Source organism: Cetorhinus maximus, chromosome 29, assembly GCF_964194155.1.
Source record: "Cetorhinus maximus chromosome 29, sCetMax3.hap1.1, whole genome shotgun sequence".
In the NCBI taxonomy this organism is placed as follows: Eukaryota; Metazoa; Chordata; class Chondrichthyes; order Lamniformes; family Cetorhinidae; genus Cetorhinus; species Cetorhinus maximus.
The window spans coordinates 4727584-4798822 of NC_135907.1; the positions used below are offsets into that span (position 1 = coordinate 4727584).

At 50.8% G+C, this 71239-nt stretch overlaps 2 non-coding genes and 7 pseudogenes across 2 annotated transcripts; all 9 read right to left on the reverse strand.

The window, feature by feature from the left end:
* Nucleotides 1-20843: 20843 nt before the first annotated feature.
* Nucleotides 20844-20995, reverse strand: LOC144669899 (U1 spliceosomal RNA; annotated as a pseudogene).
* A 12558-nt stretch (nucleotides 20996-33553) lies between these two features.
* On the reverse strand, nucleotides 33554-33735 carry LOC144669685 (U2 spliceosomal RNA). The gene has a single exon (XR_013573716.1). It is a non-coding gene; the product is annotated as a U2 spliceosomal RNA (small nuclear RNA).
* A 5346-nt stretch (nucleotides 33736-39081) lies between these two features.
* On the reverse strand, nucleotides 39082-39259 carry LOC144669810 (U2 spliceosomal RNA; annotated as a pseudogene).
* A 2321-nt stretch (nucleotides 39260-41580) lies between these two features.
* On the reverse strand, nucleotides 41581-41759 carry LOC144669649 (U2 spliceosomal RNA; annotated as a pseudogene).
* Nucleotides 41760-46906: 5147 nt separating this feature from the next.
* Nucleotides 46907-47048, reverse strand: LOC144669864 (U2 spliceosomal RNA; annotated as a pseudogene).
* A 104-nt stretch (nucleotides 47049-47152) lies between these two features.
* On the reverse strand, nucleotides 47153-47330 carry LOC144669788 (U2 spliceosomal RNA; annotated as a pseudogene).
* Nucleotides 47331-52477: 5147 nt separating this feature from the next.
* Nucleotides 52478-52619, reverse strand: LOC144669865 (U2 spliceosomal RNA; annotated as a pseudogene).
* Nucleotides 52620-52723: 104 nt separating this feature from the next.
* LOC144669897 (U2 spliceosomal RNA) lies at nucleotides 52724-52914 on the reverse strand. The gene has a single exon (XR_013573794.1). It is a non-coding gene; the product is annotated as a U2 spliceosomal RNA (small nuclear RNA).
* Nucleotides 52915-65405: 12491 nt separating this feature from the next.
* LOC144669747 (U2 spliceosomal RNA) lies at nucleotides 65406-65584 on the reverse strand (annotated as a pseudogene).
* Between the last annotated feature and the right edge of the window lie 5655 nt (nucleotides 65585-71239).

Below are 71239 nucleotides of genomic sequence, written 5' to 3' on the forward strand. Positions count from 1 at the left end.
GCCTGGCTGAGAGGGTGTGGCGCTGGTGCCTGCCTGGCTGAGAGGGTGTGGCGCTGGTGCCTGCCTGGCTGAGAGGGTGTGGCGCTGGTGCCTGCCTGGCTGAGAGGGTGTGGCGCTGGTGCCTGCCTGGCTGAGAGGGTGTGGCGCTGGTACGTTCATATCATCTGTGTCTCAGGGGTCAGCGGCGGTCCCTCAGGCTCCTGAGACCGGGCGTGCTCTGGTGAGGCTGAAAGGGAAAACCAGGACATTTGATTAGTTGAAGTAGTTACACTGTTAATGTGCATGCCTGGCACCCGGATCAGGGTGCGCTCGTCTTTCCATTATCAATGGGAATCCCATGTTGGAGGCTGAAATCAATACATAGCAGATGACCGAACTCAGTGGCTGCCTGCACCGTTTTTGAATAGGCCGCCGGGTCGCTGTAATTGGCCCGCCCACGTAAAATCGCGGTGTGCAACCGATGGTTTTAGGGTTCCTGCTTCGATACCAATCTGGGCTACAAATTCCAAATGCCCACCACCCTCTGGGTGACACAGTTATTCCTAATATCCCTTCGAACCCTTCTTCCAAGCATCTTAAATCTGTGCCTCCTGCTAATTGACCTCTCCACTGGGGTAAACAGGGCATCTTGTCCTCTCTATCTCGGCCCCTCATAATTTTGTACACCTCAATTAGGTCACCCCTTAGCCTCCTCTGTTCTAAGGAAAACAACCCCAGCCTACCCGGTCTCTCCTCATAGCTGCAATTTTCATGCCCGGGCAGCATTCTTGTAAATCACCTCTGCACTTTCTCCAGAGCAATTATGTCCTTCCTGTAATCTGGTGACCAGAACTGTGCACAAAATTCCAGCTGTGGCCTAACCAGCGCTATATACAGTTCCCTCATTACATCCCTGCTTTTATATTCAATACCTTGTCAAATAAAAGACAGCATTCCATATGCTTTCTTGAGCACCTTATCCACCTGTCCTGCCACCTTCAGGGACCTCTGGACATGCATTCCAAGGACTCTCAATTCCTCAACCCCTCTCAATATCCTCCCATTTATTGAGTATTCCCTTGCTTTGTTTGCTCTCCCCAAATGCATTACCTCAGACATTTCCGATCGAACCCCATTTGCTACTTTTCTGCGCACTCGGCCAAACCATTGATATCTTCACAATTCATGACATGGACAATTTTTGTGACATGGGCAAATTTCCCAACTATGCCTCCCACATTTAAGTCCAAATCATTAATACACACCACAAACAGCAAGGGGCCCAATACTGAGCCCTGTGGAACACCGCTGGAAAGAGCTTTCCTTTCGCTAAAACATTTGTCGACCATTACCATTCGTTTCTTGTCATTGAGCCAATTTTGGATCCAACCCACCACATTCCCCTGTGTCCCCTGTGGCTTTGACTTTTCTGACCAGTCTGCCACATGGAACTTTGTCAGATACCTTACTAAAATCCATGTAGACAACATTCACTGCACTACCCTCATCAATCCTCGTTATTTACTCAAAAAATTCAGTTAAGTTAATAAGGCACAGCTTTCCCTTAAGAAAACCATGCTGACTGTCCCCGATTAATCTGTGCCTTTCTAATTGACAGTTTTCTCTGTGTCTGAGAATTGATTCTAATAATCTGAATACTACCTAAGTAAGACTGACTGGTCTATAATTATTTGGCCTATCTGTACAATGGCACAACATTCACAGACCTCCAGTGCTCTGGTACCTCGCCTGTATCCAGTGAGGAGTGAAAAATGATTTTTTTGTGCAAAACTGTACTTTCAGATATTTTATGAACATAGAAGATGACAAGACATTTCAAAATGGCCTTCACAAAAAGAGTAATAATATTCAGCTTTTCCTTGCAGATCATGTTGCACTCTGAGGTGCTTCAGTACAATTGTGATACATGTAATATTCACTGCATACATTCAATGTGAGTCACACAGCCTGAAGGGTCAATACGATTCCCAGCACCTCGGTGCACTACGGCTGAAAGGTCTTAGACAGCGACCTTTCCCCTGTGCAGCGGCTGCCCCAAGCTTTAGTGCGTCCCTCAGCACATAGTCCTGGGCGTTGGAATGTGCCAGTCTGCAACACTTGGTCAGGGACAACTCTTTGCGCTGGAAGACCAACAAGTTTCGGGCAGACCAAAGAGCGTCTTTCACTGAGTAGATGATCCTCCAGCTGCAGCTGATGTTTGTCTCGATGTGCGTCCCTGTCCCTGGGATCAGCCCGTAGAGCACAGAGTCCTGTGTCACAGAACTGCTCGGGATGAACCACGGCATAAACCACTGCATCTCTCTCCAGACCTTCTTTGCAAAGGCACAATCTACAAGGAGGTGAACAATGGTCTCTTCCCTACCACAGCCACCTCGAGGGCAACGTGCAGAGAGGGTGAGACTCCTGGTGTGTAGGAAGGAACTGACGGGGAGGACCTTTCTCACCACCCGTTAAGCTATGTCTTTGTGCTTGTTGGAAAGTTCTGGTGATGAGGTATTCTGCCAAATGACTTTGACAGTCTGCTCGGGGAACCATCCCACAGGATCCACCCTCTCCTTTTCCCTCAGGGCCTCTTGGACGTTACTGCCTGGTGGACTTGTGGTCAAAGTTGTTTCTCTGCATAAATCTTTCCACGAGGGACAGGTGGTACGGCACGGTCCAACTACCTGGAACGTTCTGCGGCAGCGTGGCCAGACCCATCCTTCGCAACACCGGGCACAGGTAGAACCTCAGCACATAGTGACACTTGGTGTTTGCGTACCGAGGGTCTACAGACAGCTTGATGCAGCCACACACAAAGGTGGCCATCAGGATGAGGGTGATGTTAAGCACATTTCTTCTAGAGGCTTGTACATCGCGTCCCTGCGAACACAATCCATTTTTGACCTCCAGATAAAGCGGAAGATGGCTCGAGTGATCGCCACCACGCAGGAGTGAGGAATGGGCCAGACCTGCGCCACGTACAGCAACAGCGAGAGTGCCTCACACCTGATGACCAGGTTCTTACCCGCAATGGAGAGGGAGCGTCGCTCCCACATGCCCAGTTTTCTTTCCACCATAGCCACTCGCTCCTTCCAGTTTCTAACGCATGCCCTGGTCCCTCCAAACCATATCCCCAACACCTTCAGGCAGTCTCACCTGGTGACGAACGGGACAAAGGATCGGTCAGCCTAGTTCCCAAAGAACATGGCCTCGCACTTGTCATGATTTACCTTGGCTCCCGAGGCCAGTTTGAACTGATCGCAGATGCTGATTAGTCTGCGCACCGACAGCGGATCCGAGCAGAAGATGGCGACATCGTCCATCTACAGGGAGGCTTTGACCTGAGTGCCTCCACTGCCTGGGATCGTCACTCCTCTTATGCCCTAATTCTTCCTGATGGACTCAGCAAAGGGTTCAGTGTAACATCCGAACAGGACAGGGGAGAGAGAGCAGCCCTGCCTGGCTCCAGATTTAATGGGAAAGCTATCTGATTCCCACCCATTGATTGAAACTGCGCTACTGATGTTAGTGTTGAGCAGTTGGATCCAATTGCAGATTCCCTCCCCAAACCCCATTTTGGAGATCACATCCACCATGTAGGTGTGCGATATTCTGTCAAAGGCCTTCTCCTGATCCAGGCTGATGAGGGAGGTGTCCACACCCCTGTCCTGCACATAGGCAATCGTATCCCTGAGCAGCGCGAGGCTGTCAGAGATCTTCCTGCCCGGCACAGTGCAGGTCTGGTCAGGGTGGATCACCAACGCTAGAGCAGACTTCACCCAATTGTCATTGACGTTGGACAGAATCTTATAATCCATATTCAACAGTGAGATGGGTCGCCAATTTCTAATTTCCTCCCCTTTCCACTTCCACTTGTAGATGAGGGTGTTGCCTTTCCTCATGGATTCTGACATGCTGCCGGCCAGGAGCATACTCTCGTACACTTCCAGCAGGTCTGGGCCCATCCAGTCCCACAGAGCCGAATACAACTCCAACGGCAAGGCGTCGCTTCCGGGAGTTTTACTCTTCTCGAAGGACTCAAGGGCCTTAGTCAGTTCGTCATGAGTTAGCGGTTTGTCCAGGCTCTCCCGTGTACTGTCGTCTAATACCTCTGTGATAGAGGACAGGAAGGACTGGGAGACCGTGCTGTCTGTGGGCTTCATCTCTTGGAGTTCCTCCTTGACATCAACCCCATCGACTGCAGCCGGAGCAGATTCTGCATGTTTCTCTGGAGTCAGGACATTTCCCTCTGTTCCTTTCTCGCTTTCTGGATGAGTACCTTCTTGATATCCTCCTTGATCGCTTCCCACCAGTGTGTCAGGGAATCAAAGAGTGTTTCACAGTTCCCCAGCCTTTGTAATCCTTCTTGAGTTCTCTGGGGTCAGCAGTTTCACGTTCAGCTTCCATGTCCCCCGGCCAAGCCTCTGGTCTTCCTGTAAGTGACATTTGACCGGTAGGAGGCAGTGGTCAGAGAAGAACACTGGCTTGATGTCTGTGGACCTGACTGTGAACGCTCGGGACACAAACAGGAAGTCTATCCTTGAGTGGGTGGACCACTCTGGCCGCGACCAGGTGTATCTCTGCTGCGCTTCATCTGCAGGGTTGCTGAAGACGTTGTGCAGCTTGCCATCCTTTACTATTTCCATCAGGGATCTGGACGTGGTGTCCAGTCTGCTGTCGGCCCTGCCAGATTGTCCAGCTCCATCGATGATGCGGCTGAAGTCACCGCCCAGAATGGCCAGCCTGGAAGTCGCCAGCAGAAGTGGGAGCTGCTGAAGGACAACCAGCCACTCGCTGTTTTGATCCGGGGCATACATGTTAATTAACTAGAGTGGCGCATTCTTGTACAATAATGTCCGCTACGAGGAGGGGCCCGCCCACCACCTCCTCAACCTCGGACATGGTGACATTGCCTCCCTGCAGCTGAATACCCAGGCCGGAGGAACGAGAGTCGTTTCCTCCCGACCAGAGTGATGCCCCTTGGGACCACCATCGTGCCCATTGCCTGTAGGAGCTGAGGTGCAGTATTGCACACTCCTGCAGAAACAACAGGTCAGCTTTGACCTTGGCAAGGTAATCCAAGGTTGCAACACATCGCGTAGCAGATTTAACGCTACACACGTTGATGGACTCAATCTTGATCCCCATTTTAATGCATTTTCTCACTTACCAGTCCTGTTGTTTTTGTCAGTTCCAGTCCTTTGGTTTGCTCCTACAAACCCATAGTGTTTGCAAATTGTCTCGCTTTTGACGGGCTGAGGAAACAGCCCAGAACCGCCCCGTTGGAAATGTTCCGCTCAGGTGACAACGGGGGGTTCGTGCAAGGAGCGAGGTTTGGATTGTTCTCTGCTGGAGAAATCTCTCTGATCCATTCCCCCTCAGGGGCGTTGCTGCTTCCCAGAGATGGGGTGCACTGACAGAACACTGACATCGGGAACACGGTAAATGATTTGCTGCAGGACCGATTAGTTTGTGGAGTTCAAGACGATGCCACAGAGCGCCTTTCACTCACCGAGGTAAACATCGTCTTTAAGCGTACCCAAGGAATCTCCCTCGCCATGGAAAGTGCAGTGAGAGACTGGCAGGCTTTGTACACATACAACATGGCGCTGTTCTTCATGTGGGGCAGGAACCTGCTGCTGAGTGTGGCGTGGAAACCAGACCCACAGCATCGAGGGGAGATGCAATGTCTGCTGTTAAAACCATGAAAAGTCCTTTATCAAAAGAAAGAATTTCATCAGCGGCTCCAAGATTAAGTTGTTATAGATGTGGAGGTGACCATGTGCCAGACAGCTGTAAATTCAAGGAGGCAGAATGTCATTATTGCCATAAGAAGGGTCGAAACAGCCCACAAAGCATCAAAGCAAGAAGATTGAATTAAAGAATACAGCAGAACCTGAAGCTGCTGACACCGACATCTATTCACTGTGTAATGTAACAGCTGTAAAAACCGAGCCTGTGTAATGTAACAGCTGTAAAAACCAAGCCTGTGTAATGTAACAGCTGTAAAAACCGAGCCTGTGTAAAGTAACAGCTGTAAAAACCGAGCCTGTGTAATGTAACAGCTGTAAAAACCGAGCCTGTGTAATGTAACAGCTGTAAAAACCGAGCCTGTGTAAAGTAACAGCTGTAAAAACCGAGCCTGTGTAATGCAACAGCTGTAAAAACCGAGCCTGTGTAATGTAACAGCTGTAAAAACCGAGCCTGTGTAATGTAACAGCTGTAAAAACCGAGCCTGTGTAAAGTAACAGCTGTAAAAACCGATCCTGTATAAAGTAACAGCTGTAAAAACCGAGCTTGTATAATGTAACAGCTGTAAAAACCAAGCCTGTATAAAGTAACAGCTGTAAAAACCGAGCCTGTGTAAAGTAACAGCTGTAAAAACCGAGCCTGTGTAATGTAACAGCTGTAAAAACCGAGCCTGTGTAAAGTAACAGCTGTAAAAACCGAGCCTGTGTAATGTAACAGCTGTAAAAACCGAGCCTGTGTAAAGTAACAGCTGTAAAAACCGAGCCTGTGTAAAGTAACAGCTGTAAAAACCGAGCCTGTGTAATGTAACAGCTGTAAAAACCGAGCCTGTGTAATGTAACAGCTGTAAAAACCATGCCTGTGTAAAGTAACAGCTGTAAAAACCGAGCCTGTGTAATGTAACAGCTGTAAAAACCGAGCCTGTGTAATGTAACAGCTGTAAAAACCATGCCTGTGTAAAGTAACAGCTGTAAAAACTGAGCCTGTGTAATGTAACAGCTGTAAAAACCAAGCCTGTGTAATGTAACAGCTGTAAAAACCAAGCCTGTATAAAGTAACAGCTGTAAAAACCGAGCCTGTGTAATGTAACAGCTGTAAAAACCAAGCCTGTATAAAGTAACAGCTGTAAAAACCGAGCCTGTGTAATGTAACAGCTGTAAAAACCAAGCCTGTATAAAGTAACAGCTGTAAAAACCGAGCCTGTGTAATGTAACAGCTGTAAAAACCAAGCCTGTATAAAGTAACAGCTGTAAAAACCGAGCCTGTATAAAGTAACAGCTGTAAAAACCGAGCCTGTGTAAAGTAACAGCTGTAAAAACCGAGCCTGTGTAATGTAACAGCTGTAAAAACCGAGCCTGTGTAATGTAACAGCTGTAAAAACCGAGCCTGTGTAATGTAACAGCTGTAAAAACCAAGCCTGTGTAATGTAACAGCTGTAAAAACCGAGCCTGTGTAATGTAACAGCTGTAAAAACCGAGCCTGTGTAATGTAACAGCTGTAAAAACCAAGCCTGTATAAAGTAACAGCTGTAAAAACCGAGCCTGTGTAATGTAACAGCTGTAAAAACCGAACCTGTATAAAGTAACAGCTGTAAAAACCGAGCCTGTGTAATGTAACAGCTGTAAAAACCGAGCCTGTGTAATGTAACAGCTGTAAAAACCGAGCCTGTGTAATGTAACAGCTGTAAAAACCAAGCCTGTATAAAGTAACAGCTGTAAAAACCGAACCTGTGTAATGTAACAGCTGTAAAAACCGAGCCTGTGTAATGTAACAGCTGTAAAAACCAAGCCTGTGTAATGTAACAGCTGTAAAAACCAAGCCTGTATAAAGTAACAGCTGTAAAAACCGAGCCTGTGTAATGTAACAGCTGTAAAAACCGAGCCTGTGTAATGTAACAGCTGTAAAAACCAAGCCTGTATAAAGTAACAGCTGTAAAAACCGAGCCTGTGTAATGTAACAGCTGTAAAAACCGAGCCTGTGTAACGTAACAGCTGTAAAAACCGAGCCTGTGTAATGTAACAGCTGTAAAAACCGAACCTGTATAAAGTAACAGCTGTAAAAACCGAGCCTGTGTAATGAAACAGCTGTAAAAACCAAGCCTGTGTAATGTAACAGCTGTAAAACCCGATCCTGTATAATGTAACAGCTGTAAAAAACGAGCCTGTGTAATGTAACAGCTGTAAAAACCGAACCTGTATAATGTAACAGCTGTAAAAACCGAACCTGTATAATGTAACAGCTGTAAAAACCAAGCCTGTATAATGTAACAGCTGTAAAACCCGATCCTGTGTAATGTAACAGCTGTAAAAAACGAGCCTGTGTAATGTAACAGCTGTAAAAACCGAACCTGTGTAATGTAACAGCTGTAAAAACCGAGACTGTATAATGTAACAGCTGTAAAAACCGAACCTGTATAATGTAACAGCTGTAAAAACCGAACCTGTGTAATGTAACAGCTGTAAAAACCGAGCCTGTGTAATGTAACAGCTGTAAAACCCGATCCTGTATAATGTAACAGCTGTAAAAAACGAGCCTGTGTAATGTAACAGCTGTAAAAACCGAACCTGTATAATGTAACAGCTGTAAAAACCGAACCTGTATAATGTAACAGCTGTAAAAACCGAACCTGTATAATGTAACAGCTGTAAAAACCGAACCTGTGTAATGTAACAGCTGTAAAAACCGAGACTGTGTAATGTAACAGCTGTAAAAACTGAGCCTGTGTAATGTAACAGCTGTAAAAACCGAGCCTGTATAAAGTAACAGCTGTAAAAACCGAGACTGTGTAATGTAACAGCTGTAAAAACCGAACCTGTATAAAGTAACAGCTGTAAAAACCGAGACTGTGTAATGTAACAGCTGTAAAAACTGAGCCTGTATAAAGTAACAGCTGTAAAAACCGAGACTGTGTAATGTAACAGCTGTAAAAACCGAACCTGTATAAAGTAACAGCTGTAAAAACCGAGACTGTGTAATGTAACAGCTGTAAAAACTGAGCCTGTATAATGAAACAGCTGTAAAAACCGAATCCATCACTGTCACAATCCAAGTTAATGAGAAGCCATTAATAATGGAGGTGGATATGGAGGCCTCAACTACAGTGGTGGGAGATCACACTTTCAGATCCCTGACTAAAGGTAGAAAGTTAGTAAACCTGGAGCAGAGAACCGCTAAATTAAAGATATTGCACTGGAGAATCTATTCAGGTAAAGGGGATCGCCACAGCACCAGTGTCTTACAGGCAACAGACAGCCCAGCTGCCTGTGATAATAGTGACTGGAGAAGGACCCAGTCTGTTAGGCCGAGACTGGTTACAGAAGATCAAGCTTGACTGGTCTGAGATATTTCACCTGAAAACAGGAGTTCCTGAACTGCTAAGGAAATACGCCATGGTATTTTGGGATTAATCAGGGAAGTTAAAAGCCCACGATATATGTGGATCCACAGGTGACACCACGTTTCTTTAAGACCGGACCTGTGCCTTATGCATTGAAGGAGAAGGCGGATGCAGAACTGTGCCAGTTAGAAAAACTGGGCATCGCCCAAGCTGTCCAATTCTCAGAGTGGGCAGCACTCATAGTTCCAGTGGTTAAGCCTGACCAAACCATAGGAATTGGTGGGAAGTATAAGTTGACAGTGAATAAGGCAGCAAAACCAGACAACTGCCCCATTCCAAGGATAGACCAATTGTATGCAAAGCTGGCTGGAGGCAAGTCCTATACAATAGTGGATATGAGCCAACCATCCAACAATTAGAACTGGATAAATCATCGAGAGAATACATGAGTATTAACACACACACAGGTCTTTATCAAAGAACAAAGAAAAGTACAGCACAGGAACAGGCCCTTTGGCCCTCCAAGCCTGTGCCAATCATATTGCCCGTCAGCTAAAACATTTTGCACTTCCGGGGTCCGTATCCCTCTATTCCCATCCTATTCATGTATTTGTCAAGCTGCCTCTTAAACACCACTATCGTACCTGCTTCCACCACCTCCTCTGGCAGCGAATTCCAGACACTCACTACCCTCTGCGTAGAAAACTTGCCCCACACATCTCCTCTATAGTTTCCTCCTCTCACCTTAAATCTATGTCCCCTAGTAATTGACTCTTTCACCCAGGGAAAAAGCTTCTGACTATCTCCTCTGTCCATGCCACTCATAATTTTGTAAACTTCGATCAAGTTGCCCCTCAATCTCTGTCGCTCTAGTGAGAACAATCCGAGTTTCTCCAACCTCTCCTCATAGCTAATAACCTCCAGACCAGGCAGCATCCTGGTAAACCTCCTCTGCACCCTCTCCAACGCCTCCATATCCTTCTGGTAATGTGGTGACCAGAATTGCACGCAATATTCCAAGTGTGGCCTAACCAAGGTTCTATACAGCTGCAGCATGACTTTCCAGCTTTTATACTCAATACCCCTGCCGATGAAGGCAAGCATGCCATATGCCTTCCTGACTACCTTATCCACCTGCGTTGCCACTTTCAGTGACCTGTACACCCAGATCCCTCTGCCCGTCGATGCACTAATGGTTCTGCCATTTACTGTGTAATTCCTGCCTGTATTAGACCTTCCAAAATGCATTACCTCGCATTTGTCCGGATTAAACTCCATCTGCCATTTCTCCGCCCAAGTCTCCAACCGATCTATGTCCCGTTGTATCCTTTGACAATCCTCTTCACTATCTGCAACTCCTCCAACCTTGGTCTCGTCTGCAAACTTACTAATTAGTCCAGTTACATTTTCCTCCAAATCATTTATGTATACTACAAACAGCAATGGTCCCAGCACTGATCCCTGTGGAACTCCACTAGTCACAGCTCTCCATTCAGAAAAGCACCCTTCCACTGCTACCCTCTGTCTTCTATGTATATCAGTACAGGTCTTTATCAGCCCTGACAATATTCCGGCAATGCTACTGAAGACTTGTGCTTTAGTAATTGCCACGCCCCTAGCCAAGCTGTTCCAGTACAGCTACAACACTGACATCTACCCGGCTATGTGGAAAATTGCCCGGATTTGTCCTGTACACAAAAAGCAGGAAAAATCCCATCTGGCCAATTACCGCCCCATCAGCCTACTCTTGGTCATCAGTAAAGTGATGGAAGGGGTCATCAACAGTGTTGCCAAGCAGCACTTGCTTAGCAATAACCTGCTCACTGATGCCCAGTTTGGACTCCGCCAGGGTCACTCAGCTCCTGACCTCATTACAGCCTTGGTTCAAACACGGATAAAAGAGCTGAACTCCAGAGGTGAGGTGAGATTGACTGCCCTTGACATCAAGGCTGTTTTTGACTGAGTGTGGCATCAAGGAGCCCTAGCAAAACTGGAGTTAATGGGAATCGGGAGAAAACCTTCCACTGGTGGGAGGCGTACCTAGCACAAAGGAAAATGGTTGTGGTTGTTGGAGGTCAGTCATCTTGGTTCAGGACATCAGTGCAGGAGTTCCTCAGCGTCGTGTCCTCGGCACAACCATCTTCAGCTGCTTCATCAATGACCTTCCTTCCATCATAAGGTCAGAAGTGGGGATGTTTGCTGATGGTTGAAGATACTGAAGCAGTCCATGTCCAAATGCAGCAAGACCTGGACAATATCCAGGCTTGGGCTGACAAGTGGCAAGTAACATTGGTGCCAGACAAGTGTCAGGCAATGACCATCTCCAACAAGAGAGAATCCAACCATCGCCCCTTGACATTCAATGGCATTGCCATCACTGAATCCCCCACTATTAACATCCTGAGGGTGCCATTGACCAGAAACTGAACTGGACTAGCTGTATAAATACTGTGGCTACAAGAGCTGACCACAGGCTAGGAATCCTGTGGAGAGTAACTCACCACCTGACTCCCCGAAGCCTGTCCACCACCTACAAGGCACAAGTCAGGAATGTGATGGAATACTCCCCACTTGCCTGGATGAGTGCAGCTGCCACAACACTCAAAAAGCTCAACACCATCCAGGACAGAGCAGCGCGCTGATTGGCACCCCATCCACAAACATTCGCTCCCTCCACCACCAACGCTCAGTAACAGCAGTGTGTATCATTTACAAGATACACTGCGGGAACTCACCAAGGCTCCTTAGACAGCACCTTCCAAACCCATGACCACTACCATCTAGAAGGACAAGGGCAGCAGATACATGGGAACACCAGCGCCTGGAAGTCCCCCTCCAAATCACGCACCATCCTGATTTGGAAACATATCACCTTTCCTTCGCTGTCGCTGGGTCAAAATCCTGAAACTCCCACTCTAAAAACACTGTGGGTGTACCTACACTACATGGACTGCAGTGGTTCAAGAAGACCAGAGGCTTGGCCGAGGGGCATGGAAGCTGAACCTGCAACTGCTGACCCCAGAGAACATTGAGGAGCTCAAGAGGGATTACAAAGGTTGGAGAACCGTGAAACCCCTCTTTGAGTCCCTGATACACTGGTGGGAAGCGATCAAGGGAAACATCAAGAGGTTTTTCATCCTCAAAGGCACCCAGAAAGCTAGAAAGGAACAGAGGGAAATGTCCCGACTCCAGAAAAACATGCAGGATCTGCTCCGGCTGCAGTCGATGGGGGTCGATGTCAAGGAGGAACTCCAAGAGGTGAAGAGCCAGCAAGCCTCGCCCTTTGCCTCGGAGGCCTCCAAGATCATCTTCCGGTCCAGAGTCCGTTACATGGAGCAGGATGAGACGTGCTCACGTTTCTTCTTCCAAAAGGTACACTCTGTGATCAGCAGCCCGAAGGAAGAAGACGGCTCAGTAAAGTCATCGCCCTCCGACATTTTGAGGATCAGCAAATCCTTTTATTCCGGATTGTATGACGTGAAGCCCACGGACAGCACGGCCTCCCAGTCCTTCCTGTCCTCTATCACGGAGGTCTTAGACGACAGTACACGGGAGAGCCTGGACAAACCGCTAATTCCTGATGAACTGACTAAGGCCCTTGAGTCCTTGGAGAAGAGTAAAACTCCCAGAAGCGACGGCTAGCCGGCGGAGTAGTATTCGGCTCTGTGGGACTTGATCGGCCCAGACCTGCTAGGAGTGTACGAGAGTATGCTCCTGGCCGGTAGTATGTCAGAATCCATGAGGAAAGGCATCATCACCCTCATCTACAAGCACAAGGGGGGAAGGGGAGGAAATTAGAAATTGGCGACCCATTTCACTGTTGAATGTGGACTATAAGATTCTGTCCAAGGTCATCGCCAATCGGGTCAAATCCGCTCTGGAATTGGTGATCCACCTTGACCAGACCTGCACTGTGCCGGGCAGGAAGATCTCTGACTGCCTCGCGCTGCTCAGGGATACGATTGCCTATGTGCAGGACAGGGGTGTGGACACCTGCCTCATCAGCTTGGATCAGGAGAAGGCCTTTGACAGATTATCGCACACCTACATGGTGGATGTGCTCTCCAAAATGGGGTTTGGGGAGGGAATTTGCAATTGGATCCAACTGCTCTACACTAACATTACTAGCGCACTCTCAATCAATGGGTGGGAATCTGATAGCTTTCCGATTAAATCTGGAGTCAGGCAGGGCTGTCCTCTCTCCCCTGTCCTGTTCGTGTGTTGCATAGTACCCTTTTCTGAGTCCATCAGGAAGGATCCGGGCATAAGAGGAGTGACGATCCCAGGCAGTGAAGGCACTCAGGTCAAAGCCTCCCTGTACATGGACGACGTCGCCGTCTTCTGCTCGGATCCGCTGTCGGTGCGCAGACTGATCCACATCTGCGACCAGTTCGAACTGGCCTCGGGTACCAAGGTAAATCGTGGCAAGAGTGAGGCCATGTTCTTTGGGAACTGGGCTGACCGATCCTTTGTCCCCTTCACTGTCAGGGCTGACGGCCTGAAGGTGCTGGGGATATGGTTCGGAGGGACCAGGGCATGCGTTAGAAACTGGAAGGAGCGAGTGTCTATGGTGAAAAGGAAACTGGGCATGTGGGAGCGAAGCTCCCTCTCCAGTGCGGGTAAGAACCTGGTCATCAGGTTTGAGGCACTCTCGCTGTTGCTGTACGTGGCGCAGGTCTAGCCCATTCCACTCTCCTGCGTGGTGGCGATCACTCGAGCCATCTTCCGCTTTATCTGGAGGTCAAAAATGGATCGTGTCCGCATGGACGCGATGTACAAGCCTCTAGATAAAGGGGGAAAAAACGTGCCCAACATCGCCCTCATACCGATGGCCACCTTTGTGTGGCTGCATCAAGCGGTGTGTAGTCCCTCAGTATACAAACACCAAGTGTCACTATGTGCTGAGGTTCTACCTGTCCCCGGTGTTGCGAAGGATGGGTCTGGCCACGCTGCCGCTGAACGCTCCAAGTAGTTGGACCGTGCCCTACCACCTGTCCCTGGTGGAAAAATTTATGCAGAAAAACACCTTTGACCACAAGTCCATCAGGCAGTGGTCAGCACGTAACGTCTTAGAGGCCCTGAGGGAAAAGGAGAGGGTGGATCCTGTGGGATGGTTCCCCGAGCAGACTGTCAAAGTCATTTGGCAGAATGCCTCATCGCCAGAACTTTCCAACAAGCACCAAGACGTAGCTTGGCTGGTGGTGAGAAAGGCCCTCCCCGTCAGATCCTTCCTACACGTCAGGAGTCTCACCCCCTCTGCACGTTGCCCTCGAGGTGGCTGTGGTGGGGAAGAGACCGTTGTTCACCTCCTTGTGGATTGTGCCTTTGCAAAGAAGGTCTAGAGAGAGATGCAGTGGTTTCTGTCAAGGTTCATCCCGAGCAGTTCTGTGACACAGGAGTCTGTGCTCTACGGGCTGTTCCCAGGGACACACACCGAGACAAACATCGACTGCAGCTGGAGGATCATCAACTCGATGAAAGACGCGCTTTGGTCTGCCCGAAACTTGTTGGTCTTCCAGCGCAAAGAGTTGTCCCCGACCGAGTGTTGCGGACTGGCACAATCCAAAGTCCAGGACTACGTGCTGAGGGACGCACTAAAGCTTGGGGCAGTTGCCGCAAAGGCGCAATGGGGAAGGGCCGCTGTCTAAGACCTTTCTACCACAGCGCACCGAGGGGCTGGGAACTGTTTAAATCCCCTCGGGCTGTACAGCTCAAAATGAAAGGCTGTAAATGATTGTAATATTGTTTGTACTGATGCACCTGGTGATACATTTTGTAAAAGTTGAACCGGATTGTACCCTTGTAATGGTGTTTTTGAAATGGTTTGGAATGTGGTTGAAGATATTTTATGAATAAAGTTTATTTTTGCAAAAAAAAAAGTGTAGTAAAGGAACCACTTGAATATTGTATCTGGACTCCGAGTGTTGAAATTTTGTCCCAGAGTATTCCTCGGACCTTTCAATTGGTGCTGCGAGCAGGGCCCGAAGGATGCAGGACACCGACGGGGAAATGGGATGAGTCACAGTGTGAATTCATTTTTATTCATACTAAATCCGACTCCGTCCCGATCCAGGAAGTGTCAGGCACCCCGCGTATCAGAAACCTGGGCTCCAGGCAATAGTTCAAGGGGTGGTAAGGGTGGGGTAGTTCGCTTGTCTTATAGATTGTTATAATTACATCCGGTATTAGCCGCAAGTAACGAGTTCGGTCAGAAAGGATCCAGGGTAAGAACCGTACCGCTGACAACAACTATACCCCGACCGTCTTACCCAGAGATGGCCAGTGGTGACAAACTCGAGTGGGGACCAGAGGGATCCTTGACACAGCATTGAGCTGACAAAAATAAGAAATCGATAGGCAAAATGAGAAAGAACAATTGGAACCCATTTGACTCACCCGCTGATCAGAGAAAATGGTGGGATAATCAGAAAAAAGACAAAGATGATGAAGCCTGGATCCTAATGTTAAGACAACACATAGAGTTAAGTAAGAAAGTAAATCGAATGTTGGCCAACAAATCCCAAAATGAAGAGCTGGTCCAGGCAAAAAATCTCATGTCAGTTTCGGCAGCTTTACCACAGCCACCAGTAGCTGCACAATACGCAGATAATATAGATTGGAACGGGCTGGTGGAACAGGCGGCAGGATATGAGGAACAACGGGAAGCGGGTTGGGAATCACCACCACCATAACCCGTGGCCCCAATTAAGATAGAGCTTGTGCCCCCGGTGCCCGGACAACCAGGCAGACCAGGCACAGCAGCAAGCTGATTTCCGAGCCTTTAGAGCAGAAATGGCACAAGACTTAGGGCAAGCCCCATAAAACAAGAAAAGGGCGAGAGTGCCCATGAATATGGCAATCGGAAGTTTGAGGCATATTGTAACTACGGGGGTGTAGGTGCTGCGCTGAACCGAGACGATGTACAGTTTATGCAATTGTACAAGGATGGCCTTAGCCTGGCCCACCAGGCAATCCTAGACACCGGGCCCGGGCCCACCAGGCGATCCTAGACACCGGGCCCGGGCCCACCAGGCCATCCTAGACACTGGGCCCACCAGGCCATCCTAGACACCGGGCCCGGGCCCACCAGGCCATCCTAGACACCAGGCCCGGGCCCACCAGGCCATCCTAGACACCGGGCCCGGGCCCACCAGTCAATCCTAGACACCGGGCTAGTAGACAAGAACACATATGATCGAGGAAGATGGGCCACCGGGGTAGATAACCACATAGGGAAAACTAAGATAAAGGTGTCGGCAGTGAGGTTACAAACCCCACTGAAATGGTGGCCACTGCAGCAGCCGTTCCTAAACCCGAGGTGTGCTTTAATTGTAAAAACCCGAACATAAAATATTTACAGTGTTAGATGTAGCCAATGGATTTTGGTCGATACCACTGGACCAGGAATCCCAAGATAAATTCGCTTTCACAGTGGGAGGGAGACGGTGTACATGGGCGAGGCTCCCACAGGGATTCCACAACAGCCCCAACATCCTCCATCGGGTCACGAGTGAGAAGCTGAGTCCGTGCGACGTAGAGTCTAACAACAGTACAATCTTATAATATGCAGATGATATCCTAATAGCGTCAGAATCGGAAAGGGGCCACATCGGAGCTCTCCTGATAGCCATAAGGACACTGAAAAATGCTGGATTTAAGATAAACCCCTTTATGAGTTGCTGACCGGGAGGGCGATGCGCTTGCCAGAGGGCAGAGCCACCGGAAGTGAGGATATGGGACCCATCAGAGATAAAATTAAAAATGATATTAAGCAATTGGATGGACAGCTAAAGGAATTACAACAGGAAGTGAAGGACCAACAGGCTATCAGGGATTTAGAAGAGAGGACAAAAGGGGGACCCCCGTCACCACCGGCTGAGGTCGGAGACATGGTGTTTGTTCAAATCACCCCTAGCCAACCAGGTTTTGCCCCAAAATGGACTGGACCGTACGGAATTATTCACGTGCCTGCGCCGATATGAAGGGAAAAGCTAGGTGGAAACACTGGTCACAACTGAAAAGGTATGATGTAAGTAAGAAAGACTAAATTACCAGGCAGTGGGAGGAAAACGGGCAACGAGCAGTCCGTACTGTGTTAGCCAAGTGGTTTAGGATTCATTCCCGATCTGGAGGACTGGCCATCTGAAAGAGAAAAGGGGGAATCCTCAACTACGGGGAGGGTCACCGTGGGCTGTGCACAAGGAGGGACGTAAAGGAGAAAGCTACAGTGTGTGAGAGATACAGTGTGTGAGAGATTTTTCGCAATTTACCTTCACACCCCAGGAGAACAACAACTGGGGTCACTGTCCCGGGGAGGAAGACTTGGGAATGACAGATACCTGGCATTGGATCTTGAGGGCCAAACACGGAGAGTTGACTGCAACGGCGGACCCCCGGACCGACACCACCCTGCTATCACAGGACACGACGACACCACAGAGACTATCTTGCCCAGACATGACCCCTGGGCCACAGAATGGACTGGTACTGTATACGGACGATGAACTCTTGTATGATAATGTTAAACATGAAATTGTACAGGTAATTGTGAACCTGGCAGGTATGCAACTGCCTGAGTATTGCAGTAACCAAGCGCCCCTACGAAAACTGTACAAATTACTGAGTAAGGCTGTGATTAATCAGCCGGCCGACGCCACGGGTGCCACTAGATTCAGGGGACATCCTGCTTTCCACCGCCAGAAGAGAGAGTTAGTTAACAATGTACTGACAGGGGTGAACACAGGGACTTCCCTGGTAAACTCTCTCGACATTCAAGGAATCAACTCCGAGGTCACGAATCTTAAAGGGATCATGAGGCAGCTTGCTCATAAGAGTAGCGAGGGGTGGTGAAACGGCAGCGGCCCTAGGGGGCAAGAGTGTGGCATCTGTATTGGAAAGCGTACACGTTATAGAGACCCATGCTAAAGCCACCAGCCAATTAATAGAAAGGGAGGAACGACAAGAGGGCAGCACCTAAAAAAGCCAGCTTACGGCCAGTGGCTGATCGGGCAATTAAGACAAAATCTGGGCCAGATCCAAAGTGGGGAGGTACCGGGCTGGATCAACAGTGCCCGGTTGTGGGGGATGGCCAAGAACCCAGGCGTCATCGACGCATGTACATTGAAAGGAGTGACCAGGGTGTATGCGGTGATTCAGAAGTGCACCTCAAACCAAATGAACGTGTTAGGTATGGGCAATCCCCTCAGTCACAGCAGACACGGGCCCACACCCTCAGTACCGAGTGGAGAACATTGGGTTAATCCGAGACAATGACTCCCTCCGGTACTACCCCATAGATATGCATGCCATACGCAAGAATGAGGGCATACACAGGGTATCACTGAGCGGCTGCAGATGGAAAGGTAACCTCACAATTTGCTCCCATCCAGTTGGAACGGGGGGGGGGTGCTGGACAAATGCGGGTACAACCGAACGGAGGGTTGTATATTAGAAATTACCCACAGAGAAAACCATCACACCCGCTCAGGATACAAGGGAACCCCGGCTCCCAGTTACTATCAGACACAGCGTGAATAATGTACGTCCAACAAAGGGGTCAGGTCTCAGTCAACGCCTCCGACACACTCCACCATGCCCTGGAACACTATGAGGAACCTAAGCAGGCCCCAATTCCCCACCTTCCCGAAAGTCTGACAAAGTTTAAAGGTGACTTACGAAAGGTGAGGAATCAGCATTACGTGTTACAGGCGGTGTTTAAAAGGCTAATCAATGATACGGAAGAGCACTTGAGAGATCCGACGGTGGGAGCAAGTGTGGGAATGGGGGCTGAATGTGGACATACACCCCTGGATAAGAATAAGCTCTCATATACTCGTCGCAGTGCAGCTAGTGTTAGCATTGTTTAACTCTAATTCTTTCAATGTCTTCTCCAGACAATCCAAAAAGTACCAGGGGACCATGAGTGGCGTACTGAGAGGCTGCAAGGAGACATTTGCGTTACATTATGGGACCAGCAACACTCACACACACACAGATTACACAATCCACACTGACATCACTAAAAATCACAGACGGAATCTCAGTAACAATCCACATGCTTTGCACAGTCTTGTGTTGGGGGTTTAGTGTTTGATATTTCAAACTGCAGTGACATTCCCGACAAGATGAGTTAAAGTTTTAACCTTAACCAGAAAATGGCTGAAACATTGTTTTCCTGGGATGAACACGTCAAAGGACAGGAAGAATCAGAAAGTTGTCCTGCCCTGGGATTAACATATCAATGGACAGGCCTCCTGGGGAGCAGATTGAGAGACATCCCAACATGCCAGGGGTGGAGTCTGCAAACTGCTCATTCAGGATATACCTGGCTAGGAACCCAATCCGAAAACCGCCTCCAGAGTGCGGAGCTAGTCCCCACTCTGGCTTAATGTGCGTGTGTGTTCCCTCTGTCTCAATCTGCTTTATAACTCTTTGACTTGTTTGTATTTGGATGTTGCTGAGTTGTAACTGAGAGTGATTCATTGGCTCTTGCGTTATTTTGTTTGAAAATGTTCTTTGCTCTCTGTTTTAATGGAATTAATTTTCTCCCCCACCCCTCAAAGAATTTTTATTTTGAAACCTGCAATCTGAAGATCCAGACTGGGACAAGGACTCTTCTTCTTCAGGAGTTTCCTGAGACCTTCTCCAAGGCCGTGCTCCATGGGCCCACGTGAGTTTGTGTCCGTTTCTTACCCCGAGATTTCAATTCCTCTCCGGGACCCTGGTTTTCGGTGGCTCCGGTTAACCAGTTCCTGTTGGACTGTGGGCCTGGAGTTTCAAAAAGAAAATCTTGGGGTTAAAGTAGCCCAGCCTTGCAATCTAAAACTTACATGTTAGCCTCCAGTGTGTGAGGAACAGGAGCCCCACAAGAGGAAATGAAAAGTCCTAAAGTGAAGCTGCCTAAAATCTTGTTATAATTCAGGGATAATGCGTGTAATTTGGGCTGCGCGATCATTCTGACGGTTAAACGGGATTCCCGGTGGTCATTTTACTGAGGGTTTAGGTTTCTATCTGCCTTTCTCCAGTTTTCTTTCTGTTTATTTCTTCGCTTTGCGCTATTTAAGCCTTCAAGGAATAATCACAGGTGAATTGATGGACCCACAGCAGGGGAAGTGAGCTGCAGAAGGGGCAGGGAAAGACTTTACACATGGGGAGAGGAGGCAGGAGTTTCAGAAGGTAGGAGTCACACAGGGGGCTGATTAAGGGGGAGATTATACAGAGGAGGTGGGAGGCTGCTGTTCGTTTCGGAGGCGGGTAATTTGAATGAACATGGGGACAGGGTGCTTGTTCATGTTTGAAATAGTGAGGGGTCGCTGCTACATGTTTAAAATGGTGAATGCATATGAGTTAATAGCTGACTGATATGAGTTTGTATTTATACAGACGTCCAGAGAGATAGGGGGTGGGGCGGTGCTGGGAGTGTGGGGACTGTTGTGATGGTGGGTTGGGTGTTAGATGGGGGTTGTTTGAGAGAGATTTTTGAGTGGGCAAACGCGGGGTTAAAAATGGCGCGAGTAATTTGGCGGCCACAAAACAAACGGTCTGGCGAAAATGATGCAGAGATGGAATAATTGCCGGCTGATAATGACAGGGAGGAAAAGAATGGGGGTTGGATAATATTTGCGAGGAGGAAAGAAAAAACTAAATAACCAGTCCAGTATAGATTTTGAAGAGCACACATTGGGGGTTATATATTTCTTTTTTCAGAAAAGGTTGCTGACAGGAAATAGAAGAGAAAATGAAAGATATGATGAAATCTATTTTTTGAATTGTGAATCAGGGGAGAGCGCGAACGCAGTCCCCCACTACCACAAATTTTGCAGTCGAGTATCCCGCATTTGGGGACATCGCAGGCGTTAGCACACCCGAAGTGCAATGGGCTAGCCTCGTCCTGGGAGAACCTTTTTTTTCTTTTTTTTGCAAAAATATACTTTATTCATAAAATATCTTCAATCACATTCCAAACCATTTCAATAACAACATTACAAGGGTACAATCCAGGTTAAACTTTTACAAAATGTATCACCAGGTGCATCAGTACAAACAATATTACAATCATTTACAGCCTTTCATTTTGAGCTGTACAGCCCGAGGGGATTTAAACAGTTCCCAGTCCCTCGGTGCGCTGTGGTAGAAAGGTCTTAGACAGCGACCCTTCCCCATTGCGCCTTTGCGGCAGCTGCTCCAAGATTTAGTGCATCCCACAACACGTAGTCCTGGACTTTGGATTGTGCCAGTCCGCAACAATCGGTCGGGGACAACTCTTTGTGCTGGAAGACCAACAAGTTTCGGGCAGACCAAAGCGCCTCTTTCACCGAGTTGATGATCCTCCAGCTGCAGTTGATGTTTGTCTCGGTGTGTGTCCCTGGGAACAGCCCGTAGAGCACAGAGTCCCGTGTCACAGAACTGCTCGGGATGAACCTCAACAGCAACCACTGCATCTCTCTCCAGACTTTCTTTGCAAAGGCACAATCCACAAGGAGGTGAACAACGGTCTCTTCCCCACCACAGCCACCTCGAGGGCAACGTGCAGAGGGGGTGAGACTCCTGACGTGTAGGAAGGATCTGACGGGGAGGGCCTTTCTCACCACCAGCCAAGCTACGTCTTGGTGCTTGTTGGAAAGTTCTGGCGATGAGGCATTCTGCCAAATGACTTTGACAGTCTGCTCGGGGAACCATCCCACAGGGTCCACCCTCTCCTTTTCCCTCAGGGCCTCTAGGACGTTACGTGCTGACCACTGCCTGATGGACTTGTGGTCAAAGGTGTTTTTCTGCATAAATTTTTCCACGAGGGACAGGTGGTAGGGCACGGTCCAACTACTTGGAGCGTTCAGCGGCAGCGTGGCCAGACCCATCCTTCGCAACACCGGGGACAGGTAGAACCTCAGCACGTAGTGACACTTGGTGTTTGCGAACTGAGAGTCTATGCACCGCTTGACGCAGCCACACACAAAGGTGGCCATCAGTATGAGGGCGATGTTGGGCACGGTTTTTCCCCCTTTATCTAGAGGCTTGTACATCGCGTCTCTGCGGACACGATCCATTTTTGACCTCCAGATAAAGCGGAAGATGGCTCGTGTGATCACCACCACGCAGGAGTGTGGAATGGGCCAGACCTGCGCCACGTACAGCAACAGCGAGAGTGCCTCACACCTGATGACCAGGTTCTTACCCGCAACGGAGAGGGAGCGTCGCTCCCACATGCCCAGTTTCCTTTTCACCATAGACACTCGCTCCTTCCAGTTTCTAACGCATGCCCCGGTCCCTCCGAACCATATCCCCAGCACCTTCAGGCCGTCAGCCCTGACAGTGAAGGGGACAAATGATCGGTCAGCCCACTTCCCAAAGAACATGGCCTCGCTCTTCCCACGATTTACCTTGGCTCCCGAGGCCAGTTCGAACTGGTCGCGGATGTGGATCAGTCTGCGCACCGACAGCGGATCCGAGCAGAAGACGGCGACATCATCCATGTGCAGGGAGGCTTTGAACTGAGTGCCTCCACTGCCTGGGATCGTCACTCCTCTTATGCCCGGATCCTTCCTGATGGACTCGGCAAAGGGTTCTATGCAACACACGAAAAGAACAGGCGAGAGAAGACAGCCCTGACTGACTCCAGATTTAATCGGAAAGCTATCTGTTTCCCACCCATTGATCGAGACTGCGCTACTGATGTTAGTGTAGAGCAGTTGGATCCAATTTCGAATTCCCTCCCCAAACCACAATTTGGAGAGCACATCCACCATGTAGGTGTGCGATATTCTGTCAAAGGCCTTCTCCTGATCCAAGCTGATGAGGCAGGTATCCACACACCTGTCCTGTACATAGGCAATCGTATCCCTGAGCAGCGCGAGGCTGTCCGAGATCTTCCTGCCCGGCACAGTGCAGGTCTGGTCATGGTGGATCACCAATTCCAGAGCGGATTTGACACGGTTGGCGATGACCTTGGACAGAATCTTATAGTCCACATTCAACAGCGAAATGGGTCGCCAATTTCTAATTTCCTCCCTTCCCCCCTTGTGCTTGTAGATGAGGGTGATGATGCCTTTCCTCATGGATTCTGACATGCTGCCGGCCAGGAGCATACTCTCGTACACTTCTAGCAGGTCCGGGCCCATCCAGTCCCACAGAGCCGAATACAACTCCGCTGGCAAGCCGTCGCTTCCGGGAGTTTTACTCTTCTCGAAGGACTCAAGGGCCTTAGTCTGTTCGTCAGGAGTTAGCGGTTTGTCCAGGCTCTCCCATGTACTGTCGTCTAAGACCTCCGTGATGGAGGACAGGAAGGACTGGGAGGCCGTGCTGTCTGTGGGCTTCACGTCATACAATCGGGCATAAAAGGATTTGCTGATCCTCAAAATGTCGGACTGCGATGACTTTAGTGAGCCGTCTTCTTCCTTCAGGCTGCTGATCACAGAGCTCTCTCTGTTACTTTTGGAAGAAAAAATGTGAGCACGTCTCATCCTGCTCCACGGAGCGGACTCTGGAACGGAAGATGATCTTGGAGGCCTCCGAGGCAAAGAGCGAGGCTTGCTGGCCCTTCACCTCTTGGAGTTCCTCCTTGACATCGACCCCCATCGACTGCAGCAGGAGCAGATTCTGCAGGTTTTTCTGGAGTCGGGACCTTTCACTCTGTTCCTTTCTAGCTTTCTGGGTGCCTTTGAGGATGAAAAACGTCTTGATGTTTCCCTTGATCGCTTCCCACAACTGTGTCAGGGACTCAAAGAGGGGTTTCACGGTTCTCCAGCCTTTGTAAGACCTCTTGAGCTCCTCGCTGTGCTCAGGGGTCAGCAGTTGCACGTTTAGCTTCCATGCCCCCCTGCCCACCCTCTGGTCTTCCTCCAAGTGACAGTCAACCAGTAGGAGGCAGTGGTTGGAGAACACCGGCTTGACGTCGGTGGATCTGACTGCGAACGCGCGGGACACAAACAGGAAGTCTATCCTGAAACGGATGGACCCGTCTGGCCGCGACCAGGTGTATCTACGCTGCGCTCAAGCGGCCGTACCGGCACAAAATGGGCAGCCGGCCCAGGCACCAATACACGGACAGAGAGCTATAACGGGGGCTTCCCGGCGCAACTGAGAACCACGTATGTGTCCCTGTCACCTAGCGCAACCATGAAGCTATTGGAAACAAATTACCCCAACTAAAACCTAGACATGGAAATGAGTCGTTTTGGCAAAAATTGAGGGAAATACGGCAATGCCACGATCTCCATAACAGGGACGTTCGCGGGTTAGTCCGGATAAAACTACCTGAGGCGTTTTGGGGACGGCTGCAGCGAGCGTATCAGGACGGAACCTGGTGTAATGATATCGCTGCAGACCAGGGACAGCAGCAAGCTGATTTCCGAGCCTTTAGAGCAGAAATGGCACAAGTCTTAGGGCAAGCCCCAGTTAATTGGAATACAGTGACTGGAGTAAAACAAGAAAAGGGCGAGAGTGCCCATGAATATGGCAATTGGAAGTTTGAGGCATATTGTAACTATGGGGGTGTAGGTGCACTGGAGGTTCACTAGAGCTTTCCCCACCAGGGACTGCAGCGCCACCACGGCCACAAAGATCCTCGCTTTTGAAGTAGTACCAAGATGGGGAATCCCTTTACAGATAGATTCGGATCAAGGAGCGCATTTTACGGACAGTATTATGAAAAGGACGTGTGAGCTGCTCGGAGTAAAACAGAAATTTCACGTACCTGACCGTCCACAAAGCTCAGGAATGGAAGAATGTATGAACCGCACGTTAAAAAATGCTATTGCAATGGCAAACACAACAACTGGTGGGGGATGGGTGGATGTGCTCCCCTGCATATTGATGCGACTGAGGGCTACCCCCAACAGGACAACTGGTTTAACCCCTTATGAGTTGCTGACCGGGAGGGCGATGCGCTTGCCAGAGGGCAGAGCCACCGGAAGTGAGGATATGGGACCCATCAGAGATAAAATTAAAAACGATATTAAGCAATTGGATGGACAGCTAAAGGAATTACAACAGGAAGTGAAGGACCAACAGGCTATCAGGGATTTAGAAGAGAGGACAAAAGGGGGACCCCCGTCACCACCGGCTGAGGTCGGAGACATGGTGTTTGTTCATATCACCCCTAGCCAACCAGTTTTTGCCCCAAAATGGACTGGACCGTACGGAATTATTCACGTGCCTGCGTCGGTATGAAGGGAAAAGCTAGGTGGAAACACTGGTCGCAACTGAAAAGGTATGATGTAAGTAAGAGAGACTAAATTACCAGGCAGCGGGGGGAAAACGGGCAACGAGCAGTCCGTACTGTGTAGGCCAAGTGGTTTAGGATTCATTCCCGATCTGGAGGACTGGCCATCTGAAAGACAAAAGGGGGAATCCTCAACTACGGGGAGGGTCACCGTGGGCTGTGCACAAGGAGGGACGTAAAGGAGAAAGCTGCCTCTTATATCCAACCTAAACCCTGGTGATCACCAGCAGTGTGCTTCATTACAGAAATAACAATAACCGGGTAACCTCCACGCCAAGATGGAAAAAAGCTGGGTGTCCATGATCATTACCAGGGCCCTGGCTATCGCAGCCACCGGCATACAGAATGTAAACCGTGAAGCAGTGGCCGGTATGGGCTTATACTACAAGAATGTCAGCGACGGATATTGCGTGAAAGGAGGTGTGAATGTCACAACGGAAAGGTCAATGCTCTTCAAGTGTGGCACCGGGCTTACGCAACTATCCATTGGAATGAGCGATGGTGAGAGCCTAGGGCAGAGCTCGCATTCGGGAACGGAACTCCGATGGAAAAATGAGGGCCCACTATGCTTCCAGATCAGCGATGGTTCGGACGGACCCTGGACATGTGCGAAGGGGGCACAGGTCCAGATACAGTGTGTGAGAGATTTTTCGCAATTTACCTTCACACCCCAGGACAACAACAACTGGGGTCACTGTCCCGGGGAGGAGGACTTGGGAATGACAGATACCTGGCATTGGATCTTGAGGGCCAAACACGGAGAGTTGACTGCAACGGCGGACCCCCGGACCGACACCACCCCGCTATCACAGGACACGACAAGAGACTATCTTGCCCAGACATGACCCCTGGGCCACAGAATGAACTGGTACTGTATATGGACGGTGAACTCTTGTATGATAATGTTAAACATGAAATTGTACAGGTAATTGTGAACCTGGCAGGTATGCAACTGCCTGAGTATTGCAGTAACCAAGCGCCCCTACGAAAACTGTACAAATTACTGAGTAAGGCTGTGATTAATCAGCCGGCCGACGCCACGGGTGCCACTAGATTCAGGGGACATCCTGCTTTCCACCGCCAGGAGAGAGAGTTAGTTAACAATGTACTGACAGGGGTGAACACAGGGACTTCCCTGGTAAACTCTCTCGACATTCAAGGAATCAACTCCGAGGTCACGAATCTTAAAGGGATCATGAGGCAGCTTGCTCATGAGAGTAGCGAGGGGTGGTGAAACGGCAGCGGCCCTAGGGGGCAAGAGTGTGGCATCTGTATTGGAAAGCGTACACGTTATAGAGACCCATGCTAAAGCCACCAGCCAATTAACAGAAAGGGAGGAACGACAAGAGGGCAGCACCCAAAAAAGCCAGCTTACGGCCGGTGGCTGATCGGGCAATTAAGACACAATCTGGGCCAGATCCAAAGGGGGGAGGTACTGGGCTGGATCAACAGTGCCCGGTAGTGGGGGATGGCCAAGAACCCAGGCGTCATCGACGCATGTACATTGAAAGGAGTGACCAGGGTGTATGCGGTGATTCAGAAGTGCACCTCAAACCAAATGAACGTGATAGGTATGGGCAATCCCCTCAGTCACAGCAGACACGGGCCCACACCCTCAGTATCAAGTGGAGAACATTGGGTTAATCCGAGACAATGACTCCCTCCGGTACTACCCCATAGATATGCATGCCATACGCAAGAATGAGGGCATACACGGGGTATCACTGAGTGGGTGCAGGAGGAAAGGTAGCCTCACAATTTGCTCCCAACCAGTTGGAACGGGGGTGGTGCTGGACAAATGTGGGTACAACCGAACGGAGGGTTGTATATTAGAAATTACCCACAGAGGAAACCATCACACCCGCTCAGGATACAAGGGAACCCCGGCTCCCAGTTAGTATCGGACACGCGTGAATAATGTACGTCCAACAAAGGGATCAGGTCTCAGTCAACCAGGGGGTCATTGTGCTGTGGCCTTTGTCTAATTAATACCATTAAGTTACTGATAATAAAAGATATATAAACTGTGCTCATTTGAACCTCGGTGGAGAAGTGCCTGGATTGCCCAGTGTTTGCTCCCCGCATGCGTAATAAAGGAACCACTTGAATATTGCATCTGGACTCCGAGTGTTGAACTTTTGTACCAGAGTATTCCTCGGTTCTTTCAACGTGTTGGTGGATTGAGCAGACAAGTGGCAGATGAAGTTCAATGTACAGAAGTGTGAGGTGATCCATTTTGGCAGGAAGAATATGGTGAGACAGCATAAAATAAAGGAAGAGCCTCTAAAAGAGGTGCACAAACAGAGGGAACTCAGACGTACATAGGCCATTGAAGATGGCAGGACGTGTTGAGAGCAGTTAATAAAGCAGATAGTATCTTAGGCTTTATTAATAGGGGCATTGAGTACAAGAGTAAGGAGGTCATGTTGAACTCGTATAAGACACTAATTAGGCCTCATCTGGAATACTGCGTCCAGTTCTGGGCGCCATACTTGAGGAAGGATGTGAAGACATTGGAGAGGGTACAGAGGAGATTCACAAGAATGATTCCCGGGATGAAGAACTGTAGCTATGAGGATAGATTGGAGAGGATGGGACTGTTTTCCTTGGAGAAAAGAAGGCTGTGAGGAGAGTTGGTGGAGGTATTCAAGATCCTGAGAGATATGGACAAGGTAAATCGTGAGAAACTGTTTCCACTCAAGTGAACATCAAGGACTAGAGGGCACAGATTCAAAATAATTGGCAAAAGGAGTAAATGTGATGTGAGGAAAGATTAATTCACCCAGAGGGTGGTTGGAGTCTGGAACAAAATTCCTGAGAGGGTGCTGGAGGCAGATTCGATCGAGGTATTCAGAAGGGAATTGGATCGTTACCTGAAAAGACAGAATGTGCAAGGTTACGGGGATGAGGCAGGGGAGTAGCACTAGGTGGAAGGCTCTTTCAGAGACCCAGTGCAGACTTGATAGGCCAAATGGCCTCCTTCCACACTGTAAAAAATTCTGTGACATCACAAAGCAGTATCAAGATTTTGTGATTTAGAGATAGATCATGAAATCGGAAATGATCAAAACAAAGGGCGTACATTTATTGTGAGCTGTACAGCCCGAGGGGCTCTAAACAGTTCCCAGTCCCTCGGTACACTGTGGCAGAAGGGTCTTAGACAGCGACCCTTCCCCATTGCGCCTTTGCGGCAGCTGCCCCAAGCTTTAGTGCGTCCCTCAGCACGTAGTCCTCGGCCTTGGAATGTGCCAGTCCGCAACACTCGGTCGGGGACAACTCTTTGTGCTGGAAGACCAACAAGTTTCGGGCAGACCAAAGAGCGTCTTTCACCGAGTTGATGATCCTCCAGCTGCAGTTGATGTTTGTCTCGGTGTGTGTCCCTGGGAACAGCCCGTAGAGCACAGAGTCCTGTGTCACAGAACTGCTCGGGATGAACCTCGACAGAAACCACTGCATCTCTCTCCAGACTTTCTTTGCAAAGGCACAATCCACAAGGAGGTGGACAACGGTCACTTCCCCACCACAGCCACCTCGAGGGCAACGTGCAGAGGGGGTGAGCTTCCTGGCGTGTAGGAAGGATCTGACGGGGAGGGCCTTTCTCACCACCAGCCAAGCTACGTCTTGGTGCTTGTTGGAAAGTTCTGGCGATGAGGCATTCTGCCAAATGACTTTGACAGTCTGCTCGGGGAACCATCCCACAGGGTCCACCCTCTCCTTATCCCTCAGGGCCTCTAGGACGTTACGTGCTGACCACTGCCTGATGGACTTGTGGTCAAAGGTGTTTTTCTGCATAAAGTTTTCCACCAGGGACAGGTGGTACGGCACGGTCCAACTACTTGGAGCGTTCCGCGGCAGCGTGGCCAGACCCATCCTTCGCAACACCGGGGACAGGTAGAACCTCAGCACGTAGTGACACCTGGTGTTTGCGTACTGAGGGTCTACGCACCGCTTGATGCAGCCGCACACAAAGGTGGCCATCAGTATGAGGGCGATGTTGGGCACGTTTATTCCCCCTTTATCTAGAGGCTTATACAGCGCGTCCCTGCGGACACGATCCATTTTCGACCTCCAGATAAAGGGGAAGATGGCTCGGGTGATCGCCATCGCGCAGCAGTCTGGAATGGGCCAGACCTGCGCCATGTACAGCAACAGCGAGAGTGCCTCACACCTGATGACCAGGTTCTTACCCGCAACGGAGAGGAAGCGTCGCTCCCAGATTCCCAGTTTCCTTTTCACCATAGACACTGGATCCTTCCAGTTTCTAACGCATACCCCGGTCCCTCTGAACCATATCCCCAGCACCTTCAGGCCGTCAGCACTGACGGTGAAGGGGACAAAGGATCGGTCAGCCCAGTTCCCAAAGAACATGGCCTCGCTCTTCCCACGATTTACCTTGGCTCCCGAGTCCAGTTCGAACTGGTCGCAGATGTGGATCAGTCTGCACACCGACAGCGGATCAGAACAGAAGACGGCGACATCGTCCATGTACAGGGAGGCTTTGATCTGAGTGCCTCCACTGCCTGGGATCGTAACTCCTCTAATGCCCGGATCCTTCCTGATGGACTCAGCAAAGAACAGGCGAGAGAGGACAGCCCTGCCTGACTCCAGATTTAATTGGAAAGCTATCTGATTCCCACCCATTGATTGAGACTGCGCTACTGATGTTAGTGTAGAGTAGGATCCAACTGGATCCAATTGCGAATTCCCTCCCCAAACCCCATTTTGAGAGCACATCCACCATGTAGGTGTGCGATATTCTGTCAAAGGCTTTCTCCTAATCCAGGCTGATGAGGCAGGTATCCACACCCCTGTCCTGTACATAGGCAATCGTATCACTGAGCAGCGCCAGGCTGTCAGAGATCTTCCTGCCCGGCACAGTGCAGGTCTGGTCAGGGTGTATCACCAATTCCAGAGCGGATTTGACCCGATTGGCGATGACCTTGGACAGAATCTTATAGTCCACATTCAACAGTGAAATGGGTCGCCAATTTCTAATTTCCTCCCTTTCTTCCTTGTGCTTGTACATGAGGGTGATGATGCCTTTCCTCATGGATTCTGACATACTGCCGGCCAGGAGCATACTCTCGTACACTCCTAGCAGGTCTGGGCCGATCAAGTCCCACAGAGCCGAATACAACTCCGCCGGCAGGCCGTCGCTTCCGGGGGTTTTACTCTTCTCGAAGGACTCGAGGGCCTTAGTCAGTTCGTCAGGAGTTAGCGGTTTGTCTAGGCTCTCCCGCGTACTGTGGTCTAAGACCTCCGTGATAGAGGACAGGAAGGACTGGGAGGCCGTGCTGTCCGTGGGCTTCACGTCATACAGTCCGGCATAAAAGGATTTGCTGATCCTCAGAATGTCGGACCGTGATGACTTTACTGAGCCGTCTTCTTCCTTCAGGCTGCTGATCACAGAGCGCTCTCTGTGTACCTTTTGGAAGAAGAAACGTGAGCACGTCTCATCCTGCTCCATGGAGCGGACCCTGGAACGGAAGATGATCTTGGAGGCCTCCGAGGCAAAGTGCGAGGCTTGCTGGCCCTTCACCTCTTGGAGCTCCTCCTTGACATCGACCCCCATCGACTGCAGCCGGAGCAGATTCTGCATCTTTTTCTGGAGTCGGGACATTTCCCTCTGTTCCTTTCTAGCTTTCTGGGTGCCTTTGAGGATGAAAAACCTCTTGATGCTTCCCTTGATCACTTCCCACCAGTGTGTCAGGGACTCAAAGAGGGGTTTCACGGTTCTCCAACCTTTGTAATCCCTCTTGAGCTCCTCAATGTTCTCTGGGGTCAGCAGTTGCACATTTAGCTTCCATGCCCCCCTGCCCACCCTCAGGTCCTTCTCCAAGTGGCAGTCCGCCAGTAGGAGGCAGTGGTCAGAGAAGAACACCGGCTTGACCTCGGTGGATCTGACTGTGAATGCACGGGACACAAAGAGGAAGTCTATCCTGGAACGAATGGACCCGTCTGGCCGCGACCAGGTGTATCTACGCTGCGCTCCGTCTGCAGGGTTGCTGAAGATGTCGTGCAGCTTGGCATCCTTAACTGTTTCCATCAGGGATCTGGACGTAGCGTCCAATCTGCTTCCGGCCCTGCCGGATCGTCCAGCCGCATCGATGATGCAGTTGAAGTCCCCGCCCAGAATGACCGGCCTGGAGGTCGCCAGCAGCAGTGGGAGCTGCTGAAAAACCTCCAGCCGCTCAGCCCCTTGTGCCGGGCCGTACACGTTAATTAACCGGAGTGGAGCGTTCTTGTACATTACGTCTGCTACCAGGAGTCGCCCGCCCACCACCTCCTTGACCTCGGAGACGGTGAAGTTGCCTCCCCGCAGCAGAATACCCAGGCCGGAGGAACGAGAGTCGTTTCCGCCCGACCAGATCGATGGCCCGTGGGACCACCATCGTGACAATTGCCTGTAGGAGCTGAGGTGCGGTATCGCACACTCCTGCAGAAACAACAGGTCAGCTTTGACCTTGGCTAGGTAGTCCAAGGTCGCAACACATCGCGTAGTAGATTTAATGCTACGCACATTTATGGATACAATCTTTAAACCCATTTTAAAGCATTTATTCTCCTACCAAACCCACTGTCTCTGAGAGTCCCAGACCTTTAGTCTGCTCCTTCATACCCGTAGTGAGCTCAAATTCCTTCACTTTGGACGGGCTGAGGTAGATCTCCTTGGCCGTGTTCTGCTCCGGTGGCATCTGGAGGTTCACGTAGAGAGCGGGTTTTGAGATGACCTTTGCTGGAGAAGCTTCTCCAAAACTCACCCCCTCTGGGGTGTTGCTGTTCCCGGCTTCCTGGAGCTGGGGTGCGATGATTGCCTCACTGCTCCCAGATTCCAGGGGCTGTGGTGCACTGGCCTCCTCAGGTTGCAGGCAAAGTTGGGGTGCGCTGGTCTCCTTGTTGTCTCCGATTTTCTGGAGCTCGGGTGTCTCGTCCTCCAACGCCCTGGAGCTTTGCCGCCTCTTCTGTCGGTGCCGCTCTGGCACTTCATCATCCGAAGAGCTGCTGCCCTTGTCATCCGTGTCGGATGGGAGACGCCTCTTGCCGCTTCTCTGGGAAACGCCTTTGCTTCTTCTTCGCTCCCTCTTACTTTTCTTGTTCTTCACCGTCCGCCACTCCCCCTGCTGCTTTTCCACTGCTGCCTCCTCCTCCATTGATTCGCTGTCCTGAGGGCTGGAAGGTTCAGGGGGTAGTGCTGTTGATTGGCTCTCTGTTGCCTCAATCTCTTTCTCCACCTTGTCTCTCTCTGTGTCCTCCTTTGTCCCGTTGAGCTCCCTGGGGGCCTTGGTGGTTGGAGTGACACGGAACATTTCTTCTGCTTCCCCCTGGTCGGCTTTGGCTGCCTGTGCGTAAGTACGGCAGCGTTTGGGGCAGGTCCTGTAGAGGTGACTTGCCTCGCCACACAGGTTGCAGCACTTGGCCTGTTTGCAGTCTTTTGTCTGGTGCCCTTCCTGTTTGCAGATCTTGCAGAGGGAGGCGCTGCACTTGGCCGCCACATGACCAGCCTTGCCGCATGAGCGACAATGCTTGGGTTGCCCAGCGTAGACCAGGTAGCCCCGGTTTCCCCCGATAGCGAAACTGGAGGGAGGGTGGAAAATGGCTCCCTTACCATCGGTCTTTAGCGTGACCTTAAACAGGCGTTTGCCTGTCCAGATCCCCAAGTCGTCTCGAATCTCGGTGCCGCTCCCCAACTTATCGAAGTACCTGGTGAGGAAGGTGACCACGTCGGCGACAGGGACGAAGGGGTTGTACACATGCACCATCACCTCACATTCCCGTTGCAACGGCAGAGAAAAGTGCGGCTCCGCCGTCAGGATCTTCATCTCCGGCAGGTCTCTCTTCTCCTCGAACACCCTCAGGAGCCGGACGCAGTCTGCCACTCGCTTGAAAGTCACGTCGAAATAACCACCTTTGCGGGAGTCGTGCAGGGTGAAGATCTCCGTAGCTTGGAAGCCGCACGCCTTCAACAGGATCCTCCTGGTGAAGAAGCCCCGATCCATAGGTGATCCTTCTTCGCTGTGGTTCACCGTGACTCGGACGGTGATAGGTAACCCACGGTATAGATTCGGATTGCGATTGGTTATCGCCCTTCCATCCTGACCTTGCCATGGCAGGACCATGGTGTCGCCCCTGCAACACTTGATCTTAGCCAAAAGGCCGAGAAGCGATGAGAAAGAAAGAAAGTTGTGTTTTGAAAGATGTGCATGTTGAAAAGTAAAGAAAGCAGATGTTTGTAAGAAAACTATTTTTAGCATTGAAAATCCCCTGGAAAGGGGTGGTGCACCATTCCCAGAGATACTGCAATACCGGGTCGATGCGTGGAGTGGACGGAGCAAGCCCCTATTCCATCTCCCTGCTCCAAAAATCAATTTAATATATGGTCCCCAGATAAGGGACGTATCAGATATTAAACTGATAAGAACAGATTTTTTTTTTTTTTTTATTGTAAAAATATACTTTATTCATAAAAAATCTTCAATCACATTCAAAACCATTTCAAAAACAACATTACAAGGGTACAATCCAGGTTAAACTTTTACAAATTGTATCACCAGGTGCATCAGTACAAACAATATTACAATCATTTACAGCCTTTCATTTTGATCTGTACAGCCCGAGGGGCTCTAACCAGTTCCCAGTCTCTCGGTGCGCTGTGGTAGAAAGGTCTTAGACAGCGACCCTTCCCCATTGCGCCTTTGCGGCAGCTGCCCCAAGCTTTAGTGCGTCCCTCAGCACGTAGTCCTGGACTTTGGATTGTGCCAGTCCGCAACAATCGGTCGGGGACAACTCTTTGTGCTGGAAGACCAACAAGTTTCGGGCAGACCAAAGCGCCTCTTTCACCGAGTTGATGATCCTCCAGCTGCAGTCGATGTTTGTCTCGGTGTGTGTCCCTGGGAACAGCCCGTAGAGCACAGAGTCCTGTGTCACAGAACTGCTCGGGATGAACCTCGACAGCAACCACTGCATCCCTCTCCAGACTTTCTTTGCAAAGGCACAATCCACAAGGAGGTGAACAACGGTCTCTTCCCCACCACAGCCACCTCGAGGGCAACGTGCAGAGGGGGTGAGACTCCTGGCGTGTAGGAAGGATCTGACGGGGAGGGCCTTTCTCACCACCAGCCAAGCTACGTCTTGGTGCTTGTTGGAAAGTTCTGGCGATGAGGCATTCTGCCAAATGACTTTGACAGTCTGCTCGGGGAACCATCCCACAGGGTCCACCCTCTCCTTTGCCCTCAGGGCCTCTAGGACGTTACGTGCTGACCACTGCCTGATGGACTTGTGGTCAAAGGTGTTTTTCTGCATAAATTTTTCCACCAGGGACAGGTGGTACGGCACGGTCCAACTACTTGGAGCGTTCCGCGGCAGCGTGGCCAGACCCATCCTTCGCAACACCGGGGACAGGTAGAACCTCAGCACGTAGTGACACTTGGTGTTTGCGTACTGAGGGTCTACGCACCGCTTGATGCAGCCACAAACAAAGGTGGCCATCAGTATGAGGGCGATGTTGGGCACGTTTTTTCCCCCTTTATCTAGAGGCTTGTACATCGCGTCCCTGCAGACACGATCCATTTTCGACCTCCAGATAAAGCGGAAGATGGCTCGAGTGATCGCCATCGCGCAGGAGTGTGGAATGGGCCAGACCTGCGCCACGTACAGCAACAGCGAGAGTACCTCACACCTGATGACCAGGTTCTTACCCGCAATGGAGAGGGAGCGTCGCTCCCACATGCCCAGTTTCCTTTTCACCATAGCCACTCGCTCCTTCCAGTTTCTAACGCATGCCCCGGTCCCTCCGAACCATATCCCCAGCACCTTCAGGCCGTCAGCCCTGACAGTGAAGGGGACAAAGGATCGGTCAGCCCAGTTCCCAAAGAACATGGCCTCGCTCTTCCCACGATTTACCTTGGCTCCCGAGGCCAGTTCGAACTGGTCGCAGACGTGCATCAGTCTGCGCACCGACAGCGGATCCGAGCAGAAGACGGCGACGTCGTCCATGTACAGGGAGGCTTTTACCTGAGTGCCTCCACTGCCTGGGATCGTCACTCCTCTTATGCCCGGATCCTTCCTGATGGACTCGGCAAAGGGTTCTATGCAGCACACAAAAAGGACAGGCGAGAGAGGGCAGCCCTGCCTGACTCCAGATTTAATCGGAAAGCTATCTGTTTCCCACCCATTGATTGAGACTGCGCTACTGATGTTAGTGTAGAGCAGTTGGATCCAATTTCGAATTCCCTCCCCAAAGCCCATTTTGGAGAGCACATCCCCCATGTAGGTGTGCGATATTCTGTCAAAGGCCTTCTCCTGATCCAAGCTGATGAGGCAGGTATCCACACCCCTGTCCTGTACATAGGCAATCGTATCCCTGAGCAGCGCCAGGCTGTCAGAGATCTTCCTGCCTGGCACAGAGCAGGTCTGGTCAGGGTGAATCACCAATTCCAGAGCGGATTTGACCCGGTTGGCGATGACCTTGGACAGAATCTTATAGTCCACATTCAACAGTGAAATGGGTCGCCAATTTCTAATTTCCTCCCTTTCCCCCTTGTGCTTGTAGATGAGGGTGATGATGCCTTTCCTCATGGATTCTGACATGCTGCCGGCCAGGAGCATACTCTCGTACACTTCTAGCAGGTCTGGGCCGATCAAGTCCCACAGAGCCGAATACAACTCCGCCGGCAGGCCGTCGCTTCCGGGAGTTTTACTCTTCTCGAAGGACTCGAGGGCCTTAGTCAGTTCGTCAGGAGTTAGCGGTTTGTCTAGGCTCTCCCGCGTACTGTGGTCTAGGACCTCCGTGATAGAGGACAGGAAGGACTGGGAGGCCGTGCTGTCCGTGGGCTTCACGTCATACAGTCCGGCATAAAAGGATTTGCTGATCCTCAGAATGTCGGACCGTGATGACTTTACTGAGCCGTCTTCTTCCTTCAGGCTGCTGATCACAGAGCGCTCTCTGTGTACCTTTTGGAAGAAGAAACGTGAGCACGTCTCATCCTGCTCCACGGAGCGGACTCTGGAACGGAAGATGATCTTGGAGGCCTCCGAGGCAAAGTGCGAGGCTTGCTGGCCCTTCACCTCTTGGAGCTCCTCCTTGACATCGACCCCCATCGACTGCAACCGGAGCAGATTCTGCATCTTTTCCTGGAGTCGGGACATTTCCCTCTGTTCCTTTCTAGCTTTCTGGGTGCCTTTGCGGATGAAAAACCTCTTGATGCTTCCCTTGATCACTTCCCACCAGTGTGTCAGGGACTCAAAGAGGGGTTTCACGGTTCTCCAACCTTTGTAATCCCTCTTGAGCTCCTCAATGTTCTCTGGGGTCAGCAGTTGCACATTTAGCTTCCATGCCCCCCTGCCCACCCTCAGGTCTTCCTCCAAGTGGCAGTCCGCCAGTAGGAGGCAGTGGTCAGAGAAGAACACCGGCTTGACGTCGGTGGATCTGACTGTGAATGCACGGGACACAAACAGGAAGTCTATCCTGGAACGAATGGACCCGTCTGGCCGCGACCAGGTGTATCTACGCTGCGCTCCGTCTGCAGGGTTGCTGAAGACGTCGTGCAGCTTGGCATCCTTAACTGTTTCCATCAGGGATCTGGACGTAGCGTCCAATCTGCTTCCGGCCCTGCCGGATCGTCCAGCCGCATCGATGATGCAGTTGAAGTCCCCGCCCAGAATGACCGGCCTGGAGGTCGCCAGCAGCAGTGGGAGCTGCTGAAAAACCTCCAGCCGCTCAGCCCCTTGTGCCGGGCCGTACACGTTAATTAACCGGAGTGGAGCGTTCTTGTACATTACGTCTGCTACCAGGAGTCGCCCGCCCACCACCTCCTTGACCTCGGAGACGGTGAAGTTGCCTCCCCGCAGCAGAATACCCAGGCCGGAGGAACGAGAGTCATTTCCGCCCGACCAGATCGATGGCCCGTGGGACCACCATCGTGACCATTGCCTGTAGGAGCTGAGGTGCGGTATCGCACACTCCTGCAGAAACAACAGGTCAGCTTTGACCTTGGCTAGGTAGTCCAAGGTCGCAACACATCGCGTAGTAGATTTAATGCTACGCACATTTATGGATACAATCTTTAAACCCATTTTAAAGCATTTATTCTCCTACCAAACCCACTGTCTCTGAGAGTCCCAGACCTTTAGTCTGCTCCTTCATACCCGTAGTGAGCTCAAATTCCTTCACTTTGGATGGGCTGAGGTAGATCTCCTTGGCCGTGTTCTGCTCCAGTGGCATCTGGAGGTTCACGTAGTGAGCGGATTTTGAGATGACCTTTGCTGGAGAAGCTTCTCCAAAACTCACCCCCTCTGGGGGGTTGCTGTTCCCGGCTTCCTGGAGCTGGGGTGCGATGATTGCCTCACTGCTCCCAGATTCCAGGGGCTGTGGTGCACTGGCCTCCTCAGGTTGCAGGCCAAGTTGGGGTGCGCTGGTCTCCTTGTTGTCTCCGATTTTCTGGAGCTCGGGTGTCTCGTCCTCCAACGCCCTGGAGCTTTGCCGCCTCTTCTGTCGGTGCCGCTCTGGCACTTCCTCATCCGAAGAGCTGCTGCCCTTGTCATCCGTGTCGGATGGGAGACGCCTCTTGCCGCTTCTCTGGGAAACGCCTTTGCTTCTTCTTCGCTCCCTCTTACTTTTCTTGTTCTTCACCGTCCGCCACTCCCCCTGCTGCTTTTCCACTGCTGCCTCCTCCTCCATTGATTCGCTGTCCTGAGGACTGGAAGGTTCAGGGGGTAGTGCTGTTGATTGGCTCTCTGTTGCCTCAATCTCTTTCTCCACCTTGTCTCTCTCTGTGTCCTCCTTTGTCCCGTTGAGCTCCCTGGGGGCCTTGGTGGTTGGAGTGACACGGAACCTTTCTTCTGCTTCCCCCTGGTCGGCTTTGGCTGCCTGTGCGTAAGTACGGCAGCGTTTGGGGCAGGTCCTGTAGAGGTGACTTGCCTCGCCACACAGGTTGCAGCACTTGGCCTGTTTGCAGTCTTTTGTCTGGTGCCCTTCCTGTTTGCAGATCTTGCAGAGGGAGGCGCTGCAGTTGGCCGCCACATGACCAGCCTTGCCGCATGAGCGACAATGCTTGGGTTGCCCAGCGTAGACCAGGTAGCCACGGTTTCCCCCGATTGCGAAACTGGAAGGAGGGTGGAAAATGGCTCCCTTACCATCGGTCTTTAGCGTGACCTTAAACAGGCGTTTGCCTGTCCAGATCCCCAAGTCGTCTCGAATCTCAGTGCCGCTCCCCACCTTATCGAAGTACCTGGTGAGGAAGGTGACCACGTCGGCGACAGGGACGAAGGGGTTGTACACATGCACCATCACCTCACGTTCCCGTTGCAACGGCAGAGAAAAGTGCGGCTCCGCCGTCAGGATCTTCATCTCCGGCAGGTCTCTCTTCTCCTCGAACACCCTCAGGAGCCGGACGCAGTCTGCCACTTGCTTGAACGTGACGTCAAAATAACCACCTTTGCGGGAGTCGTGCAGGGTGAAGATCTCCGTAGCTTGGAAGCCGCACGCCTTCAACAGGATCCTCCTGGTGAAGAAGCCCCGATCCATAGGTGATCCTCCTTCGTCGCTGTGGTTCACCGTGACTCGGACGGTGATAGGTAACCCACGGTATGGATTCAGATTGCGATTGGTTATCGCCCTTCCATCCCGACCTTGCCTTGGCAGGACCATGGTGTCGCCCCTGCAACACTTGATGTTAGCCAAAAGGCCGAGAAGCGATGAGAAAGAAAGAAAGTTGTGTTTTGAAAGATGTGCATGTTGAAAAGTAAAGAAAGCAGATGTTTGTACGAAATCTATTTTTAGCATTGAAAATCCCCTGGAAAGGGGTGGTGCACCATTCCGAGAGATACTGCAATACCGGGTCGATGCGTGGAGTGGGCGGAGCAAGCCCCTATTCCATCTCCCTGCTCCAAAAATCAATTTAATATATGGTCCCCAGATAAGGGACGTATCAGATATTAAACTGATAAGAACAGATTTTTTTTTTTTTTTGTAAAAATATACTTTATTCATAAAAAATCTTCAATCACATTCAAAACCATTTCAAAAACAACATTACAAGGGTACAATCCAGGTTAAACTTTTACAAAATGTATCACCAGGTGCATCAGTACAAACAATATTACAATCATTTACAGCCTTTCATTTTGATCTGTACAGCCCGAGGGGCTCTAAACAGTTCCCAGTCTCTCGGTGCGCTGTGGTAGAAAGGTCTTAGACAGCGACCCTTCCCCATTGCGCCTTTGCGGCAGCTGCCCCAAGCTTTAGTGCGTCCCTCAGCACGTAGTCCTGGACTTTGGATTGTGCCAGTCCGCAACAATCGGTCGGGGACAACTCTTTGTGCTGGAAGACCAACAAGTTTCGGGCAGACCAAAGCGCCTCTTTCACCGAGTTGATGATCCTCCAGCTGCAGTCAATGTTTGTCTCGGTGTGTGTCCCTGGGAACAGCCCGTAGAGCACAGAGTCCTGTGTCACAGAACTGCTCGGGATGAACCTCGACAGCAACCACTGCATCTCTCTCCAGACTTTCTTTGCAAAGGCACAATCCACAAGGAGGTGAACAACGGTCTCTTCCCCACCACAGCCACCTCGAGGGCAACGTGCAGAGGGGGTGAGACTCCTGGCGTGTAGGAAGGATCTGACGGGGAGGGCCTTTCTCACCACCAGCCAAGCTACGTCTTGGTGCTTGTTGGAAAGTTCTGGCGATGAGGCATTCTGCCAAATGACTTTGACAGTCTGCTCGGGGAACCATCCCACAGGGTCCACCCTCTCCTTTGCCCTCAGGGCCTCTAGGACGTTACGTGCTGACCACTGCCTGATGGACTTGTGGTCAAAGGTGTTTTTCTGCATAAATTTTTCCACCAGGGACAGGTGGTACGGCACGGTCCAACTACTTGGAGCGTTCCGCGGCAGCGTGGCCAGACCCATCCTTCGCAACACCGGGGACAGGTAGAACCTCAGCACGTAGTGACACTTGGTGTTTGCGTACTGAGGGTCTACGCACCGCTTGATGCAGCCACACACAAAGGTGGCCATCAGTATGAGGGCGATGTTGGGCACGTTTTTTCCCCCTTTATCTAGAGGCTTGTACATCGCGTCCCTGCAGACACGATCCATTTTCGACCTCCAGATAAAGCGGAAGATGGCTCGAGTGATCGCCATCGCGCAGGAGTGTGGAATGGGCCAGACCTGCGCCACGTACAGCAACAGCGAGAGTACCTCACACCTGATGACCAGGTTCTTACCCGCAATGGAGAGGGAGCGTCGCTCCCACATGCCCAGTTTCCTTTTCACCATAGCCACTCGCTCCTTCCAGTTTCTAACGCATGCCCCGGTCCCTCCGAACCATATCCCCAGCACCTTCAGGCCGTCAGCCCTGACAGTGAAGGGGACAAAGGATCGGTCAGCCCAGTTCCCAAAGAACATGGCCTCGCTCTTCCCACGATTTACCTTGGCTCCCGAGGCCAGTTCGAACTGGTCGCAGACGTGCATCAGTCTGCGCACCGACAGCGGATCCGAGCAGAAGACGGCGACGTCGTCCATGTACAGGGAGGCTTTTACCTGAGTGCCTCCACTGCCTGGGATCGTCACTCCTCTTATGCCCGGATCCTTCCTGATGGACTCGGCAAAGGGTTCTATGCAGCACACGAAAAGGACAGGCGAGAGAGGACAGCCCTGCCTGACTCCAGATTTGATCGGAAAGCTATCTGTTTCCCACCCATTGATTGAGACTGCGCTACTGATGTTAGTGTAGAGCAGTTGGATCCAATTTCGAATTCCCTCCCCAAAGCCCATTTTGGAGAGCACATCCCCCATGTAGGTGTGCGATATTCTGTCAAAGGCCTTCTCCTGATCCAAGCTGATGAGGCAGGTATCCACACCCCTGTCCTGTACATAGGCAATCGTATCCCTGAGCAGCGCCAGGCTGTCAGAGATCTTCCTGCCTGGCACAGAGCAGGTCTGGTCAGGGTGAATCACCAATTCCAGAGCGGATTTGACCCGGTTGGCGATGACCTTGGACAGGATCTTATAGTCCACATTCCGATCCATAGGTGATCCTCCTTCGCTGTGGTTCACCGTGACTCGGACGGTGATAGGTAACCCACGGTATGAATTCGGATTGCGATTGGTTATCGCCCTTCCATCCCGACCTTGCCATGGCAGGACCATGGTGTCGCTCCTGCAACACTTGATCTTAGCCAAGAGGCCGAGAAGCGATGAGAAAGAAAGAAAGTTGTGTTTTGAAAGATGTGCATGTTGAAAAGTAAAGAAAGCAGATGTTTGTAAGAAAACTATTTTTAGCATTGAAAATCCCCTGGAAAGGGGTGGTGCACCATTCCCAGAGATACTGCAATACCGGGTCGATGCGTGGAGTGGGCGGAGCAAGCCCCTATTCCATCTCCCTGCTCCAAAAATCAATTTAATATATGGTCCCCAGATAAGGGACGTATCAGATATTAAACTGATAAGAACAGATTTTTTTTTTTTTTTTGTAAAAATATACTTTATTCATAAAAAATCTTCAATCACATTCAAAACCATTTCAAAAACAACATTACAAGGGTACAATCCAGGTTAAACTTTTACAAAATGTATCACCAGGTGCATCAGTACAAACAATATTACAATCATTTACAGCCTTTCATTTGATCTGTACAGCCCGAGGGGCTCTAAACAGTTCCCAGTCTCTCGGTGCGCTGTGGTAGAAAGGTCTTAGACAGCGACCCTTCCCCATTGCGCCTTTGCGGCAGCTGCCCCAAGCTTTAGTGCGTCCCTCAGCACGTAGTCCTGGACTTTGGATTGTGCCAGTCCGCAACAATCGGTCGGGGACAACTCTTTGTGCTGGAAGACCAACAAGTTTCGGGCAGACCAAAGCGCGTCTTTCACCGAGTTGATGATCCTCCAGCTGCAGTCGATGTTTGTCTCGGTGTGTGTCCCTGGGAACAGCCCGTAGAGCACAGAGTCCTGTGTCACAGAACTGCTCGGGATGAACCTCGACAGCAACCACTGCATCTCTCTCCAGACTTTCTTTGCAAAGGCACAATCCACAAGGAGGTGAACAACGGTCTCTTCCCCACCACAGCCACCTCGAGGGCATCGTGCAGAGGGGGTGAGACTCCTGGCGTGTAGGAAGGATCTGACGGGGAGGGCCTTTCTCACCACCAGCCAAGCTACGTCTTGGTGCTTGTTGGAAAGTTCTGGCGATGAGGCATTCTGCCAACTGACTTTGACAGTCTGCTCGGGGAACCATCCCACAGGGTCCACCCTCTCCTTATCCCTCAGGGCCTCTAGGACGTTACGTGCTGACCACTGCCTGATGGACTTGTGGTCAAAGGTGTTTTTCTGCATAAATTTTTCCACCAGGGACAGGTGGTACGGCACGGTCCAACTACTTGGAGCGTTCCGCGGCAGCGTGGCCAGACCCATCCTTCGCAACACCGGGGACAGGTAGAACCTCAGCACGTAGTGACACTTGGTGTTTGCGTACTGAGGGTCTACGCACCGCTTGATGCAGCCACACACAAAGGTGGCCATCAGTATGAGGGCGATGTTGGGCACGTTTTTTCCCCCTTTATCTAGAGGCTTGTACATCGCGTCCCTGCAGACACGATCCATTTTCGACCTCCAGATAAAGCGGAAGATGGCTCGAGTGATCGCCATCGCGCAGGAGTGTGGAATGGGCCAGACCTGCGCCACGTACAGCAACAGCGAGAGTACCTCACACCTGATGACCAGGTTCTTACCCGCAATGGAGAGGGAGCGTCGCTCCCACATGCCCAGTTTCCTTTTCACCATAGCCACTCGCTCCTTCCAGTTTCTAACGCATGCCCCGGTCCCTCCGAACCATATCCCCAGCACCTTCAGGCCGTCAGCCCTGACAGTGAAGGGGACAAAGGATCGGTCAGCCCACTTCCCAAAGAACATGGCCTCGCTCTTCCCACGATTTACCTTGGCTCCCGAGGCCAGTTCGAACTGGTCGCAGACGTGCATCAGTCTGCGCACCGACAGCGGATCCGAGCAGAAGACGGCGACGTCGTCCATGTACAGGGAGGCTTTTACCTGAGTGCCTCCACTGCCTGGGATCGTCACTCCTCTTATGCCCGGATCCTTCCTGATGGACTCGGCAAAGGGTTCTATGCAGCACACAAAAAGGACAGGCGAGAGAGGGCAGCCCTGCCTGACTCCAGATTTAATCGGAAAGCTATCTGTTTCCCACCCATTGATTGAGACTGCGCTACTGATGTTAGTGTAGAGCAGTTGGATCCAATTTCGAATTCCCTCCCCAAAGCCCATTTTGGAGAGCACATCCCCCATGTAGGTGTGCGATATTCTGTCAAAGGCCTTCTCCTGATCCAAGCTGATGAGGCAGGTATCCACACCCCTGTCCTGTACATAGGCAATCGTATCCCTGAGCAGCGCCAGGCTGTCAGAGATCTTCCTGCCTGGCACAGAGCAGGTCTGGTCAGGGTGAATCACCAATTCCAGAGCGGATTTGACCCGGTTGGCGATGACCTTGGACAGAATCTTATAGTCCATATTCAACAGTGAAATGGGTCGCCAATTTCTAATTTCCTCCCTTTCCCCCTTGTGCTTGTAGATGAGGGTGATGATGCCTTTCCTCATGGATTCTGACATGCTGCCGGCCAGGAGCATACTCTCGTACACTTCTAGCAGGTCTGGGCCGATCAAGTCCCACAGAGCCGAATACAACTCCGCCGGCAGGCCGTCGCTTCCGGGGGTTTTACTCTTCTCGAAGGACTCGAGGGCCTTAGTCAGTTCGTCAGGAGTTAGCGGTTTGTCTAGGCTCTCCCGCGTACTGTGGTCTAGGACCTCCGTGATAGAGGACAGGAAGGACTGGGAGGCCGTGCTGTCCGTGGGCTTCACGTCATACAGTCCGGCATAAAAGGATTTGCTGATCCTCAGAATGTCGGACCGTGATGACTTTACTGAGCCGTCTTCTTCCTTCAGGCTGCTGATCACAGAGCGCTCTCTGTGTACCTTTTGGAAGAAGAAACGTGAGCACGTCTCATCCTGCTCCACGGAGCGGACTCTGGAACGGAAGATGATCTTGGAGGCCTCCGAGGCAAAGTGCGAGGCTTGCTGGCCCTTCACCTCTTGGAGCTCCTCCTTGACATCGACCCCCATCGACCGCAGCCGGAGCAGATTCTGCATCTTTTCCTGGAGTCGGGACATTTCCCTCTGTTCCTTTCTAGCTTTCTGGGTGCCTTTGAGGATGAAAAACCTCTTGATGCTTCCCTTGATCACTTCCCACCAGTGTGTCAGGGACTCAAAGAGGGGTTTCACGGTTCTCCAACCTTTGTAATCCCTCTTGAGCTCCTCAATGTTCTCTGGGGTCAGCAGTTGCACATTTAGCTTCCATGCCCCCCTGCCCACCCTCAGGTCTTCCTCCAAGTGGCAGTCCGCCAGTAGGAGGCAGTGGTCAGAGAAGAACACCGGCTTGACCTCGGTGGATCTGACTGTGAATGCGCGGGACACAAACAGGAAGTCTATCCTGGAACGAATGGACCCGTCTGGCCGCGACCAGGTGTATCTACGCTGCGCTCCGTCTGCAGGGTTGCTGAAGACGTCGTGCAGCTTGGCATCCTTAACTGTTTCCATCAGGGATCTGGACGTAGCGTCCAATCTGCTTCCGGCCCTGCCGGATCGTCCAGCCGCATCGATGATGCAGTTGAAGTCCCCGCCCAGAATGACCGGCCTGGAGGTCGCCAGCAGCAGTGGGAGCTGCTGAAAAACCTCCAGCCGCTCAGCCCCTTGTGCCGGGCCGTACACGTTAATTAACCGGAGTGGAGCGTTCTTGTACATTACGTCTGCTACCAGGAGTCGCCCGCCCACCACCTCCTTGACCTCGGAGACGGTGAAGTTGCCTCACCGCAGCAGAATACCCAGGCCGGAGGAACGAGAGTCGTTTCCGCCCGACCAGATCGATGGCCCGTGGGACCACCATCGTGACCATTGCCTGTAGGAGCTGAGGTGCGGTATCGCACACTCCTGCAGAAACAACAGGTCAGCTTTGACCTTGGCTAGGTAGTCCAAGGTCGCAACACATCGCGTAGTAGATTTAATGCTACGCACATTTATGGATACAATCTTTAAACCCATATTAAAGCATTTATTCTCCTACCAAACCCACTGTCTCTGAGAGTCCCAGACCTTTAGTCTGCTCCTTCATACCCGTAGTGAGCTCAAATTCCTTCACTTTGGATGGGCTGAGGTAGATCTCCTTGGCCGTGTTCTGCTCCAGTGGCATCTGGAGGTTCACGTAGTGAGCGGATTTTGAGATGACCTTTGCTGGAGAAGCTTCTCCAAAACTCACCCCCTCTGGGGGGTTGCTGTTCCCGGCTTCCTGGAGCTGGGGTGCGATGATTGCCTCACTGCTCCCAGATTCCAGGGGCTGTGGTGCACTGGCCTCCTCAGGTTGCAGGCCAAGTTGGGGTGCGCTGGTCTCCTTGTTGTCTCCAATTTTCTGGAGCTCGGGTGTCTCGTCCTCCAACGCCCTGGAGCTTTGCCGCCTCTTCTGTCGGTGCCGCTCTGGCACTTCCTCATCCGAAGAGCTGCTGCCCTTGTCATCCGTGTCGGATGGGAGACGCCTCTTGCCGCTTCTCTGGGAAACGCCTTTGCTTCTTCTTCGCTCCCTCTTACTTTTCTTGTTCTTCACCGTCCGCCACTCCCCCTGCTGCTTTTCCACTGCTGCCTCCTCCTCCATTGATTCGCTGTCCTGAGGACTGGAAGGTTCAGGGGGTAGTGCTGTTGATTGGCTCTCTGTTGCCTCAATCTCTTTCTCCACCTTGTCTCTCTCTGTGTCCTCCTTTGTCCCGTTGAGCTCCCTGGGGGCCTTGGTGGTTGGAGTGACACGGAACCTTTCTTCTGCTTCCCCCTGGTCGGCTTTGGCTGCCTGTGCGTAAGTACGGCAGCGTTTGGGGCAGGTCCTGTAGAGGTGACTTGCCTCGCCACACAGGTTGCAGCACTTGGCCTGTTTGCAGTCTTTTGTCTGGTGCCCTTCCTGTTTGCAGATCTTGCAGAGGGAGGCGCTGCAGTTGGCCGCCACATGGCCAGCCTTGCCGCATGAGCGACAATGCTTGGGTTGCCCAGCGTAGACCAGGTAGCCACGGTTTCCCCCGATTGCGAAACTGGAAGGAGGGTGGAAAATGGCTCCCTTACCATCGGTCTTTAGCGTGACCTTAAACAGGCGTTTGCCTGTCCAGATCCCCAAGTCGTCTCGAATCTCGGTGCCGCTCCCCACCTTATCGAAGTACCTGGTGAGGAAGGTGACCACGTCGGCGACAGGGACGAAGGGGTTGTACACATGCACCATCACCTCACGTTCCCGTTGCAACGGCAGAGAAAAGTGCGGCTCCGCCGTCAGGATCTTCATCTCCGGCAGGTCTCTCTTCTCCTCGAACACCCTCAGGAGCCGGACGCAGTCTGCCACTTGCTTGAACGTCACGTCAAAATAACCGCCTTTGCGGGAGTCGTGCAGGGTGAAGATCTCCGTAGCTTGGAAGCCGCACGCCTTCAACAGGATCCTCCTGGTGAAGAAGCCCCGATCCATAGGTGATCCTCCTTCGTCGCTGTGGTTCACCGTGACTCGGACGGTGATAGGTAACCCACGGTATGAATTCGGATTGCGATTGGTTTTCGCCCTTCCATCCCGACCTTGCCATGGCAGGACCATGGTGTCGCTCCTGCAACACTTGATCTTAGCCAAGAGGCCGAGAAACTGATAAGAACAGATACTACACTTGATGTTAGCCAAAAGGCCGAGAAGCGATGAGAAAGAAAGAAAGTTGTGTTTTGAAAGATGTGCATGTTGAAAAGTAAAGAAAGCAGATGTTTGTAAGAAATCTATTTTTAGCATTGAAAATCCCCTGGAAAGGGGTGGTGCACCATTCCCAGAGATACTGCAATACCGGGTCGATGCATGGAGTGGGCGGAGCAAGCCCCTATTCCATCTCCCTGCTCCAAAAATCAATTTAATATATGGTCCCCCGATAAGGGATGTATCAGATATTAAACTGATAAGAACAGATTTTTTTTTTTTTTTGTAAAAATATACTTTATTCATAAAAATCTTCAATCACATTCAAAACCATTTCAAAAACAACATTACAAGGGTACAATCCAGGTTAAACTTTTACAAAATGTATCACCAGGTGCATCAGTACAAACAATATTACAGTCATTTACAGCCTTTCATTTTGATCTGTACAGCCCGAGGGGCTCTAAACAGTTCCCAGTCTCTCGGTGCGCTGTGGTAGAAAGGTCTTAGACAGCGACCCTTCCCCATTGCGCCTTTGCGGCAGCTGCCCCAAGCTTTAGTGCGTCCCTCAGCACGTAGTCCTGGACTTTGGATTGTGCCAGTCCGCAACAATCGGTCGGGGACAAATCTTTGTGCTGGAAGACCAACAAGTTTCGGGCAGACCAAAGCGCGTCTTTCACCGAGTTGATGATCCTCCAGCTGCAGTTGATGTTTGTCTCGGTGTGTGTCCCTGGGAACAGCCCGTAGAGCACAGAGTCCTGTGTCACAGAACTGCTCGGGATGAACCTCGACAGCAACCACTGCATCTCTCTCCAGACTTTCTTTGCAAAGGCACAATCCACAAGGAGGTGAACAACGGTCTCTTCCCCACCACAGCCACCTCGAGGGCATCGTGCAGAGGGGGTGAGACTCCTGGCGTGTAGGAAGGATCTGACGGGGAGGGCCTTTCTCACCACCAGCCAAGCTACGTCTTGGTGCTTGTTGGAAAGTTCTGGCGATGAGGCATTCTGCCAAATGACTTTGACAGTCTGCTCGGGGAACCATCCCACAGGGTCCACCCTCTCCTTATCCCTCAGGGCCTCTAGGACGTTACGTGCTGACCACTGCCTGATGGACTTGTGGTCAAAGGTGTTTTTCTGCATAAATTTTTCCACCAGGGACAGGTGGTACGGCACGGTCCAACTACTTGGAGCGTTCCGCGGCAGCGTGGCCAGACCCATCCTTCGCAACACCGGGGACAGGTAGAACCTCAGCACGTAGTGACACTTGGTGTTTGCGTACTGAGGGTCTACGCACCGCTTGATGCAGCCGCACACAAAGGTGGCCATCAGTATGAGGGCAATGTTGGGCACGTTTTTTCCCCCTTTATCTAGAGGCTTGTACATCGCGTCCCTGCAGACACGATCCATTTTCGACCTCCAGATAAAGCGGAAGATGGCTCGAGTGATCGCCGTCGCGCAGGAGTGTGGAATGGGCCAGACCTGCGCCACGTACAGCAACAGCGAGAGTACCTCACACCTGATGACCAGGTTCTTACCCGCAATGGAGAGGGAGCGTCGCTCCCACATGCCCAGTTTCCTTTTCACCATAGCCACTCGCTCCTTCCAGTTTCTAACGCATGCCCCGGTCCCTCCGAACCATATCCCCAGCACCTTCAGGCCGTCAGCCCTGACAGTGAAGGGGACAAAGGATCGGTCAGCCCACTTCCCAAAGAACGTGGCCTCGCTCTTCCCACGATTTACCTTGGCTCCCGAGGCCAGTTCGAACTGGTCGCAGACGTGCATCAGTCTGCGCACCGACAGCGGATCCGAGCAGAAGACGGCGACGTCGTCCATGTACAGGGAGGCTTTTACCTGAGTGCCTCCACTGCCTGGGATCGTCACTCCTCTTATGCCCGGATCCTTCCTGATGGACTCGGCAAAGGGTTCTATGCAGCACACAAAAAGGACAGGCGAGAGAGGGCAGCCCTGCCTGACTCCAGATTTAATCGGAAAGCTATCTGTTTCCCACCCATTGATTGAGACTGCGCTACTGATGTTAGTGTAGAGCAGTTGGATCCAATTTCGAATTCCCTCCCCAAAGCCCATTTTGGAGAGCACATCCCCCATGTAGGTGTGCGATATTCTGTCAAAGGCCTTCTCCTGATCCAAGCTGATGAGGCAGGTATCCACACCCCTGTCCTGTACATAGGCAATCGTATCCCTGAGCAGCGCCAGGCTGTCAGAGATCTTCCTGCCTGGCACAGAGCAGGTCTGGTCAGGGTGAATCACCAATTCCAGAGCGGATTTGACCCGGTTGGCGATGACCTTGGACAGAATCTTATAGTCCATATTCAACAGTGAAATGGGTCGCCAATTTCTAATTTCCTCCCTTTCCCCCTTGTGCTTGTAGATGAGGGTGATGATGCCTTTCCTCATGGATTCTGACATGCTGCCGGCCAGGAGCATACTCTCGTACACTTCTAGCAGGTCTGGGCCGATCAAGTCCCACAGAGCCGAATACAACTCCGCCGGCAGGCCGTCGCTTCCGGGGGTTTTACTCTTCTCGAAGGACTCGAGGGCCTTAGTCAGTTCGTCAGGAGTTAGCGGTTTGTCTAGGCTCTCCCGCGTACTGTGGTCTAGGACCTCCGTGATAGAGGACAGGAAGGACTGGGAGGCCGTGCTGTCCGTGGGCTTCACGTCATACAGTCCGGCATAAAAGGATTTGCTGATCCTCAGAATGTCGGACCGTGATGACTTTACTGAGCCGTCTTCTTCCTTCAGGCTGCTGATCACAGAGCGCTCTCTGTGTACCTTTTGGAAGAAGAAACGTGAGCACGTCTCATCCTGCTCCACGGAGCGGACTCTGGAACGGAAGATGATCTTGGAGGCCTCCGAGGCAAAGTGCGAGGCTTGCTGGCCCTTCACCTCTTGGAGCTCCTCCTTGACATCGACCCCCATCGACTGCAGCCGGAGCAGATTCTGCATCTTTTCCTGGAGTCGGGACATTTCCCTCTGTTCCTTTCTAGCTTTCTGGGTGCCTTTGAGGATGAAAAACCTCTTGATGCTTCCCTTGATCACTTCCCACCAGTGTGTCAGGGACTCAAAGAGGGGTTTCACGGTTCTCCAACCTTTGTAATCCCTCTTGAGCTCCTCAATGTTCTCTGGGGTCAGCAGTTGCACATTTAGCTTCCATGCCCCCCTGCCCACCCTCAGGTCTTCCTCCAAGTGGCAGTCCGCCAGTAGGAGGCAGTGGTCAGAGAAGAACACCGGCTTGACCTCGGTGGATCTGACTGTGAATGCACGGGACACAAACAGGAAGTCTATCCTGGAACGAATGGACCCGTCTGGCCGCGACCAGGTGTATCTACGCTGCGCTCCGTCTGCAGGGTTGCTGAAGACGTCGTGCAGCTTGGCATCCTTAACTGTTTCCATCAGGGATCTGGACGTAGCGTCCAATCTGCTTCCGGCCCTGCCGGATCGTCCAGCCGCATCGATGATGCAGTTGAAGTCCCCGCCCAGAATGACCGGCCTGGAGGTCGCCAGCAGCAGTGGGAGCTGCTGAAAAACCTCCAGCCGCTCAGCCCCTTGTGCCGGGCCGTACACGTTAATTAACCGGAGTGGAGCGTTCTTGTACATTACGTCTGCTACCAGGAGTCGCCCGCCCACCACCTCCTTGACCTCGGAGACGGTGAAGTTGCCTCCCCGCAGCAGAATACCCAGGCCGGAGGAACGAGAGTCGTTTCCGCCCGACCAGATCGATGGCCCGTGGGACCACCATCGTGACCATTGCCTGTAGGAGCTGAGGTGCGGTATGGCACACTCCTGCAGAAACAACAGGTCAGCTTTGACCTTGGCTAGGTAGTCCAAGGTCGCAACACATCGCGTAGTAGATTTAATGCTACGCACATTTATGGATACAATCTTTAAACCCATATTAAAGCATTTATTCTCCTACCAAACCCACTGTCTCTGAGAGTCCCAGACCTTTAGTCTGCTCCTTCATACCCGTAGTGAGCTCAAATTCCTTCACTTTGGATGGGCTGAGGTAGATCTCCTTGGCCGTGTTCTGCTCCAGTGGCACCTGGAGGTTCACGTAGTGAGCGGATTTTGAGATGACCTTTGCTGGAGAAGCTTCTCCAAAACTCACCCCCTCTGGGGGGTTGCTGTTCCCGGCTTCCTGGAGCTGGGGTGCGATGATTGCCTCACTGCTCCCAGATTCCAGGGGCTGTGGTGCACTGGCCTCCTCAGGTTGCAGGCAAAGTTGGGGTGCGTTGGTCTCCTTGTTGTCTCCAATTTTCTGGAGCTCGGGTGTCTCGTCCTCCAACGCCCTGGAGCTTTGCCGCCTCTTCTGTCGGTGCCGCTCTGGCACTTCCTCATCCGAAGAGCTGCTGCCCTTGTCATCCGTGTCGGATGGGAGACGCCTCTTGCCGCTTCTCTGGGAAACGCCTTTGCTTCTTCTTCGCTCCCTCTTACTTTTCTTGTTCTTCACCGTCCGCCACTCCCCCTGCTGCTTTTCCACTGCTGCCTCCTCCTCCATTGATTCGCTGTCCTGAGGACTGGAAGGTTCAGGGGGTGGTGCTGTTGATTGGCTCTCTGTTGCCTCAATCTCTTTCTCCACCTTGTCTCTCTCTGTGTCCTCCTTTGTCCCGTTGAGCTCCCTGGGGGCCTTGGTGGTTGGAGTGACACGGAACATTTCTTCTGCTTCCCCGTGGTCGGCTTTGGCTGCCTGTGCGTAAGTACGGCAGCGTTTGGGGCAGGTCCTGTAGAGGTGACTTGCCTCGCCACACAGGTTGCAGCACTTGGCCTGTTTGCAGTCTTTTGTCTGGTGCCCTTCCTGTTTGCAGATCTTGCAGAGGGAGGCGCTGCAGTTGGCCGCCACATGACCAGCCTTGCCGCATGAGCGGCAATGCTTGGGTTGCCCAGCGTAGACCAGGTAGCCACGGTTTCCCCCGATTGCGAAACTGGAAGGAGGGTGGAAAATGGCTCCCTTACCATCGGTCTTTAGCGTGACCTTAAACAGGCGTTTGCCTGTCCAGATCCCCAAGTCGTCTCGAATCTCAGTGCCGCTCCCCACCTTATCGAAGTACCTGGTGAGGAAGGTGACCACGTCGGCGACAGGGACGAAGGGGTTGTACACATGCACCATCACCTCACGTTCCCGTTGCAACGGCAGAGAAAAGTGCGGCTCCGCCGTCAGGATCTTCATCTCCGGCAGGTCTCTCTTCTCCTCGAACACCCTCAGGAGCCGGACGCAGTCTGCCACTTGCTTGAACGTGACGTCGAAATAACCACCTTTGCGGGAGTCGTGCAGGGTGAAGATCTCCGTAGCTTGGAAGCCGCACGCCTTCAACAGGATCCTCCTGGTGAAGAAGCCCCGATCCATAGGTGATCCTCCTTCGTCGCTGTGGTTCACCGTGACTCGGACGGTGATAGGTAACCCACGGTATGAATTCGGATTGCGATTGGTTTTCGCCCTTCCATCCCGACCTTGCCATGGCAGGACCATGGTGTCGCTCCTGCAACACTTGATCTTAGCCAAGAGGCCGAGAAACTGATAAGAACAGATACTACACTTGATGTTAGCCAAAAGGCCGAGAAGCGATGAGAAAGAAAGAAAGTTGTGTTTTGAAAGATGTGCATGTTGAAAAGTAAAGAAAGCAGATGTTTGTAAGAAATCTATTTTTAGCATTGAAAATCCCCTGGAAAGGGGTGGTGCACCATTCCCAGAGATACTGCAATACCGGGTCGATGCATGGAGTGGGCGGAGCAAGCCCCTATTCCATCTCCCTGCTCCAAAAATCAATTTAATATATGGTCCCCCGATAAGGGATGTATCAGATATTAAACTGATAAGAACAGATTCTACACTTGATCTTAGCCAAGAGGCCGAGAAGCGATGCCACAAATACCCTGGACTTACCCGAGTGCCATATGCCTTCCCTCCTTTAAAGCAGACTGACAGCGTTCAAAGGCTTATATATATATAAGTACTGATGCTTTTACTGTTGGCATATTTCTCCTGGGATTTCCAATTGGAACAGAAGGTTAATTTACAGAAGTTGCCTTTGTTCTGTCTTTTTCAGTGAGACTGCATCAGAGTTATGTAGATCGCCAGTATTCCACCAATCAGGTGGGAGAGGGTTGTGCCTATCCACATGGACGTCACTGTCAGAGGCTGCTGTGGGAGAAGCTTTTGAAAGCAGTTGCGTGTCTTGCAGCGAGTGAGTGACAATGCAGCAACCAACTGTGCAGAGCTGCACACATCGAATCCTAAACAAAATAAAAACAGAATTACCTGGAAAAACTCAGCAAGTCTGGCAGCATCGGTGGAGAAGAAATCAGTCAACGTTTCGAGCCCTCATGGCCCTTCGGCAGAACTGCAGCATAGTTTCAACAAGGGAGAAATATAAATTGGTTTAAGGTGGGGGGGGGAAGAGACACATTGAGGGTGTGGTGTGAGCAGATAATCAAAAGATGTCAGAGACAAAAGGGTCAAAGAGGTGTTGAAGGTGGTGGTCTTTGTCTGAGAAAAGTGCTAATTAAGAATGGAAAACAGGATATTTAAAGTACAGCTCTAGTGGGGGTGGGGTGGAAAGACTAAAGGTTTTAGTTTTAGATTTAAAAATAATGGAAATAGGTGGGGAAAGAAGAATCTATATAAATTATTGAAAAAAAACGGGTGGGGGGGGAAAAGAAACGGGGTGGGGATGGGGGGAGGGGGAGTTTAAGATCTAAAGTTGTTGAATTCAATATTCAGCCCAGAGGGCTGTAAAGTGCCTAGTCGGAAGATGAGGTGCTGCTCCTCCAGTTTGCGTTGGGCTTCACTGGAACAATGCAGCAAGCCAAGGACAGACATGTTGGCAAGAGAACAGGGTGGAGTGTTAAAATGGCAAGCGACAGGGAGGTTTGGGTCTTTCTTGCGGACAGACCGCAGGTGTTCCGCAGAACGGTCGCCCAGTTTGTGTTTGGTCTCTCCAATGTAGAGGAGACCGCATTGGGAGCAACGAATGCAGTAGACTAAGTTAGGGGAAATGCAAGTGAAATGCTGCTTCACTTGAAAGGAGTGTTTGGGCCCTTGGACGGTGAGGAGAGAGGAAGTGAAGGGGCAGGTGTTGCATCTTCTGCGTGGGCATGGGGAGGTGCCATAAGTGGGGGTTGAGGAGTAGGGGGTGATGGAGGAGTGGACCAGGGTGTCCCGGAGGGAACGATCCCTACGGAATGCCGTCAAGGGGGGTGAAGGGAAGATGTGTTTGGTGGTGGCATCATGCTGGAGTTGGCGGAAATGGCGGAGGATGATCCTTTGAATGCGGAGGCTGGTGGGGTGATAAGTGAGGACAAGGGGGACCCTATCATGTTTCTGGGAAGGAGGAGAAGGCGTGAGGGAGGATGCGCGGGATATGGGCCGGACACGGTTGAGGGCCCTGTCAACGACCGTGGATGGAAAACCTCGGTTAAGGAAGAAGGAGGACATGTCAGAGGAGCTGTTTTTGAAGGTAGCGTCATCAGAACAGATGCGACGGAGGCGAAGGAACTGAGAGAATGGGATGGAGTCTTTACAGGAAGCGGGGTGTGAGGAGCTGTAGTCGAGGTAGCTGTGGGAGTCGGTAGGCTTGTAATGGATATTGGTGGACAGTCTATCATCAGAAATTGAGACAGAGAGGTCAAGGAAGGGAAGAGAAGTGTCAGAGATGGACCATGTGAAGATGATGGAGGGGTGGAGATTGGAAGCAAAATTAATACATTTTTCCAGGTCCCGACGAGAGCATGAAGCAGCACCGAAGTAATCATCGATGTACCGGAGAAAGAGTTGTGGGACGGGGCCGGAGTAGGACTGGAACAAGGAATGTTCCACATACCCCATAAAGAGACAGGCATAGCTGGGGCCCATGCGGGTACCCATAGCCACGCCTTTTATTTGGAGGAAGTGAGAGGAGTTAAAGGAGAAATTGTTCAGTGTGAGAACAAGTTCAGCCAGACGGAGGAGAGTAGTGGTGGATGGGGATTGTTGGGGCCTCTGTTCAAGGAAGAAGCTAAGGGCCCTCAGACCATCCTGGTGGGGGATGGAGGTGTAGAGGGATTGGACATCCATGGTGAAGAGGAAGCGGTTGGGGCCAGGGAACTGGAAATTGTTGATGTGACGTAAGGTGTCAGAGGAATCACGGATGTAGGTGGGAAGGGACTGGACAAGGGGAGAGAGAAGGGAGTCAAGATAACGAGAAATGAGTTCCGTGGGGCAGGAACAGGCTGACACGATCGGTCTGCCAGGACAGTTCTGTTTGTGGATTTTGGGTAGGAGGTAGAAGCGGGCCGTCCGAGGTTGGGCGACTATCAAGTTGGAAGCTGTGGGAGGAAGATCTCCTGAGGAGATGAGGTCAGTGACAGTCCTGGAAACAATGGCTTGATGTTCTGTGGTGGGGTCATGGTCCAGGGAGAGGTAGGAGGAAACGTCTGCGAGTTGACGCTCAGCCTCCGCGAGGTAGAGGTCAATGCGCCAGACAACAACAGTACCACCCTTGTCAGCGGGTTTGATGACAATGTTGGGGTTGGACCTGAGAGAACGGAGTGCAGTGAGTTCAGAGAGAGACAGATTAGAATGGGTGAGAGGAGCAGAGAAATTGAGACGGCTAATGTCACGCCGACAGTTCTCAATGAAAAGATCAAGAGAAGGCAAAAATCCAGAGGGAGGGGTCCAAGTGGAGGGAGAACATCGAATCCTAGATTGGTTAGAGCACAAAAGGAGGCCATTCGGCCTGTCGTGTCTGTGCTAGCTCTCTGCAAGAGCAACTCCCCTAGTGCCACTCACCTGCCTTTTCCCCGTAGCCCTGCAAATATTTTCTCTTCAGATAATTAATTATCCGATTCTCTTTTGAAAGCCACTCTTGAAAGTGCCCCCAGCACACTCTCAGGCAGTGCATTGCAGATTCTAACCACTCGCTGCGCAAGAAGGTTTCTCCTCATGTCGCCTTGGTTCTTTTGCCATTCACCTTAAATGGGGGTCCTCCATGTTGTGTTTTCCACCTGACACAAACACACCGACGACACAAAGAGGATTGCGAACTCAATTCTTTGATTTGAAGAGATGAAATATATACAACAATATCTGGGTCTCTAGGACAGCTCCTATCATCGGCCCGAGAATTATACATGAGCATATACGTCACACCCTGCCTGGTGCTGCACAGCAATTTTAGATACGCTCCTTAAAGGTATACCACAACAACTCCAGGCTGTACCATTAAATAATAAGAACTATTTACATTACCACAAATTGCTCTTCTGTCTTTGAACCTACAATTGTACAAAGTGATCACCTTATGAGTCTCTGGAACGGAATGGTGCTTCGTTGATACTGTGAAGTTGGTTTGAGATTGCTGTACGTTCTCACAATTCTGGTTGTCTGTAGGAGTGTTGCGCTGGGATCGTGTCTTAGATCGCGTTCTGCTTGCGATGGGGTTACTTGGTGTTTCTTGTTCTGGTACTTCCCTGATTCGCCATCGGTTTCTTCACAATGGGTGCTCGTATTTGATATGATCATGGTTCTGGACATGCTGCTGATTTCGGCCGGATTTCATGTTCCATCGGTTGGGTGTTGTAGTCATACCTTTTGTCCAATGTTTAAGTTGGGTGATTCTTTGCTCATGTGCGTCCTTCACCTTCACCTTCAGCGAATGCATCACTTACTCCTGGATGCATCGACAAATGATGACTGGGAAGGGTTGTTCGCACTGTAATTCTGCTGGTGAAGGAGTGGTTGCACTGAGCGCTGTCGCTCTAAGGTGTAGCATTGTGACAGGCCGTCACAAGCCTTGTTTACTTTGCTGACATTTCATAAGTAAGGACTTTACAGTATATACATTCCGCCATGCTATTGGACCTGGGACAGTGTGGTGATGCGGTAGTACGGTCAACTCCCCACTTTTCACACATCGGTGCGCAGACTGATCGACACCTGCGACCACTTCGAACCGGCCTCAGGTGCCAAGGGTAAATCGTGGCAAGAGCGAGGCCGTGTCCTCTGGGAACTGAACTAAGCTTTGTCCCTTTCACCAGCAGGTCAGACTGCCTGAAGCTACTGGGGATATGGTTCGGAGGGACCAGGGCATGCGTTAGAAACCGGAAGGAGCGAGTAGCTATGGTGAGAAAAGAACTGGGCATGTGGGAGCAAAGCTCCCTCTCCGTTGCGGGTAAGAACCTGCTCATCAGGTGTGAGGCACTCTCGGTGTTGCTGTACATGGCGCGGGTCTGGCCCATTCCTCACTCCTGCGCTGTGGCGATCACGCCAGCCATCTTCCGCTTTATCTGGAGGTCAAAAGTGGATCCTGTTTGCAGGGACATGATGTAAAAAAACTCTGGATGAAGGGGGAAAAAACATGCCCAACATCACCCTCATCCTGATGGCCACCTTTGTGTATGGCAGTATCAAGCTGTGTGTAGACCCAAACACCAAGCGTCACTACGTGCTGAGGTTCTACCTGTCCCTGGTGTTGCGAAGGATGGGTCTGGCCACCCTGCCGAGGAACGCTCCAAGTGCCGTATCACCTGCCCCGTGTGGAAAAACTTATGCAGAGAAACACCTTTGTCCGCAAGTCCATCAGGCAGTGGTTAGCGCGTATCACCCTAGAGGCCCTGCGGGAAAAGGAGATGGTGGATTCCGGCGGACGGTTCGCCGAACAGACCGTCAGGGTCATTTGGCAGAATGCCTCATCACCAGAACTCTGAAGAGAGTGGCCGTGGTTCTTGTCGAGGTGCATCCCGAGCAGTTCCGTGACACAGGTATGGACTCTGTGCTCCAGGGGCTGTTCCCAGGGACACACGCCGAGACAAACATCAACTACCGCCGGAGGATCCACTCGGTGAAAGACACTCTTTGGCTGTCCGAAACTTGTTGGTCTTCCATTGCAAAGAGTTGGCACATTCCAAGGTCCAGGACTACGTGCTGAGGGACGCACTAAAGTTTGGGGCAAAGGCGTAATGGAGAAAGGTCGCTGTCTACGGTTGCGCTAGATGTGTCGTGTAACTGGCAGGTAATGGAAAATTTCGAGAAACACTCAGTCACAAGGGAGAACACGTGACAGGCATGAGAGACAATCCATGAGTCTTTGTAGCTGAGTTTCCGCGTGAGCAACTAGCTCACAGCGCAGAGGAGTTCTTCGATCGAGGCCTGCTGTATTTTTGTCTTTGCTTTCAGCTTGAGCAGTCAAAGAACAAAGAAGAAAAAAAAGTACAGCACAGGAACAGGCACTTCGACCCTCCAAGCCTGCGCCGATCGGTCTGTGGAGCTTGCCAGCTGACCAGGTATGCAGCTAAAGTCCTTCCACATCTACAGGGAAGGCAAAGTCAGCAGCGTTTCTCCCAGAGTGTAGAGAGTCCTTGGAACTCTCTTCCTCGAAAGGTGGTGGAAACAGAGTCTTTGAATATTTTCAAGACAGAGCTGGATAGATTAACAAGGCGGGGTTGGAAGGTTATCGCTGGTAGGCAGGAATGTGGGGTTGAGGTTACAATCGGATCAGCCATGATCTTCTGAGTAGTGGAGCAGGCTCTTGGGGCCCAGTGGCCTACTCCTGCTCCTAAGTTGTATGTTCAGACATGTAGGGGCATTACTTTTTACTGATTCCAGTGCTTCTCCTGCACTGAACCTGGAGAGTACTACGTCAGCTGCTGTTGAGTTGTTTCCTGATGCCCTGCTTTCTTTTGTACGAGCTGTCTAGCATCCTCGTTTATGGGCTTCCTTTGCTTGGCATTGGGCCTTCTTTTGGGCTGACTGTTGGTCTATTTCCTTTACGGGATGTCAGCATGACATCACCAGAAGGGAAATGTGTCATGTTATGAAGTCACAGTAAATAAGTCCAATGCATTATATCATTATAATAACACAAGATGATGATCAGCAGTGAGAAGGCAGGTGGCAGCAAGGATAAGTACAGGTACGACACAGCGAACAGCCTTAGATCCTGTTAAAATGTTGAAAATGTTTCTCCCCTTCTCGAAGATTATTTCCTTCAAAATTTTAGAAATCTTTCAGCTTCAACCAGAAGTCACACACAAGCCAAACAACAAAACCACCTGCGTGCACAGCACAGCACACCATCTGCCAGCCTGCAATGATGTCGGCTCTCTTTTAATCACCTTTTCCCCTCCCATCAGTCCTATTCAGCAGGCAAGCAAAGGAGCGCAGAAAATACATCTGCACGGCTGTTTCTAACTTCTAGAAAGGGAACAGCCTTATCCTAGGAAAGTGAAAAATACCTATACTGTCACAAAGTGATGAACTTGAACTGCAAAACACCACGCTTACCTGAGCTTGTGTCACAGTTTTTGCTGTCTATCTCAGCCAGTATTCTCAGTCGTCCATCCTGGCTTCTTGCTCTCTCTGCAGCTTTCAGATGCCTCCCCTTGGCCGGCCTCAGTGCTCGGTGATAGATCAGCGCTCGGTATTATTTCTGTCCTCAGTGGTAACTGCTAGGGGAGAAAGGCTTGACTTTTTCAATCACCTTTTACCTCAGTAAAATCCAAGTAGAACCTAAAGTGGCAATGCTTCTCCCTCTCAGCACCCAACATGTCTTGCCTTTTCTTCAGGTTGGATTTGAGGAAGCACTACAGTTGCTGCCTGGCTGCCATTTCAAGTACAGAGACAAGGGGCAGCCCCATGACCCCTCCCCCGACTCCTGCACAATATGCAAATGTAGCACATTGTCTGAGTGCAATTTGGGAGCTGAAGACGATTTCACAGTGGGATACAAGATATGAGGAGAGGTTTCCTCACAGACACACCGCCACATAAGCCCCTTTAAATTTGCGCGGCTGTGCAAAAAGTTTAATGGGCCCGCACACTTAAACAAATCGGTCACGCACTGTAATGACTCGCCTCATTCAGTTCAACAGAAATTAGGATCATGTTTTTAACCTGTGCCCTAGTTTTAAAATATTTTGTGTTCCATATTTACTTTCTCAATTTGTTATTAATTTACTTTACATTGCTTTATATTCTATTTTGTCTTGGACATGCATCACGGTTCGTTCAATCTCACTGGTTAAGAAAATTAAAATATTTAGTTTGATCAGGGTCTTACACTTGTCAAGAGGAGCCCTTTCAAATACTGGCCTGCTTTTGGAGGCCTGAAGTCACTGGAGCTGCACAAGTCAAGACGACTGAAGGCCTGATTCGCTGTGTAATATACTTTGCAGCATCTTGTTGCACTAGCAGGCAGGAAGGAGTTTTCAGCAATGCAGTTTAAAGGCTTGATACACTAAGTACACTTTCATTTCAGGTTTGTCATTTCAGGACGCTGCGTGTTTTTTTGCTCTGTTTTCTGACTCTGAAATTCTAATTCAGACTGTGGAGAAGAGCTGTTGTTGCTGCTGTTGGTTTTCTTTGTAACTGTTGTCGTTTTTTTGTGGAAAAATATACCTTATCCATAAAATATCTGAAAGAACATTACAAAACATTTCAAAATGGCCATCGCAAAAAGTGCAATCATATTCCAGTTTTTCAAATAGATCATGTCGCACCCTGCGACGCTTCAATACGATCAATGAACATTACAGACATTTCAACATGCTCATTACAGGCAGTCAGACAGTGCAATAGTATTCAAGTTATCTACATAGATCATGTTGCACTCTGAGGTGCTTCAATACAATTGTGATAAATGTAATATTCACTGCATACATTCAATGTGAGTCTTTCAGGCCGAGGGGTCCATACCTTTCCCAGTCCCTCGGTGCACTATGGCTGAAAGGTCTTAGACAGCGACCGTTCCCCACTGCGCATTTGTGGCGGCTGCCCCAAGCTTTAGTGCGTCCCTCAGCACGTAGTCCTCGGCCTTGGAATGTGCCAGCCAGTCTGCAACACTCTGCTGGGGACAACTCATCGCACTGGAAGACCAACAAGTTTCGGGCAGACCAAAGAGCGTCTTTCACCGAGTAGATGATCCTCCACCTGCTTGTCTCGATGTGCGTCCCTGTCCCTGGGATCAACACGTAGAGCACAGAGACCTGTGTCACAGAACTGCTTGGGATGAACCGCGACAAAAACCACGGCAACTCTCTGCAGACCTTCTTTGCAAACGCACATTCCACAAAGAGGTGAACAACGGTCTCGTCCCCACGACAGCCACCTCGAGGTCAACATGCAGAGAGGGTGAGACTTCAGGAAGGATCTGACGGGGAGGGCATTTCTCACCACCAGCCAAGCTACGTCTTGGTGCTTGTTGGAAAGTTCTGGAGACGAGGCATTCTGCCAAACGACTTTGACAGTCTGCTCGGGGAAACATCGCACAGGATCCACCATCTCCTTTCCCCGCAGGGCCTATAGGACGTTACGTGCCGACCACTGCCTGATGGACTTGGGGTCAAAGGTGTTTTTCTGCATAAAGTTTTCCACCAGGGACAGGTGGTACGGCACGGTCCAACTACTTGGAGCGTTCCGCGGCAGCGTGGCCACACCCATCCTTCGCTAAACCGGGGACAGGTAGAACCTCAGCACGTAGTGACACCTGGTGTTTGCGTACCGAGGGTCTACGCACAGCTTGATACAGCCGCACACAAAGGTGGCCATCAGTGTGAGGGCGATGTTGGGCACGTTTATTCCCCCTTTATCTAGAGGCTTATACAGCGCGTCCCTGCGGACACGATCCATTTTCGACCTCCAGATAAAGCGGAAGATGGCTCGGGTGATTGCCGTCGCGCAGCAGTCTGGAATGGGCCAGACCTGCGCCATGTACAGCAACAGCGAGAGTGCCTCACACCTGATGACCAGGTTCTTACCCGCAACGGAGAGGAAGCGTCGCTCCCAGATTCCCAGTTTCCTTTTCACCATAGACACTGGATCCTTCCAGTTTCTAACGCATACCCCGGTCCCTCTGAACCATATCCCCAGCACCTTCAGGCCGTCAGCACTGACGGTGAAGGGGACAAAGGATCGGTCAGCCCAGTTCCCAAAGAACACGGCCTCGCTCTTCCCACGATTTACCTTGGCTCCCGAGTCCAGTTCGAACTGGTCGCAGATGTGGATCAGTCTGCACACCGACAGCGGATCAGAACAGAAGACGGCGACATCGTCCATGTACAGGGAGGCTTTGATCTGAGTGCCTCCACTGCCTGGGATCGTAACTCCTCTAATGCCCGGATCCTTCCTGATGGACTCAGCAAAGAACAGGCGAGAGAGGACAGCCCTGCCTGACTCCAGATTTAATTGGAAAGCTATCTGATTCCCACCCATTGATTGAGACTGCGCTACTGATGTTAGTGTAGAGTAGGATCCAACTGGATCCAATTGCGAATTCCCTCCCCAAACCCCATTTTGAGAGCACATCCACCATGTAGGTGTGCGATATTCTGTCAAAGGCTTTCTCCTAATCCAGGCTGATGAGGCAGGTGTCCACACCCCTGTCCTGCACATAGGCAATCGTATCCCTGAGCAGCGCCAGGCTGTCAGAGATCTTCCTGCCCGGCACAGTGCAGGTCTGGTCAGGGTGTATCACCAATTCCAGAGCGGATTTGACCCGATTGGCGATGACCTTGGACAGAATCTTATAGTCCACATTCAACAGTGAAATGGGTCGCCAATTTCTAATTTCCTCCCTTTCTTCCTTGTGCTTGTACATGAGGGTGATGATGCCTTTCCTCATGGATTCTGACATACTGCCGGCCAGGAGCATACTCTCGTACACCCCTAGCAGGTCTGGGCCCATCCAGTCCCACAGAGCCCAATACAACTCCGCCGGCAAGCCGTCGCTTCTGGGGAGATTTACTCTTCTCGAAGGACTCAAGGGCCTAAGTCAGTTCGTCAGGAGTTCGCGGTTTGTCCAGCCTCTCCCGTGTACTGTCGCCTAAGACCTCCGTGATAGAGGACAAGGAGGACTGGGAGGCCGTGCTGTCCGTCGGCTTCACGTCATAAAATCCGGCATAAAAGGATTTGCTGATCCTCAAAATGTCGGACTGCGCTGACTTTACTGATCTGTCTTCTTCATTCAGGCTGCTGAACACAGAGCTCTCTCTCTGTTCCTTTTGGAAGAAGAAACGTGAGCACGTCTCATCCTGCTCCACGGAGCGGACTCTGGAACGGAAGATGTTCTTGGAGGCAAAGTGCGAGGCTTGCTGGCTCTTCACCTCTTGGAGTTCTTCCTTGACATCGACCCCCACCGACTGCAGCCGGAGCAGATTCTGCATCTTTTTCTGGAGTCGGGACATTTCCCTCTCTTCCTTTCTAGCTTTCTGGATGCTTTTGAGGATGAAAAACCTCTTGGTGTTTCCCTTGATCGCTTCCCACCAGTGTGTCAGGGACTCAAAGAGGGGTTTCATGGTTCTCCAACCTTCATAAGCCCTCTTGAGCTCCTCAATGTTCTCTGGGGTCAGCAGTTGCACGAATAGCTTCCATGCCCCCCTGCCCACCCTCAGGTCCTTCTCCAAGTGGCAGTCCGCCAGTAGGATGCAGTGGTCAGAGAAGAACACCGGCTTGACCTCGGTGGATCTGACTGTGAATGCACGGGACACAAACAGGAAGTCTATCCTGGAACGAATGGACCCGTCTGGCCGCGACCAGGTGTATCTACGCTGCGCTCCGTCTGCAGGGTTGCTGAAGACGTCGTGCAGCTTGGCATCCTTAACTGTTTCCATCAGGGATCTGGACGTAGCGTCCAATCTGCTTCCGGCCCTGCCGGATCGTCCAGCCGCATCGATGATGCAGTTGAAGTCCCCGCCCAGAATGACCGGCCTGGAGGTCGCCAGCAGCAGTGGGAGCTGCTGAAAAACCTCCAGCCGCTCAGCTCCTTGTGACGGGCCATACACGTTAATTAACCGGAGTGGAGCGTTCTTGTACATTACGTCTGCTACGAGGAGTCGCCCGCCCACCACCTCCTTGACCTCGGAGACGGTGAAGTTGCCTCCCCGCAGCAGAATACCCAGGCCGGAGGAACGAGAGTCGTTTCCGCCCGACCAGATCGATGGCCCGTGGGACCACCACCGTGACCATTGCCTGTAGGAGCTGAACTGGATAACCTCACTTATCCACGTTAAACTCCATCTGCCAAATTTTGGCCCATTCACCTAACCTGTCCATATCCATTTGTAAATTTCTCATTTCTTCACTGCAACTTACTTTCCCACCTATTTTGGTGTCATCTGCAAATTTAGCTATGGTACCTTCTACTCCTGAATCCAAGTAAATAGTTGGGGCCCAAGGACCGAACCCTGTGGCACCCCACTAGTTACAGCTTGCCATCCACAAAAGACCCATTTATCCTGACTCTCTGCTTTCTGTTGGTTAGCCAAAGCTCTATCCAAGCAAATATATTACCCTTAGCTGCGTGTGATCTTATCTTGTGTATTAATCTTTTGTGCGGCACCTTATCAAATGCCTTCTGGAAGTCCAGACATACTACATCTACAGGATCGCCATTATCCACTTTGCTTGTCACATCTTCAAAGAACTCTAGCGATTTAGTCAAACACGATTTAGTCTTCATAAAGCCATGCTGACTCTGATGGATTGCATTTTGACTTGCATTTTAGGAGGGTAGTGAAGGCATTGGAGAGAGTGCAGAAGAGGTTTACGAGTTTGGTTCCAGGGGCGAGGAAGTTGAGTTATGAAGTAAGATTGGAGAAGTTGGGACTGTATTCCTTGGGGAAAAGAAGTCTGAGAGGAGACTTGATAGAGGTATTGAAAATCATGAGGTATCTGGAGAGAGTAGATAGGGAGAAACTGCTTGCACCGATGAAAGGATCGAGAAGGAGCGGGCACAGGTTTAAAGTAACTAGCAGAAGAAGCAAAAGTGATAGGAGCAGCGAGTGGTCAGGGTCTGGAATGCACCGCCTGATAGCGTGGCGGAGGCAGGTTCAATTGAAGAGGGAATGAGATGATTATTTGAAAAGAAAGCATGTGCTGGGTTACGTGGAGAAGGCAGGAGAATGGCACGAAGTGAAATGTTCATTGGGAGAGCTGGTGCAGTCACGACGGGCGGAATGGGCTCCTTGTGCAGTGTAAGGATTGTGTGAACGTGGATGTAGACGTTTCCGAGTAGCTGTGTAAAGTGTGTGAGCTTTGAGGTGTGAGTTTTGACTGTTGCTGTATCAGCAGCAGCAGCAGCAGCGGGCGGGAGCGGCAGCAGAGAGCTGGTTGAAAGTGTTGTGAGGCGAAAGGTGCAGCTGAGAGAGTGTTTGAGAGGTGTATTTGCAAGTGAAAGATGTTTTTGTATGAGTGAGGTAGAGTGTTTGTGAGATGAGAGTGGTGTCTGTGAGCGTTGGGTGAGCGTGCGTGTTTTTTGTGTGTAGATGGTGCGGGTGAGTGAGAAAGAAAGAAAGTTGTGTTTTGAAAGATGTGCATGTTGAAAAGTAAAGAAAGCAGATGTTTGTAAGAAAACTATTTTTAGCATTGAAAATCCCCTGGAAAGGGGTGGTGCACCATTCCCAGAGATACTGCAATACCGGGTCGATGCATGGAGTGGACGGAGCAAGCCCCTATTCCATCTCCCTGCTCCAAAAATCAATTTAATATATGGTCCCCAGATAAGGGACGTATCAGATATTAAACTGATAAGAACAGATTTTTTTTTTTTTTTTGTAAAAATATACTTTATTCATAAAATATCTTCAATCACATTCCAAACCATTTCAAAAACAACATTACAAGGGTACAATCCAGGTTAAACTTTTACAAAATGTATCACCAGGTGCATCAGTACAAACAATAAGAACAGATTTTTTTTTTTTTTTTGTAAAAATATACTTTATTCATAAAATATCTTCAATCACATTCCAAACCATTTCAAAAACAACATTACAAGGGTACAATCCAGGTTAAACTTTTACAAAATGTATCACCAGGTGCATCAGTACAAACAATATTACAATCATTTACAGCCTTTCATTTTGATCTGTACAGCCCGAGGGGCTCTAAACAGTTCCCAGTCTCTCGGTGCGCTGTGGTAGAAAGGTCTTAGACAGCGACCCTTCCCCATTGCGCCTTTGCGGCAGCTGCCCCAAGCTTTAGTGCGTCCCTCAGCACGTAGTCCTGGACTTTGGATTGTGCCAGTCCGCAACAATCGGTCGGGGACAACTCTTTGTGCTGGAAGACCAACAAGTTTCGGGCAGACCAAAGCGCCTCTTTCACCGAGTTGATGATCCTCCAGCTGCAGTCGATGTTTGTCTCGGTGTGTGTCCCTGGGAACAGCCCGTAGAGCACAGAGTCCTGTGTCACAGAACTGCTCGGGATGAACCTCGACAGCAACCACTGCATCTCTCTCCAGACTTTCTTTGCAAAGGCACAATCCACAAGGAGGTGAACAACGGTCTCTTCCCCACCACAGCCACCTCGAGGGCAACGTGCAGAGGGGGTGAGCCTCCTGGCGTGTAGGAAGGATCTGACGGGGAGGGCCTTTCTCACCACCAGCCAAGCTACGTCTTGGTGCTTGTTGGAAAGTTCTGGCGATGAGGCATTCTGCCAAATGACTTTGACAGTCTGCTCGGGGAACCATCCCACAGGGTCCACCCTCTCCTTTTCCCTCAGGGCCTCTAGGACGTTACGTGCTGACCACTGCCTGATGGACTTGTGGTCAAAGGTGTTTTTCTGCATAAATTTTTCCACCAGGGACAGGTGTTGCTGTACGTGGCGCAGGTCTGGCCCATTCCTCACTCCTGCGCTGTGGCGATCACGCCAGCCATCTTCCGCTTTATCTGGAGGTCAAAAGTTGATCCTGTTTGCAGGGACATGATGTAAAAAAACTCTGGATGAAGGGGGAAAAAACATGCCCAACATCACCCTCATCCTGATGGCCACCTTTGTGTATGGCAGTATCAAGCTGTGTGTAGACCCAAACACCAAGCGTCACTACGTGCTGAGGTTCTACCTGTCCCTGGTGTTGCGAAGGATGGGTCTGGCCACCCTGCCGAGGAACGCTCCAAGTGCCGTATCACCTGCCCCGTGTGGAAAAACTTATGCAGAGAAACACCTTTGTCCGCAAGTCCATCAGGCAGTGGTTAGCACGTATCACCCTAGAGGCCCTGCGGGAAAAGGAGATGGTGGATTCCGGCGGACGGTTCGCCGAACAGACCGTCAGGGTCATTTGGCAGAATGCCTCATCACCAGAACTCTGAAGAGAGTGGCCGTGGTTCTTGTCGAGGTGCATCCCGAGCAGTTCCGTGACACAGGTATGGACTCTGTGCTCCAGGGGCTGTTCCCAGGGACACACGCCGAGACAAACATCAACTACCGCCGGAGGATCCACTCGGTGAAAGACACTCTTTGGCTGTCCGAAACTTGTTGGTCTTCCATTGCAAAGAGTTGGCACATTCCAAGGTCCAGGACTACGTGCTGAGGGACGCACTAAAGTTTGGGGCAAAGGCGTAATGGAGAAAGGTCGCTGTCTACGGTTGCGCTAGATGTGTCGTGTAACTGGCAGGTAATGGAAAATTTCGAGAAACACTCAGTCACAAGGGAGAACACGTGACAGGCATGAGAGACAATCCATGAGTCTTTGTAGCTGAGTTTCCGTGTGAGCAACTAGCTCACAGCGCAGAGGAGTTCTTCGATCGAGGCCTGCTGTATTTTTGTCTTTGCTTTCAGCTTGAGCAGTCAAAGAACAAAGAAGAAAAAAAAGTACAGCACAGGAACAGGCCCTTCGGCCCTCCAAGCCTGCGCCGATCGGTCTGTGGAGCTTGCCAGCTGACCAGGTATGCAGCTAAAGTCCTTCCACATCTACAGGGAAGGCAAAGTCAGCAGCGTTTCTCCCAGAGTGTAGAGAGTCCTTGGAACTCTCTTCCTCGAAAGGTGGTGGAAACAGAGTCTTTGAATATTTTCAAGACAGAGCTGGATAGATTAACAAGGCGGGGTTGGAAGGTTATCGCTGGTAGGCAGGAATGTGGGGTTGAGGTTACAATCGGATCAGCCATGATCTTCTGAGTAGTGGAGCAGGCTCTTGGGGCCCAGTGGCCTACTCCTGCTCCTAAGTTGTATGTTCAGACATGTAGGGGCATTACTTTTTACTGATTCCAGTGCTTCTCCTGCACTGAACCTGGAGAGTACTACGTCAGCTGCTGTTGAGTTGTTTCCTGATGCCCTGCTTTCTTTTGTACGAGCTGTCTAGCATCCTCGTTTATGGGCTTCCTTTGCTTGGCATTGGGCCTTCTTTTGGGCTGACTGTTGGTCTATTTCCTTTACGGGATGTCAGCATGACATCACCAGAAGGGAAATGTGTCATGTTATGAAGTCACAGTAAATAAGTCCAATGCATTATATCATTATAATAACACAAGATGATGATCAGCAGTGAGAAGGCAGGTGGCAGCAAGGATAAGTACAGGTACGACACAGCGAACAGCCTTAGATCCTGTTAAAATGTTGAAAATGTTTCTCCCCTTCTCGAAGATTATTTCCTTCAAAATTTTAGAAATCTTTCAGCTTCAACCAGAAGTCACACACAAGCCAAACAACAAAACCACCTGCGTGCACAGCACAGCACACCATCTGCCAGCCTGCAATGATGTCGGCTCTCTTTTAATCACCTTTTCCCCTCCCATCAGTCCTATTCAGCAGGCAAGCAAAGGAGCGCAGAAAATACATCTGCACGGCTGTTTCTAACTTCTAGAAAGGGAACAGCCTTATCCTAGGAAAGTGAAAAATACCTATACTGTCACAAAGTGATGAACTTGAACTGCAAAACACCACGCTTACCTGAGCTTGTGTCACAGTTTTTGCTGTCTATCTCAGCCAGTATTCTCAGTCGTCCATCCTGGCTTCTTGCTCTCTCTGCAGCTTTCAGATGCCTCCCCTTGGCCGGCCTCAGTGCTCGGTGATAGATCAGCGCTCGGTATTATTTCTGTCCTCAGTGGTAACTGCTAGGGGAGAAAGGCTTGACTTTTTCAATCACCTTTTACCTCAGTAAAATCCAAGTAGAACCTAAAGTGGCAATGCTTCTCCCTCTCAGCACCCAACATGTCTTGCCTTTTCTTCAGGATGGATTTGAGGAAGCACTACAGTTGCTGCCTGGCTGCCATTTCAAGTACAGAGACAAGGGGCAGCCCCATGACCCCTCCCCCGACTCCTGCACAATATGCAAATGTAGCACATTGTCTGAGTGCAATTTGGGAGCTGAAGACGGTTTCACAGTGGGATACAAGATATGAGGAGAGGTTTCCTCACAGACACACCGCCACATAAGCCCCTTTAAATTTGCGCGGCTGTGCAAAAAGTTTAATGGGCCCGCACACTTAAACAAATCGGTCACGCACTGTAATGACTCGCCTCATTCAGTTCAACAGAAATTAGGATCATGTTTTTAACCTGTGCCCTAGTTTTAAAATATTTTGTGTTCCATATTTACTTTCTCAATTTGTTATTAATTTACTTTACATTGCTTTATATTCTATTTTGTCTTGGACATGCATCACGGTTCGTTCAATCTCACTGGTTAAGAAAATTAAAATATTTAGTTTGATCAGGGTCTTACACTTGTCAAGAGGAGCCCTTTCAAATACTGGCCTGCTTTTGGAGGCCTGAAGTCACTGGAGCTGCACAAGTCAAGACGACTGAAGGCCTGATTCGCTGTGTAATATACTTTGCAGCATCTTGTTGCACTAGCAGGCAGGAAGGAGTTTTCAGCAATGCAGTTTAAAGGCTTGATACACTAAGTACACTTTCATTTCAGGTTTGTCATTTCAGGACGCTGCGTGTTTTTTTGCTCTGTTTTCTGACTCTGAAATTCTAATTCAGACTGTGGAGAAGAGCTGTTGTTGCTGCTGTTGGTTTTCTTTGTAACTGTTGTCGTTTTTTTGTGGAAAAATATACCTTATCCATAAAATATCTGAAAGAACATTACAAAACATTTCAAAATGGCCATCGCAAAAAGTGCAATCATATTCCAGTTTTTCAAATAGATCATGTCGCACCCTGCGACGCTTCAATACGATCAATGAACATTACAGACATTTCAACATGCTCATTACAGGCAGTCAGACAGTGCAATAGTATTCAAGTTATCTACATAGATCATGTTGCACTCTGAGGTGCTTCAATACAATTGTGATAAATGTAATATTCACCGCATACATTCAATGTGAGTCTTTCAGGCCGAGGGGTCCATACCTTTCCCAGTCCCTCGGTGCACTATGGCTGAAAGGTCTTAGACAGCGACCGTTCCCCACTGCGCATTTGTGGCGGCTGCCCCAAGCTTTAGTGCGTCCCTCAGCACGTAGTCCTCGGCCTTGGAATGTGCCAGCCAGTCTGCAACACTCTGCTGGGGACAACTCATCGCACTGGAAGACCAACAAGTTTCGGGCAGACCAAAGAGCGTCTTTCACCGAGTAGATGATCCTCCACCTGCTTGTCTCGATGTGCGTCCCTGTCCCTGGGATCAACACGTAGAGCACAGAGACCTGTGTCACAGAACTGCTTGGGATGAACCGCGACAAAAACCACGGCAACTCTCTGCAGACCTTCTTTGCAAACGCACATTCCACAAAGAGGTGAACAACGGTCTCGTCCCCACGACAGCCACCTCGAGGTCAACATGCAGAGAGGGTGAGACTTCAGGAAGGATCTGACGGGGAGGGCATTTCTCACCACCAGCCAAGCTACGTCTTGGTGCTTGTTGGAAAGTTCTGGAGACGAGGCATTCTACCAAACGACTTTGACAGTCTGCTCGGGGAAACATCGCACAGGATCCACCATCTCCTTTCCCCGCAGGGCCTATAGGACGTTACGTGCCGACCACTGCCTGATGGACTTGGGGTCAAAGGTGTTTTTCTGCATAAAGTTTTCCACCAGGGACAGGTGGTACGGCACGGTCCAACTACTTGGAGCGTTCCGCGGCAGCGTGGCCACACCCATCCTTCGCTAAACCGGGGACAGGTAGAACCTCAGCACGTAGTGACACCTGGTGTTTGCGTACCGAGGGTCTACGCACAGCTTGATACAGCCGCACACAAAGGTGGCCATCAGTGTGAGGGCGATGTTGGGCACGTTTATTCCCCCTTTATCTAGAGGCTTATACAGCGCGTCCCTGCGGACACGATCCATTTTCGACCTCCAGATAAAGCGGAAGATGGCTCGGGTGATTGCCGTCGCGCAGCAGTCTGGAATGGGCCAGACCTGCGCCATGTACAGCAACAGCGAGAGTGCCTCACACCTGATGACCAGGTTCTTACCCGCAACGGAGAGGAAGCGTCGCTCCCAGATTCCCAGTTTCCTTTTCACCATAGACACTGGATCCTTCCAGTTTCTAACGCATAC